Genomic DNA, 72,089 nt, shown 5'->3' with positions numbered 1-72,089 from the left:
AAATATTTTAAGTATATTTATTTTAGTAAACATAACAAATAAATGACATGGCGGAATAGCAAATACAACAGTTAAATAGCTAGATTAGATCTTAGACTAATATAAGAAAAGAAAGAAAATTGTATGGTTTGACTACTTAACCTTTTGAAGAAAAGAAATAATATAGAATCCACGTTTTTTGATGTACGATAATTTCATTTGCTCCCACTAATGAATTGATACACATGCTGCAATGAATCCACTATTATTGATGTAATAGGGGATACTTTGAGAATTACATGGATATTGCTTGATTTTTTAATATGGCATTCACGTTTTTTTATTTTTTTGTTGCACAATTATCGATTCCCACCTTAATTTTTTTTTTTTTACATGGTTGACGACGATCCACACTTCACTCGCGTTTCTATATAGTAGAAACTAGATGGCCTATACCCGTGCTAGGCACGGGCCAAACACTTTAGATTATAGTGCATCTATGTGTATGTAGTTGTCTTTGAATAGTGATTATATATATTATGTTCAAAACACGATTAATATAACATTGTAGTTTGTGCTCCGTATCTAAAACTTTATTATATTAATGTTTGCTACGAATACAAAATCGGCAAATTTATTAATATTTTTTAAAAGAGAAGACTTGTTTAAAAGGAAACTATTTTCCTCTCTTTGAGATAAAACAATAGCAATATTTAAGCATCAGTTAATACTTTCAATTTTAATTCGATTAATTTAAAGGTGTAAAATACTTATTATTTTTTATCAAATTTTGATTTGGATAATTCTAATTCAAATTATTAAATTAATTTTACATGTTTAAAACGAAATAAATTAGAAATTAATTTTCTATTTAAACGAAGAAATACTATTTTTTAATTTTTGGTAAATATTCTCGGTTTAGCTCATTTTACTTGTCATGTTGTCTTTTGCATGGTTTTTTAAGAAAACGTCAATTAGAATTATAATTTGACTAATTTACCTTATTCATTATTTGATCTCCATTTGATATTTTTTTTACGACATTAATCTCTTTTCACATTTATTAGAGTAAGAATAAAAATAAAAAAGTAATTAAATTGTATCTTATTTTAAAATATAAATATTTTAAGTATATTTATTTTAGTAAACATAACAAATAAATAACATGGCGGGATAGCAAATATAATAGGTTAATATCTAAATTAGATCTCAGGCTAATAAAAAAAATTGTATGGTTTGACTACTTAACGTTTTGAAGAAAAACAATTTATTTGCTCTCACTAATGGATTGATATGCACGTGACAATGAATCCATCATTATTGACTTAATGAGATACTTTGAAAATTACATGAATATTGTTTGATTTTTTAATATGGGGTGCACTTTTTTTTGACATTATTAATTTTGCACTATATATATATACACTATGTTCAAAACACGATTAATATAATATTGTAGCTTGTACTCCGTATCTAAAACTTTATTATATTAGTGTTTACTAAGAATATAAAGTCTGCACTTTTTTTGACATTATTTTTTTTTTAATATGGGGTTCACTTTTTTTTTATTTTTTATTTTTTTATATTGCTTGATTTTGTTAATATGAGGTCCACTTTTTTTTACCATGAGTTTGGAGATGGTGAGTCCACTTTTTTTTTTTTATATTGCTTGATATTGTTTAGTATGGGGTGCACTTTTTTTTTTTGGACATTATTAGTTTGCACTATTTTTATGCATATAATATATATACATATACTATGTTCAAAACACGATTAATATAACATTGTAGTTTGTGCTTCGTATCTAAAACTTTATTATATTAGTGTTTGCTAAGTCTGCCCTTTTTTTTTTTTTTGATATTGCTTGATTTTGATAATATGGGGTCCACTTTTTTTCCCATGAGTTTGGAGATGGTGAGTTCCACTTTTTTTTCTTCATTTTTTTGTTTTATTGCTCGGTGTTATTTAGTATGGGGCCGATCCCCCTTTTTTTTTAAGGGACAACGGATGACGAAGCATGGGTCTAAACCCATGCTTTATATAGTTTCTTCTTTTTTTTATTTTTATTTTTTATATTACTTAGTGTTGTTTAGTATGGGGCCCACCCTTTTGGAAATTATTAGTTTGGACTATTTTTATGTATATATATATATATATATATATATATATATATATATATTATATAGTATGTTTAAAACACGATTAATATAACATTGTAGTTTGTGCTCCGTATCTAAAACTTTATTATATTAGTGTTTGCTACGAATACAAAGTCGGCACTTTTTTTTTTTTTTGACATTGTTTATTTTTTTAATATGGGATTCACTTTTTTTTTTTATATTGCTTGATTTTGTCAATATGAGATACTATGTTCAAAACACGATTAATATAACATTGTAGTTTGTGCTCCGTATTTAAAACTTTATTATATTAGTATTTGCTACGAATACAAAGTCTGTACTTTTTTTTTGATATTGTTTGTTTTTTAATATGGATTCACTTTTTTTTTTATATTGCTTGATTTTGTTAATATGGGATCCACTTTTTTTTCCCGTGAGTTTGGAGATGGTGGGTTCCACTTTTTTTACTTTTTTTTTAATAGTGGTTTTTTTTTTAATACTGGTTGGTGTTTAATATGGGTCTATGAAGAACTTCTATTTTTTAATTTTTAATAAATATTTTTTGTTTAACTCATTTTACTTGTCATGATGTTTTTTACATGATTTTTTAAGGAAACGAAAATTGGAATTATAATTTCACTAATTTACCTTATTAATTATTTGATCTCCATTTAATAGTATTTTTTTCTTTTATGACATTAATCTTTTTTCACATTTATTAGAGTAAGGAAAAAATGAAAAAGTAATTAAATTTTATCTTATTTTAATATATAAGTATTTTAAGTATGTTGCTGTACAATAATTTCATTTGCTCCCACTAAAGGGTTGATACGCATGTGGCAATGAATCCATCATTATTGATTTAATTGTTTGATTTTCTTTGCTTGATTTTGTTAATATGGGGTCCACTTTTTTTTTCCCGTGAGTTTGGATGTGGTGGGTTCCACATTTTTTTTTTTTTAATATTGGTTGGTGTTTAATATGGAGCCCAATTTTTTTTTTAATATTAGTTCTTGTTTTTAATATGGGGTCTACTTTTTTTTTCCCGTGAGTTTGGATGTGGTGGGTTTTTTTTTTTTTTTTTAAATACTGGTTGGTGTTTAATATGGAGCCCAAATTTTTTATTTTATTTTAATATTAGTTGTTGTTTTTTAATATAATATATATGGGGCCCATAATTTTTTTTTTAACTTGGAACGGACGACCAAAAAGGAGCCGGTTGGACGACGAAAAAGGAGCCCAATCGGCTCTTCTAAATAGTTAGTACTAGACGGCCTATGCCCATGCTGCGCACGGACCCAGCACTTTAGATTATAGTGCATTTATGTGTATGTAGTTGTTTTTGAATAGTGATAATATATATATATATATATATATATATATATATATATATATATATATATATATATATAAAGTATATATTATGTTCAAAACACGATTAATATAACATTATAGTTTGTGCTCCGTATCTAAAATTTTATTATATTAATGTTTGCTATGAACACAAAATCGACAAATTTATTAATATTTTTTAAAAGAGAAGACTTATTTAAAAGGAAACTATTTTCTTCTCTTTGATATAAAACAATAGCAATATTTAAGCATCAGTTGATACTTTCAATTTTAATTCGATTAATTTAAAGGTGTAAAATACTTATTATTTTTTATCAAATTTTGATTTGGACAATTCTAATTTAAATTATTAAATTAATTTTACATGTTTAAAACGAAACAAAGTAGAAATTGATTTTTTATTTAAACGAAGAAATACTATTTTTTAATTTTTAGTTAATATTCTCGGTTTAGCTCATTTTACTTGTCATGTTGTCTTTTGCATGATTTTTTAAGAAAACGTTGATTAGAATTATAATTTGACTAATTTACCTTATTCATTATTTGATCTGCCTTTGATTTTTTTTTTTTACGACATTAATTTCTTTTCACATTTATTAGAGTAAGAATAAAAATAAAAAAGTAATTAAATTCTATCTTATTTTAAAATATAAATATTTTAAGTATATTTATTTTAGTAAACATAACAAATAAATGACATGGCGGAATAGCAAATACAACAGTTTAATATCTAGATTAGATCTCAGGCTAATATAAAAAAGAAAGAAAATTGTATGGTTTGACTACTTAACCTTTTGAAGAAAAACAATTTTATGGATTGACACGCACGTGGTAATGAATTCATCATTATTGACTTAATGAGATACATTGGAAATTACATGAATATTGTTTGATTTTTTAATAGGGGGTGCACTTTTTTTTTAGACATTATTAATTTGCACTATTTTTATGCATATATATATATATATATATATATATATATATATATATATATATATATATATATATATATATATATACTATGTTCAAAACACGATTAATATAACATTGTAGTTTGTACTCCGTATCTAAAACTTTATTATATTAGTGTTTACTACGAATACAAAGTCTGCACTTTTTTTTTGACATTATTTTTTTAATATGGGGTTCACTTTTTTTTTTATATTACTTGATTTTGTTAATATGGGGTCCACTTTTTTTACCGTGAGTTTGGAGATGGTGAGATCCACTTTTTTTTTATATTGCTTGATGTCGTTTAGTATGGGGTCCACTTTTTTTTTTTTTTGACATTATTAGTTTGTACTATTTTTATGCATATAATATATATACATATACAATGTTCAAAACATGATTACTATAACATTGTTGTTTATGCTCTGTATCTAAAACTTTATTATATTAGTGTTTGCTACGAATATAAAGTCTGCACTTTTTTTTTTAACATTATATTTTTTTTAATATGGGGCTCACTTTTTTTGTTTTTTGATATTGCTTGATTTTGATAATATGGGGTCCACTTTTTTTTCCTATGAGTTTGGAGATGGTAAGTTCCATTTTTTTCTTCCTTTTTTTTTATTGCTTGGTGTTATTTAGTATCCCCCCCCCCCCCCCCCCCCCGCTTTTTAAGGGACAACAGACGACAAAGCATGGGTCTAAACCCATGCTTTATTTAGTTTTTTTTTTATATTGCTTGGTGTTGTTTAGTATGGGGCCCACCCTTTTGGACATTATTAGTTTGTACTATTTTTATGCATATAATATATATATATATATATATATATATATATATATATATATATATATATATATATATACACTATGTTCAAACACACGATTAATATAACATTATAGTTCGTGCTCTGTATCTAAAACTTTATTATATTAGTGTCTGCTATGAATACAAAGTCTGCACTTTTTTTTTGACATTGTTTGGTTTTTTAATATGGGATTCACTTTTTTTTATATTGCTTGATTTTGTCAATATGGGATACTATGTTCAAAACACGATTAATATAATATTGTAGTTTGTGCTCCGTATCTAAAACTTTATTATATTAGTGTTTGCTACGAATACAAAGTCTGCACTCTTTTTTTTGACATTATTTGTTTTTTTAATATGGGATTCACTTTTTTTTTTATATTGCTTGATTTTGTTAATATGGAGTCCACTTTTTTTTTCCCGTGAGTTTGGAGATGATGGGTTCCACTTTATTTACTTTTTTTTTTTTTAAAATATTGGTTGGTGTTTTTTTTTATTTTTTAATATTGGTTGGTGTTTAATATGGGGACCACACTTTTTTTTTAAAAGTATTTTAAGTATGTTGCTGTACAATAATTTCATTTGCTTCCACTAATGGGTTGATACGCATGTGGCAATAAATCCATCATTATTGATTTAATTGTTTGATTTTCTAAGCACTTTTGTATTTTAAGTATGTTGCTGTATAATAATTCCATTTGCTCCCTCTAATGGGTTGATACGCATGTGACAATGAATCCATCAGGATATATGGGCTCACAATTTTTTTTTCTTCAAAAATTGGAAAACGGATATATATAAGTATTTTAAGTATGTTGCTGTACAATAATTTCATTTGCTCCCACTAATGAGTTGATACGCATGTGGCAATAAATCCATCATTATTGATTTAATTGTTTGATTTTCTAAGCATTTTTGTATTTTAAGTATGTTGTTGTACAATAATTTCATTTGTTTCCTTTAATGGGTTGATACGCATGTGACAATGAATCCATCATTATTGATTTAATTGTTTGATTTTCTAAGCACTTTTTTTTTTAACATTGTTTGTTTTTTTTAATATGAGATTCACTTTTTTTTTTAAATATTGCTTGATTTTGTTAATATGAGATCCACTTTTTTTTTTTCCCGTGAGTTTGGATGTGGTGGGTTCCACTTTTTTTTTTATTACTGGTTGGTGTTTAATATGGGGCCCACAATTAAAAAAATATATTAGTAGTTGTTTAAAATATGTGGGCCATAATTTTTTTTAAAATATTAGTAGTTGTTTTTAAATATTAATAGTTGTTTAAAATATGTGGGCCCACAATTTTTTTTGGACCCACAAACGGACGACGAAAAAGTGTCTAAACCCACCTTTCTATATAGTAGTAAAATATATATATATATATATATATTAAAATCAGTATTGTTGTTACGTGGGAGGGTAATTAAATTTTTATTAATGTGTAATTAATGTCTCAAAGAGAGGAGGTAAAAGGTAAAAAACCTAAATCTCACGCATGTTGCCAGGGATCCATTTCTTAACGGGGCGAACAATTTTTTAATGAAAACATTACACTCGAGTCTTATGATTTGTGTGTTACCTAGTATTTGTTAAATTTTGGTAATTCATGCTATGCTATTTTAACTCCTATTTGTCCAACTTAAATTAAAAAGTTCATGAATATAAAGTTAGGCATAGACAAGGTGATGTGACACCTCTTTATGGCCTCTACGGACATTATCTTTTTTCTCAAATTTTTGGCTTTTTTTTTTTTATATTTTTCTCAAAATATTTGCTGAAAATTAATATCACTCTATCAATAAATCTATAATTTTCCACATTCATTACTCAATTGAAAGGCAAAAGCATTTAAGACCAATAATCTTTTAGGATAATAAAAACGATGGAATTTGAAGAGACTAAAAATTGTTTCTATTATCTAATTAAACATAATCATCACAGCATATAAATGCATATTTATATCACCATATATATATTTCGCACATAGTCTTGCTCGCAACTTTTTGCCTCTTTTCGATCTCTTTTTTTTTTTTTTCCTTTTTTCTTCTTTATATTTCAACCCCAATGCAGTTTTTTGGCTTGCAAATGCCTTTCATGTCCCCATTTCTTCAGGGTTTTCAGTTGTGTAAGTATATGTTTCATTTGAATCTTTAACTTTTTAGCTATCATGTGGTTTAAATAATTGTTTATCTTCTTTAGATTTGTATTCTTTCACGGTTTAATATTATATACTTCCTCCGTTTCTAAATAAATTGTGTTTTAGGCTTTTCATTTTGATTCAAAATAAGTGGTGTTCTAGAATTTTAAGAAGAAATTAATTTTATTCTTTCAAAATTACCCTTATTTACATAATCAAGAATCATTAAGTAGTTTCTAGGCAAGAGGTAAAATTTGATTAGGGGTAAGTTAGTAAAAACACTTCTAATTTTCTAAAAGTGAGCAATTTCTTAAGGGGTGTGTATAAGCTAAAAACACTACTCATTATGAAACGGAGGGAGTATTATATTTTCACACAAAAAGTAGTATCTAAGTGATATACATTTATATATGTCGGGCAAATTTTAAAAAATAAAAAAAATCCATGTTTTCGTGTGAAATTGAACATTAATATTCAACAGCATCAGCAACTTTTTTTTTGATTACTTTGTGAAAATTATATTTGAATTTAATTTTTTAGTTTTAAATGCTTGTGAAGCACACAAATCTTGATCATCCAATAAATATTCTTTTAGTTTTCCTTTCAGCTTTTATGCCTTTTGCTTATTGTTTATAGTATGAACCACGACGAGAAGAAAATTTCTTGCAACTCTAAGAGTTTTGCTTCAATAATGAGTCAATAAGGGGTTTTTTGGACAATTGGTTAGGACTACTATTCAAATAAGGTGGGCGCCTTTCTAACACTCTAGAATTATTATTTTTAAACAAACAGATAAAGCTAATTCTTATATTTGTGTGTAGTTGTTGAGTTTTGGGAGTTATCAAAGACTTCTGTGGTACATTTTTAATGTCTATCATTCATAATTGATTCATTAAAAGAAAAAAAAATCATTACCACGTCTGAATCTTTTTTCTTACCTATCTTGATTATGCCTTTGAATTTCTTTAGTTACTTACTTAAATTATCTGGAAGTTAGAGAATAGTAAGAAACAAAAGGGAGATTTCACATTTGGAGCATAAAGAATAGGTAGGCAAGTAAGAAACGAAAAAGTTCAAAATAGGAAGCACAAGAGGAAAAGGTAAAGAGAGAAAAGGTATGTAGTTTCACTAAAAAATGGGTTGCATCACTAAAAAGCAAAAAAAATCATGAAATATAAAAAGCAGAGCGAAATATATAATGATATGTTAATAATAAAATCGAATAGAACTTAAAAAATATTATTATATATTTGAATTTGAAGATTATTTCTTTTTAATATTTGAGTATTAAGACACAATTATTTAGGTTTCCTATTGCCGCGCGAAACGCGGTCAAATTCACTAGTTATTATGTATATGTATACCTTTGCCATAAGCGACGTGTGTAATATAGCATGAAGTCATTCATCTGTCACAGTTCTGAAATGCATATTTCTTTTCCTCTTCTTTGATAGTATTCACTCATGGTACCTCAAAAATAAGTCTTTAAAAATCTATTTCATTTATGAAACCTCAAAAATATTTATTTAGATAAATCTATTTCATTCGTGATACTTGAAAAAATAATCATTTAAATAAATTTATTTCATTCATGGTACTTGAGAAAATGATTTTAAAATAATACATATTTTACTCGTTGTTCTTGTGAATTGTTCGTTAGTGTTATTTCACTTCATTGTTACAAACAATTTAACATTAGTCCATGTTTCCTCTTATTCGTTTATAACTTTGGTACCATGAAGATCCGACATAAGTTGTGTAATTCAGTCGGAACAATTAGGTTGCATATATCACCAAATTATATCTATCTGTCACGAATTGCATGTTACAATTCTAAAATGTATTCTTTTCATGTTCTTTGTTTGTAGTTATGAAATCATGATGATCTGTTATGATTTGTGAATAATTTAACATGATATCTATGTTGAATATAACATGAGATGTATATCAGCTTGTCATGAGTTGCGTGCCACAACTCTGAAATGCATTATTCCCCCTTTTTAATTGTAGTTTTGAAATCACAATGATTCGTTTTGATTTGTGAGTAGTCCAAGGAGACAAGTAGGTTAAATATGTTATGAAGTTATATTGATTTATCATGATTTGCATATCACAATTTACCTAATTTGGTTCCGCTACAAACATTTCTATGCGATCTTCGGCGTCCTAACTTAAGGGTATATATTTTAGACAAAAAAATGTATTCATTTAACTTAAAACAGGCGATTTTTCATAAATGTTAAAAATGGAGATAAATTTAGAGATTGACCTCAAAATATCTTTTTGGGCAAATAAAATAAAACTCTAATGAAAGATTATTTAGCTTAGATATGTAAAGACGGGAAACCAAGGTCGAAACCGTCCCACGATGCTGGACGCGGCGAAATCTTCGTCGACGATTGTTGAGATGGCCCATATGACGTAAATTTTAGAATTGGCCCAGATTGTTTTTTTTTATATATTGTGTTTATTCTTAATTTCAATTATCAATGAGATCTTGTGTTTATTTTCCTGGTAAGATTCCACTTAAGTAAAATCAAAATGTAAATTAAAAATTTGTCTTGAAATTTTAAATTGCTTGTCAATTAGTGTTTAAAGAATTTATTTTGACGGATGTATTTAATGTCTATGCGTTTCTTTAAGTTTTTTAGAGTTCTACAAAATTATCAACTTATCCCAAATTTCAACTTTGGTTTTTCAAAATTTCTAAAATATAGATGAGAATTTTGGTTTATAAATACATCATTTTGTTTGGGAGACAAGTATAAAAAAAATTAAAATATTTTTCAAGGATAAAATAAAATTTTATAGTGATTTAGCTAATAAAGACTTGTATAAAGAAATAAAGATAGTTAAGCTATCTATGAAATTTCTTTCTTACATATGTGGTCCAGGTGAGAGTGTCTTTCCCAGATCTCACCAAAAGTAACAATAATAAGGAGATTTATAACTTCGACAAAATTAGTGGTGGCAAATGGGAGGGTTAGGTCAAACGGTGTTGGGTCAAAACAGGTTAATTCAATGAATGGGTCAAAATCCAATTCAACTCAGATATACTTGAGTTAAAATGGGTTGAGTCAAGTTGGGCTAAAAAGTAGGTTATAATTTAACCTGCCCAACTTAACCCAAACATTCCCTCACTTGTACTCGTGGACAAACACTAATTTAAGAGCTGAAACAAGCTAACAAAAGCAAACCAATGCCATCTAATACTACACCACCGAGAAAAAAACCCCCTCTTCTCCTCTTGGTTATTATTATTAATCCATAAAGCTATGGTTTCTCAAATTATTCACACATCCCTCTCTTTAGTCCATTGTCTGTGTCCAGATATATATCTTCACCAAAAGTACACTTTGGGATAAAATAACTACCTCATGTGTCGTTATATTTGGGACTCAACGACCAAATATGGTGTCTTAGTGCAAGGCATTAATAATGAATGAATAATAGTCCAAATCCATATAGATAAGGTGGACAAATATTTCAATGAACTTATCCCTATTCTAATGAAATACTACAGAAATTTTAATCCAAATCAAGAAAATAATGAAAGCCTTTAATCAATCCAATTCCATCAGAAAAGAAAATAACATTAGTCCCCTAGCTAAGCCTGATAAGTATGTCACTGACGAAGCCGACATTTTCCAGTTCCAGCACAAACACACTTACCTTCTTTCTCGGTAATATGACTAAAGTAATGCTTGATCCTATCATTCACAACATTATCTTCTCCATATTAATTGCAATATCATCTTCGTCAGAATCATCAACCGCTAAAATAAACAAAACTATATGTTAAACTATAAGAAAAGAATAAGCAAAAAAATATGAAGGTTCAGACTCAATCCAGTAATAAGACTTCTCACTATCACTAATATTGACATTGGTATTTCTCACACAGTCACACTTATCCAGTTCTTGAAATTCAAATGCTATTTGATGAAGTAGAAATGCAAGAATCAAGAGAAAGTGCACATGGGACACTAACGGTAAACGATTTTAGAGGCCTATATATCTAGCCTCGATGTTTTACACTAACGGACTTCTACGACTTGCTATAGATGATTAATTGGAAACTGAAGCAAGACGATACTATGCATATAAACTGAAAATCGTGCCTCCATGTCCATAGAGCCAATTTTTAGCACACAACTTACCTTCCGCATTTTCTGGTAAGATCGAATTTTGATATTTCCAATCCCTCGCCCTCCAATGCTAAACGTTGACTCAGACGCAACAGTACTAATAGGTATACTTAAAACATCCCATGCCATGAGTGAGAGTTCAGGATAATTAATCATGTTATCTTACCAAAACTTGAGTACATCCAGATTGTTATTTGCCTTACGATCAAGTACAGGTGCTTCTAAGTATTTCTCTAATTGCGTCTTTTCCGAACTAGATTCTGGTTGATTCTCAAACAAATCAAATTCATCCATTGCACCTCTCATTTCATTATCTCATTCATCAACTGTACTTCCCACCGATGTAGTATTAGAAGTTGAAGATTGCAAGTACTCCTTAAACAATATGTGCAAATTATCTTCAACAACCTTTAACTTTTTATCACAAGTGGACAAATCAGACTTTCGAAAGCAAAATTTTACAAACTTTAACTTGAATCGAGGGTCAAGAACAACAGCCAATGATAAAACTTGAGTATTTCCATTTCTCCTGCCATTGCCCTAATAAAAGAACAAGTTGGCCGTTGGATATTGGCTTCCAAAAAATAAAGTAGTGATTTCATCAAATGACTTTAGAAATTTGGCAATAGTTTCAGCCTTATCCCAGTCACTTTTTGAAGGACACCATTTAAAATCTGCATCAAGTAATTTGAAGTTAAAAAAAGCCCGACAATAAGGAATAGCACTCTCAAGCATTAGAAAAGTATAATTCCATCACATAGGCGCGTCTTGACGCACTTTTCCAGTCAATTTCAACCCAAGATACTTGATACATTCTACAAATTATATGATCCTCGCCTCAGAACCTTTCACATATTTAATTGTAACACTGTAAATTCGGGTTAGGTGTGAATATGTAAAAATCTAGTGTTAAGATGATATTGTATCTATATGAATCCATTCTTGATGAATTCGGGTGGAAGATGGTCGTTTTGAAGTCAAACCAACAATTGAAGTTCTTAAGGGCTCTTAAATTCGCCTAAGTTTTGGTAGGTCTGTCTTCTGGGCGATTTTCATGAAAATTTGTTGCGAATTTGGAAAAACTTCCTTGATGAAAGTTGTAGATATTTGAAATATCTTTCCAATGGTAGGTCACCCAGCCCGAGAAAAGTTATGTACAAAGGTTATGCCCGTTTTACTGAAGCCTATCTTCACTGAAAATTTGGCATGTGTTACGGTGAGACGTTACGGACCGTAACACGTGTTACGGGCCGTAATACAGAACCGTAACGCCTCAAAAATCACCAGAACTCTCTGGAAATTTCCACTAAATGACGGTCCGTAACACGAAGGACGGTCCGTCCTTCAGGGGCGTCCTTTGGCCCGTTTTCACCAGAAAAGTATAAATAAGACACTTGTTTTGTTTATTCCTCCACTTTCTGAACAACCCTAAGGACGAAAATCATTCCTCCAAGTCTTCAAATCAAAGGTAAGGACATCCTTAACATTCCTAATCCATTCTAACATCAAACCCATGATTCTTAACATGATTCTTGTGACCAAAACCTAGGGTTTGCAACATAATTCTTCCCAAAGTGATTCAAGCTAGGGTTTGGGTGTTCTTCATTGGAAAAGTGAATTGTTAAACCTTGTTTAACAAATTAAGGTATGTCTCTCTTTTAAATACTTATTTTGAATGAAAATCACTTTTTGAAACTATTGTTGGAAGTATAAATTTTATTCAAGATTCTTTAATGAATGAAAGGAAAAGTAATCTTTTCATGTTTCTTGAACTCTGATTCATGTCTAAATGGTGGTTAATGTGTGTGAGGGGACAAATCCACATTAAACCTAGATTGTAACAAACCCTATATATGTATATGATATTACGAATGTTTTCCCCTATAAGAGATGCTTAATAATGAAGGATAACGATTGGTAATGATATTGGAATTCTCTTGATGGATGATTTAACTAGTTACTTGAAAGGTTGTTGACTCATAAAAGTATGTTATCACAAATTGTGGAAATTGAAACTTGTTTAAAGAAGTGAAACGTTTTCAAGACATTCTTTGAAATGATTTATCTTTACGATATGGCATAATGAACCTTAATGGTAAATGGTGATGTGACTACCTTAAGATGAATTGTAATTCGGTTTTTATGCTATGAACTCTGTTGATGTGATTTTGCCTAGCCATTCGGGAGGATGAGTGGTCACCGAGGATTTCATATTCCGGTGTATTTATGCCTAGCCATTCGGGAGGATGAGTGATCACCGAGGATTTCATATTCCGGTGCGTTTATGCCTAGCTACTCGGGAGGAAGGGTAGTCACTATGGATCCTAGTGTGGTAATTGCCTAGCCATTCGGGAGGAAGGGTAGCCATTCGCTACCCGGGGTGTATTAATGGCCTAGCTATTCGGGAGGAAGGATAGCCACCGAGAATTTCATATTCCGGTGTGGTGCGCTGTGACAAGGGAACCTCTACGGTCATCCCTTCGATGTGATTGATTCTTGGGCCTATATTGGCATGTGTGATATTCTTATTCTCTCATAGAACTGTTGTTGACAATCATGATCAATTTGAAAGGCATAATTGAAAGTTGTAACTTGACAAAAGGCTTAATAATCGGTTTTGATAATTCTTATTGAGATACACATGCTGAATACCTGTTTTTATATTGATTAATGGCTTTGTAAACTGTTTAACAAATGATATTAAGAATCACAAAGTGAAATGACTGTTTTTATACTATCTTTTCAGAACTGATTTTTTTATGTATTATTATATTTTATTTTTATAATACTTGTTGTCTCCAAGGCACTCACTGAGTATGAAAGTACTCAAGCATACCATTGTTGTTTTGGATGGTATGTTAGGAAACGGAGAAGAGTAGGTTTGTGATACTCTCGATGCTTAGGAGAACTTGCTGCTGTTGTTGATTTGGTGAGCCCACATCCTTATTCGTGGGACACTTCCTGTTTCATTTATTATTCTAGATTTTCGGGCTGCGTCCCGAAGTTAGACGATTGTTGTGTCTCTTAGAAGCTCCATAGATAGTTGTCAGAATTGTGGGTAGATTGTCAAAGTCTCGTACGACTTAATGGGTGTTTGCCACGTTTATGACTATTTACTTATATTAGACTTCCGCTAATCTTATTTCATAATTATGATCCTGATATATGCAGTTACTTATAACTTTGTTTAATTTAATAAGGAAAGATTATTAAAAAGGAACTTGATGTTACATTTATTTTATAAACTGTTGGAGGCGAATATTGAACCTGGAGGGTTCAAGTGTTATTATTGCACTATTTAGGTTCTTCCGATGTTGTTCATGACGTCAGATGCCGGTCACGTCTAGGGTGGGTTTTGGGACGTGACATTAATACCCCCCCCCCCCCCCCCCCCCCCTTAAAAGATTGCAGCCTCTATTGACTTATTGTGAAATATGTTTTGATAAATTTTTATTGAACAAAAGCAAGCACGTCGAAACCAAGCTCTTTCTAATATACAGTAAAAGATGTTTTGATAAATTTTTCTTAGAATTTTTAGTTTGAATAGCAGCTCAAAAGCAACATAAATTTAAAATAAACTTATTATTTTTTTATAACCACTTTTAAACATCAAGCTCAGCCCTGTTAATGTTTTTAGCCTACCAAAGTAATTTACTACGCACATTTGTTTTGGGCAAATTATAGGAATTTGATTTGCAGTTACAGAATTTTAGAAAATTATTGAAATAACTCCCCCTCAATTATTCCTCTTTCTATCCTTCAATTCTCTCTCTTTGTTCACAATTTCTCAGCATGATTAAATTAAAAGAATTTCATTAGAAACATTGGCAGTGCATGCCTAAATACATCTATTAAATTGCAGTGAATAATTTAGTGGTAGATGAACCTCTACTTCATTTGTTATCCTAACATTTGAGGAGAAAGCAAATAAAATCAAACTTTTCATCTAACAAATGGATCCTACTGATAAACAAGTCTTCACATCTAATAATGTTTGCATTTCAGTAATAATTAAGAATGTTAATCGGGTCTGGAGGGCCATTTTAAATGTAGGTCACACCGGGATCAGTTTCGAGCTATAGTTAAGGGGCCGGGCTTGAGGAGGAAAAAGGATGTCCGGCCCCGCCCCCTACCCGGATAGAGGTATATCGCGGGCTCAAAGGGCCAGACCAGATTTTAGTTCAGGGGAGGGGCTGGGTCTTTAAAAAAAAAAAAAAAAACTCTAATACTAAAATTTATTAAGCGTGAACTTTGAACTTTAAAATCTAATCGTTGCCAACTCTATTCTTTGTCATGTATGCTTATGTTAAGATTCTTTACTGCAAAGCTATTTACGAGCTTAAGGAAGATTTTAATATGAATAGTTTTCTTTAATGACAAGCTTATATTTTGAAAAAAAAAATCTAAACTTTTAAAGTGAAAAATTATACAAAACCACAACCACTAATTAAGGAGTAGTATCTAAATTATTGCCACTCAGTAATTGACATAGCTAAGGATGCTGAGCCAAAATATAGGGAGAAGTTGGGATTAGGCTATTTTTTAATCTTGTAATTATCTTTAAAACTTTTAAATTGAGTTGAGATATATTACTTTGGTTATTATCTTTACTGTTTTATCACCAAGTGTAATATATATATATATATATATAAAATAGGTTTCAAAACATAACAAAGGAGCAATTTTTTTAACGCGGAAGTAATCTACACGTTTACAATATAACACCCACTACTTTAGTTTGAATCGGGCCGATGCCTCGGTGGGTCATCACCTGGGCTCACTGGTGGGCTGGTCTACACAAGCAATCAAGCCGGCTCAGTAGATTACAAAAAAAATATTATTGGATGTACTAAAGTAAAACAAAACAACCCCAATAATGTAGTGAAAGATGACTCAGATCACAAAAACAATATCCTAAACAACATCATGAAACATGAGATCTACAAACTAGGCACCTAAATTGTTAAAAATCAGAAAAAAAATCTTTATTCACCATTTGACATACAAAAACACAATCCCAACATCATACTCAAATCCAAAAAACTAAAACACAAGATTAAGAATTGTTAAAAATACCATGATGGCCTGGGGGAGGTGAATTTATAAGGGTGGCATCAATAACCCTAATAAATTGAGCAACATTTCCAGTTACATTTACAATAGAAGATGATTGCACATGAAAGAGAAACTTGCATTCTATGTAGGCACGAGCGTCCAAACTTGGAAGACCTCTCCACAACAAGGAAAATAACTCTAGTCTGTCAAATGGACAATCTAAAAAGACAATCTAACTATTCCAATCTAATTGTTTCTTATGTCTATTAAAAGGCCAACGCTAAGTTCAAATCTGAGGATTTTCTCAACTTGATAGTTGAATGCAGTGACAAGGTAGTTTTGTCACTCTTATCATCCGCCACTTCAAAGGTGAGAGAAAATCTATAAGCAAAAAGAGAGAATATAAAAAAGTAAACACTAGGATAACTAAAACAAAAATGCACACAAATAATTTAGATACCTAGCATTAAAAGGATTGTACTCTTCATGGCGACAGTTCAGACATTTAAATTGATCGTCACCCCGCAGATGAACTTTTTTAGAACAAGCGTTGCAGGCAACGAACAAAGCAGAATTAGTGTACCTAATTATGTCTGCCTCTATGAAGTAGGTAAGAGGCTGAAACAGAGTTTTTCCATGTTATTCCGTTAATCTTGAAGCAATTAACAAGACCAAGATAGGTAAAGTCTAAAGTGAATTAATCATGCAATTTAAGTTATAAACCTTGATATTTCTTTTTGTCAAATTAAGTATACTGCTTGCTGCTGTCACGACCCAAACCGATGAGTCGCGACGAGTGCCTGATCCCTTGTGACCAAACACCCCTACACTCGTATTTGAACAACACTATCCAACAAGGACCCATAAATAATTCAATTTGGACTATACTGACTCAAGAAAGGAGGATATCACGATCTCTGTACAATCTGCATATATATATACACATGAACTGGAGAGAACAATGCGAGGCAACTAGGCCGCTACATATACTGTACACAAAAGAATAGAAGCCGACAAAACTCCATCATCTGACTAATACATACAACTGTCTACAGACCTCTACTGGACTAAAGCTGTAGAAAGGACGGGACGGGGCCCCGTCATACCCATATGCATATACATCTCAAAGGGCGGCATACCAAAACTTACTGCAGCTCCGGATCAAATGGAGCACACTGACCACTGCTGGGTATAGAGGTCCTACTGGGCTGGACCACCTGTCGGTCTACCTGAACCTGCGAGCATGAACGCACCCCCCCCCCCCCCCCCCCCCCCCCCGCGCGCGAGCAATGGGGAGTCAGTACGGATAATGTACTGAGTATGTAAGGCATAAGAACAACATATATATGAGAATCATGAATAAAGTCTGAACTCATAAGCTGAAATGACTATCTGCATATAATTGTATGAACTAGTGTCTGTATGTATCTGCATAAATCTGTATAACTGACAATCCCTCTGTGGGCGCATAATATGCATGCTCTCAATGATAATCGTGCTCATGTATATATACAGGTCATAGTGCTGAGGAACGTTCAACCCGATCCATATATCCCATATAATAGTGCCAAGGAACGTATGGCCCAATCCATATATCATCATCATCACTGTGCACCAGCTGATCAGGTGGTAATGCGTATATAACGCCTTCCTTCTTCCCATACCCCATATGCATCTAACATTCGCATATATAACGCCTTCTGGTCACGGGTCAATATGCATATATATATGTATAAATGAATGTAATGCATGCATAAACTGTACACAGAGAGCTGGACCCATGAACAGAAGGGACAATCATCAACAGGGGTACAGGTACATCAAAAACTAAAGTACTTCTAATGCTTCTAAGAGTAGAGTAATATGGAAGTTCGATTACTCGCTTGTTGGCTCATATCATAGGATCAGGCCGAAACAAAGAAAGGATAATCTTAACATACCTTATCCGCTTCTTAGGCTAGTTATGCTACTATCTCGAGCTTAACAAATCTACACAAGACCAAGTACCAATTATTAGACTAGAACATACTTATTTACCAACCATAATCTAGTTTACAACTTGAGCAATTCGGGCAACATCTCCTTTATAAGCTTAATAACCCCTCAATTCTAATCCAACCCAAACATCAGCAACAATATCCACAATAACGATATAACTTCCTACATATCACCAAACAATCAATTCTACTTCACATCATCCCTCAAAATAGCCCTCAAGTCCAACTTGACACTTATTCACTTACAACTTCCATAACTATATTCTCTTTACTTAAAGCCACTAAAACTCTTGATAATTAACTTAAATACAAAGGTAAGAATCATTTACATACCTTGAGGGGTCTAAAATTCTAAGGATCTACTTCAACCCCAACTTCCCAAGCTTCACAACTTTAATGAAACCCTAGGAATAACCTTCAACTTCACAAGCTCGGGTTTTACGGGCTTGGATCTTACTAAAATCTCCACTATAATAATAGAAAATGTTGGGAGTAAATATACTAGGGTTTTATCTGATTGGAAGAGAGAAAATGAGAAATAAAGTCGTGGGATCATATATTTATACTCGGAACTAAAAAGTTCCAGCGATGCGGGTCGACGACCCATCGACGGGTCGATGGTTCGTCGACTTGCTCCGTCGACCTGCTGCAGATTCAAGGCTGCGAAAACATAATGACGCCGCACAACGACGGTCCGTCGACATGTCGATGGCCAGTCGACGATGACTGGTGTCTGCAGATTTTCCTGAATCGGTTCAGGTTGTGTCAATTCGATTCGTTCAACTTCTAATCCTATAATACCAGGAATACCCGCTGGTACCTTTGTACACGGGGTAAGACACTTTCTATCTCCAAAACTCGGGCACGGGTCTCTATTCCGAAGGCATACCCAACTAGGAAACCATAAATTCTCCTACGATGAAAACGAGAGGTGTAATAGCTGCAATAACTTAGGTTACATATTTATGTTGATTAGACAATTATTTGTTGTTGACTCTTGTCTTAGGTTACCTCATAATGAACCAAAAGATTAAACAGCATTAACAAATACAGAACAAAATATTGAACAACAATTACCTCATACTGACCCAAAAATGGGTCAGCAACCAGGTTGACAATAGTGATCTCAACACCTCTGATTTTAGCTATTAATTCTTCATTTTCCCTAAAACACCAAAAAACTGATGAACACAAAATTATAAATAATATTGAAAATATAAGGTAAGTCGACTTGAAATACCTTTTAAGATCAGACAAATACCTATAACACCAATTTTATTCTTTGAAGTTGAGGCCTTCCAACAAGCTTCAATGAAAAGCCTCTAATCCTCAGTAGTTTTAAGAGACCAAAACTCACGTTTGAAAGCAAAGGTTCCCATGATTTCCAAAATAAATCCCAGTTCATGAATATTTGATTGATCAAAACGCTCATTGAGTAAGCATCCTTTACAAAGCTCATTTTTATAAAATACATGACATGGAAAACACATGACGGGATCCTTAGACGTGAGAGCCATTAGCATAACTTTGAACTTCGGACTAAGTGGATTTTAAGGTTTACGTGAGTGGAATTTAGGGCTTAAATATTGAAGGGGTTAAGACATGTGGGCCATTGGATTAGGTAATTTGCTGGGACTACCGAAAAGGCCGTCAGTGATTAAGGGTTTGAGACCTTACTCCCTCCATTCCACGAAGGTACCTGGTAGAGGAATTTGCTTGGACCTGAAAAACTTGAAGTTTGATGATATTGGTTTGACGAAAGAAAGGAATAATTTTTGATTGGGAAAGCAGGCAAATAACATGACAAAAGGGTGTGTTTGGTATGAAGGAAAATGCTTTCCATTGAAAATATTTTCCTTAAAAATAAGTCATTCTCTTACTTAAGGAGAAAAATAATAGCATTTATGCATATGACCATGAACATAGACTCGAATCCGATCCCAATCCGAGAATCGATCCCAACTCAAGATTTGATCCAGGACACCTCCCCAACTCAATTCGAAGTTGGGTCAGTGATTAGGGGTTGGATTGGGTTCTGTGTTAAGGTCGAGTCCCGGCTTGGGGTCGAGGTCTGGATAGGCCAAGTGTCAGAGGCATTGGTTAAATTTAGTGGTGGCGAGGATGATGAGGTTGAAAAAGAGTTTTGGGAAATGTTTTGCCTATTTTTCATATGAAAGTTATTTTCCTTAAATTTGACGAAAATAAATCTATTTGAAAAACATTTTAAATTTTTTTTAAGTCATCCAAACATGAGAAAATTGCCTTCATACCAAACACACCCAAAGCTACGAGAGGCAGAAGTATCAATTTGAAGCCAATGAGAACTAGGTGAGTACATAATAATATTTTTTCATTAATAGATAAAACACAGAAAAGTTACAATATTGGCTTAAATATAATATTCAAATTCTATGAGCCAAATGTAATGAAAACAAGAATTTTTTTTCTCATGTGCACATGGGAAGATTCTCTGATATACTTGGATAAATAGAGAGCTACACAAATATCAAAACAATACAGATATAAAAAAAAAATCATGTCAAACCACAACAACATATGTCAACATTGTTCTTATTATTGAAAACTAAACTTGACTAGACCAATTTTCCTTCAGTACCATTGTCCTTCTTAGGATCCTTATGGGCAAATGGTCAGATTGAGTGGATGGTAGGATGAATGTCTTACTCCTTTTAAACAACCTAATTAATTGTTTTACTATGAATAATCCTATCTAGCTTGGACAACCTTTGTATTAGTCCCGTATCCTTAAATATAAGGTCATCGTGATCAGGTTTTGCTTCTTGAACAAAGGTTTCTTTCAAAAGAAATTTCAAGTTGGCTAGGTTTTTTTTGTCTTTACTTGGAGACATGACGGTTCGCTCACGATTGAATGTCAAGTTGAAATCTCCCAACACAATTCATGTTTTCGAATTTTCATATCCAATAACTTGGAATATGATTTTTTGTCCAAGTAATATAATTTTTATCATATGTGTAGGTTTCAATTATCGTGTCTTATCCAAATCAACAAGATTGACACAGCTCGAGTCCCACATTAACACTAATTGTTTGTTAACACGACCTTGAATATAAGTATATCATGGATAGATTTTTGTGTCCACTTGAAATATAACTATATGATGATTTTGCTCCTCCAACTTTACTTCTATGGCATGATCTCCGCTTTCGTTTTTATTAATAACATTCCAAGCTAACATTCATAATTCTCCATATTGGACATTAGAAATATTTGATGAACTTGCACCAGACATGTTTTATTTTATTTCTATATATTAGAAGTGGGAGTTGATAGTGTACGAACACTGCACTAAATTGTACAAGAAGTTAGATAAGTTGTACAAAAGGGAAGGGACGAACAGGGGCAATTCTAAAATATCAGTATTAATATTAATCTATACATTATGCACAAACAACCAAAACACGTGTCACTTCTGCTAGACACGTGCTCTAAGTTCAAACTGTTACGATGTCTCGGTTTTCTTCTTTCATTACTTCTCCATTTTTATAACTGATCACGACTCAAAGATAGAGAAGGACTCCAGAAAACTCTTCTTTCAGGTCACACTTTTGATTCTTATGCATATGATATATATGCCATTGATGGAGTCAAAACTCTTGCATAACGTTTCTTTTTTTCCTTTTGGGAAATTTTGGTTTTCAGAATTTCGCAAATTTCTTCTACCACACCACTACCCTCTTCGGTGTTGACACATTCCAAGTGTGTGCACTTCATTCTGGTGAGTTTTTCATTGCAATTTTTATTTGTTTGTTGCACCTTCTTTGTTGGTAATCGCTATTTGCTGGATATATAGCATTTTCTATTCTTTGGGTGGATATATGTTTTTCTTTTGGTTTTTTTTCAGTAGTTTGGTATTGGAATTTCTTCATATATATCAGTAATTTGGTCTAAATTTCGTCATACATATTTGGTATTTGAACCTTAGTGCATCAGAAAGATTGAAGATTCTTTTCCTAGGTTATATTTTCCGGTTCTTCACTTTCATTTTATGCAGGTGATTCGACCCTAATAGGTGAGTGATTTATAATACTAATTGAGATAGACTTACATATCAATAAGAATGTAGTATGTATAGAAAGCTTAACATATAAGGTTTTGACATTTATGATAGAATTCTCATGTTAGATTGGTTTTGTCAAAAAATATATATTAATATTTTTTTTATGAAATATTTTATAGATTACAAAAGTATTTGATATCTGGGTTAAATTTTTTACGTTAGATCGAATTAGTTAAATTTATTTATAAATGTGTTTTGGTAATTATTTTTTAGAATATTTAGCTTGAATTGCAGCCCCAAAGCTCCATAAACTAAAAATAACTTTTTTTTTTGTAACCACTTTTAAATATCAAGTACATGACAAAGCTACGAGAAGATTGAATTTTCACGATTTGGATTTGACAAAAGGAAGGAACTGTTTTTGTTAGAAAAATGGCGAAATAACATGACAAAGCTACGAGAGGTAGAATAATCAATTTGCAATAAATGAGAACTAGATTAACAATTATATAATAATATTTTTTCATTAGTAGGTAAAACACACAAAAGTTACGATAGACTTAAATTCAATAGTCGAATTCTATGTAAATAGGCAAATGATAAGATTGAGTGGCTAGTAGAATAGATGTCTCACTGCTTTTAAACAACCTAATAAGTTTTTTTACTCTGAATAATCCTATCGAGATTGTACAACCTTTGTATTGGCCCTGTATTCTTAAATGTAAGGTCATCGGGATCGGGTTCTGCTTCTGCTTCTTTGAACAAAAGTCTCTTTTAAAAAAAATCAAGTTGGCTAGTTCTTTTTTGTCTTTACTTGGAGATATGAAGATTCGCTCACGATTAAATGTCAGGTTGAAATCCCTAACATAAACTATGGATCACTTTTAGTTAATTTAGGCATAATTAGGTCTAAATCTAGACCTGTTTATGAAATTTCATAAACTTCAATAACTTGGAATTTGATTTTTTTGTTCAACTAATATAAATTTTGACCATATGCATAAGTTTCGAGTCCCACACTAACACTAAGTGTACGTTAACACAACTTTGAATATGGTTATTCCATGGGTGGTTTTCATGGCCTATGGCAGTACAACTTTGTGAGGACTTTGATTCTCCAGCTTTTCTTCTATGGCTTGATCTTGTTTTCAATTTTATTAATAACCAAGAAAACATTCCTAATTCTCCATATTGGACATTAGAAATATGCCGCGTAATGAGATCTTTCTAGATCAAAGAGCATCTACCGTTAAAAGGATCGGTTTGTCTCTTCAATCCGAGACCCTTTTTTTTGGTTAAATGTTCACTCTTTTGACAACGGGTTTTGAATAAATTCGCGATCCATCTCTTTCTCTTACAATTGATTTTTCCACTCTTTTCTTTTCCTTTGATAAAGAGATTTGAAATAATTCGCATCTCGTCTCGCTCATCTCACGATTAATTTATTTATTGGGCCTTGCACGCCTGTTTAGGCCCAAAACATTTTTAACCGTAATCAAACTCAAATTACTATGACAATCCGTACTTCAAGCTATTCATGGATACCGAATGAAATTAACATATATAAACAAATTAATGGAAAGATCTAAATAAGTAGCAGCATCTTAATAAACATCAAAGAAAAGAGATATTACCCCTACTAAAGCCAATGAATAATGTAACTGAAGCATGGGAAAGATTTGCTTTTGAAATTTAAGTTGGTCTACTTAATATTTATATTAGCTTTAGAAGACCTAAGAACTCTAGATTAGAATAACAAATCAAGAAAAATTTGATCATAAGTAGATGACGTAAACTATCAGAGTCAAGATTTGACGAACCAAGTAACACAGCCCTTCATACTCTACAATTTAAACAGTAAACATAAAACATGTTGGAATATCATCTCTTAATTTCATCGTCGTGTCGAACATTCAAAGTTCAAACAAACAAAAAAGGCCGAACAAAGGAAAGAAAGACCAAAAATGAAAATGGACAAAGGAAACCATATACTATTTCTCGACGAAGAAAAGAAGCCAAAAACCTGATTCAAAGCACCCGAAGGAATATTTTTTTCCCAGGAGAACAGGTTGTACACACACCCAAAACAGCAGGTTAAACTAAACATTTGAACCTATATTTAAATTGATAAAAACCAAGAAAGGATCTGAATCGGTATTCATTTTTTTTGCTTTAATTTTAGTTCCGAAAGATGACTTATTTTAAGCTAAGAGATGAAAATTGGTTCCACATATCTTTGAAAATCATTGTTATTAAAATAGCAACACAAACAAACCTCAAGAGAAGCAACTGATCTACTATAAGTTTAACTTGAATAAACTATGTTTAAGACCCATGTAAGCTGAAGCTAACAAAATAGTTCCATTTCAGTATGTGAAAACAAAATGCTGAATTGATATTTTTTTCGAACTTGGCTTAAAGCTTCTATTACAAACAAGAATCAATATTTTAGTAACAATCATATGTATAGATCCCCAAACAAAAACAAAACCAAATTTTAAATAATAGCCAAGAAACAGTAACAAAACAATAATTAGAAAAACAGGCTTCTATCATAGGAGTATTTAAATATTAGAGATACACAGCTTAAACCAAAAGTCGACGAGACTTTAGAACATAACTTAATCGAAATCTACGAAAAAAAGATTTAGACAAACTCCACATCATGCTTTGAAGACATCTCAAACAAATTACATGAAAGGAGGAGGGAGAAACGGACTTTAACAGTAACCACATTAAAAGAAATTTTCTCCATTTTGTAACCATTAAAAAAACCGACAAGCTGTATATCATCAATCTTGTTTCATTTCTATTTTTTTTTAATTAACAATGTCAAGTACAAGAATTATTTCCTTATTTTATTAAGTCCTTAACCTCAGATGTTCAACCAAATAACTCTAAATAAGAAAGCAAACATTACTCAATGGAAAATACCAAACTAATTAAGAAAAGTAATTCAGATCTTAGAAAAATGAAATAAATCTAAAGAAAACATGAACAACTAAGAAATGAGAAAACATAATGAAAAATAGCAACCCTAGTGATTCACATAAAACCAAAACTGGGCATAAACATTCATCCAAACTCTGTAAACTTCGAAGAATCAGGACTCACTTTTTAATACATCGTTCAACACTTATTCACAATAGAAGACATCAACAAACAGAAAGAAAAGAGATAAAGCATGAATCTGGAAAACAAGCTCGTTTTATAACTCCGGCACTGGGAAACAACGGACGGAAGTCCAATACGAAAACCTCTTCTTGAAACGGCCAAAATTTGAAAGAATCAAAACCTCAAAACTTTCTTTGAATTTTCAAATAAAGACCAAAATTTGAAACGAAATCGTTCAAGTTTTTTTATAGATGAATCTAGGGATGAATAAAAGGTTAGGATCGAGAAGAAATTTCCAATCTTATGGCTTTGATTCGTTCCAACTCCGTCCAATAAGAGCATATACAAGTGTATTCGGATTGGGATAAGGTAAAAATTACAGTTAAGACATTCAAACACTTTCTTCGGACATAATCTCTTTCTTTGTTGAGCTAAATGAATTAGTATTAAATAGCCTTCATATATATTCTAAAGAGAAAAAAAGACATCATTTAACCCCCGAACTTGACACGAAAATTCACTTTAGCAACTAAACTTAAGTTTTATTTATATACCCTTAACAACTTTTATTTCAATTATTTTCCACCCCAAATGCTGACATGGCAAAAAAATAATTAAGAGAGTGAAAAACAAAAAAAAAATGGACCCGTTCATATATATATATTATTATAAATTAAAAAATTAAATAAAGGTTATACAATTAAAAAATAAAATAAACATTATACAATTAAAAAATAAAATAAAAACCATTTTCACAATCCCCCTCCCACTCCACAACCCCACCCACCATCTTCTTCCCACTCCACAGCCCCCCCCCCCCCCTCCCGCCACAGCCCCGCCCCCAACTGCTTCTTCTTCCCACTCCACAGCCCCCCCCCCCCCCCCCCCCCCCCGCGCAGCCCCCCCCACCACCTTCCTCCTCCTTCTTCTTCTTCACAAATCCCTCTTTCTCTCTATATTCTCATAATTCTTTTCTTTTCATTTTCACCATTTTTTGGTTTTTTGATTTTGATTTTTATTTTCTTTCAAAAATAAAGGAATAATGGTTATGGAAGAAATGGGTTTGCTAATAATGGCTAACAATAACAACCAATTTGGACGAATTTAAGTGTAAGTGTGTTACACCTCAGAAATTTCCCCGTGAACGTACAATGAAAAGTTGCAGGTTTGCACTTTGAGCCAGTTGGTCGTAAAGTGGAATACGACCCGTAAAGTGATTTACGGATCGTAAACTGCTATCGTCCTCCAACCTTTCAAAAATTTCAACTTTCTGTCAAATGCTTCAAATGGTTAAAAACGACTTGGAATACGGACCGTAAATCGAAATACGGCTCGTAAACTGAGCGTAAATTGCCATGATCTCCAGCATGCCTTTCTGGTTTTGATATGCTTAAATACGGTCGAGAAGGACAGACCGTAAACCAGAATACGACCCGTAAAGTGGGTTTACGACCACTGTACACCTCAGTCACTGTTCATTCCGGATTAGATTTTAAGTCATTAAAAAGGGACCTAAGCTTATTCAATTCATTTCGTTCCATGATATTTCCCTCAAGAACTCTCTAGAAAATTCTCCAAACACTTCAACCATAAGAATAACAAGGAAATCAATGATCAACAACATTAAATCCATGAAACAAGGTGTGTGAAACTCAAGTGAAGTTCATCCAAACCAAGAAAGGTGAAGTAGGGTTTTGGTGCAAAAGGAAGGATTTCACTCTAGGCTTGTTCCACCATCATCTAAGGTAAGTTTCATGACTTCTTCATGTTGTTTAAGGTATTGGAAGGTTAGGATACCCAAATGGTAGAGAAACATAGAAGATGGGTCTTAAATGGATGAATAGTGTCACAATTGAATGGTAGTTGAATGGAATCATGAATGTTGATGTTCTATGACTATGAATACGTCCTAAATGACATTTAGACCATGAAATAAGTGTTATACACAAGGTAATGAGTTAAAGTATAGAAAGTCTAATGATGTTATTTATCGCTTACACTCACCTTATATGCTAATTCCTTGAAGGTGAGGCAGAATGTTCATGATTGTTCCATAATGCAATCGGGGGATCACGACCTTACGTCACCCGATAGAGTATGGTTGATCTTGAGCCTTATGTATGTACTATGATAAGCTAAGCATATTGTGATGAGCATATGGTGATATTACTATTACACCGCGCCTATTTGGCCGGGCAGTCACCGCCAAGGCGGGCAGCTATATGATACACCATAGCCAAATGGCATGGGCAGACACCACTAGTGGGCGACAGGAGATGTTACCCCGGATGCGGGAGGCCTGGACGCAGGCTCATGTTATGATTATCACACCGATCCGATATGGACGGGCAGTTTATACATGATGCATATATGATATGATATGATGATGAGCATGAGTAAGACAGTATGATTTGTTTTCTTATACTTGGCAGTTAGATTCTGATGTTCCATATGAGTATCTTCTTTATATCATTGTCTTACTTCATTGTTTATGCCTCTCATACTCAGTACAATATTCGTACTGACGTCCGTTTTCTTTGGACGCTGTGTTCATGCCCACAAGTAGACAGGGAGGAGAGCTAGATCCAAATCCGTAGTAGCTGTCAGCTAATTGGAAGCCCTCCATTGTCCCGGAGGTGCTTATGATTATTCTTTTGCGTATATATAGTCATGTATATGTATTTTTTTTGGCACGACGGGGTCTTGTCCCGTCCCTATGTTCAGCACTCCAGTAGAGGCTAGTACATACGCAGTGCGGGTTAGATGGTCTCACGAGGTCGCCACTGTACATATCTATATTATTTTGATAGCCTAAGGGCACATGTACATGAAAGTATTTTATGTTTTCATACGAAATATGATTTTCCTCCGCTATGAGTATAAAGATGATAAAAAGAGCATTAAGTGAGTAAAATGAGCGACAGAGCGAGCGGTGCTCGGTGGTTAGCCCCGGGTACCCATCGCGGCCCCTAGCTGGGTCGTTACAAAGTGGGACTAATTTGAGAAGGAGTTGGGTGAAATTTGTTGGGGGAGATGATAGTGGTGGTTGTAGATGTGGGTTAAAGACGGTGGTGATTTTTTTTTTCTTTTAAGGGCATTTCGTCCAAACTAATAATGGCCACCAATAACAATCAAAACAATCTATTTGGACGAATTTGAGAAAGAATTTGATGAAATTTGGTGGGGAGATGATGGTGGTGGTGGGCGTGGGTTAAAGATGATAGTGATGATTTTTATTTTTTGAGAAAAGACATCATTTAACCCCTGAACTTGGCACAAAAACTCACTTTAGCAACTAAACTTAAGTTGTATTTATATACCCCCCTTAACAACTTTCATTTCAATTATTTCCACCCCAAATGCTGACGTGACAAAAAAATCAAAAAAAAAATAATTAAGAGAGTGAAACACAAAAAAAATGGACCTGCTTATATATATATATATATATATATATATATATTATTAAAAAATAAAAAATAAAATAAAGGTTATACAATTAAAAAATAAAATTAAAATAAAAACCATCTTCTTCACAATTCCCCTCCCACTCCACAGCCCCACCCACCATCTTCTTCCCACTCCACAACCCCCCTCCCTGCCACAGCTCCGTCCCCAACTGCTTCTTCTTCCCACTCCACAGCACCCCCCCACAGCCCCGCCCCCAGCTGCTTCTTCTTCCCACTCCACAACGCCCCTCCCCCCCGCCACAGCCCCGCCCCCAACTGCTTCTTCTTCTTCACTCCACAGCCCCTCCCCCCCGGCCGCAGCCCCGCCCCCACCACCTTCCTCCTCCTCCTTCTTCTTCTTCACAAATCCCTCTTTCTCTCTAAATTCTCATCATTCTTTTCTTTTCATTTTCACCATTTTTTGGTTTCTTGATTTTGATTTTGATTTTCTTTCAAAAATAAAGTTATGGAATAATGGTTATGGAAGAAATGGGTTTGCAAATAATAATACTAATAATGGCTAACAATAACAACCAAAACAGCCAATTTGGACGAATTTAAGTGTAAGTGGGACTAATTTGAGAAGGAGTTGAATGAAATTTGTTGGGGGAGATGATGGTGGTGGTTGTGGATGTGGGTTAAAGATGGCGGGGGTGATTTTTTTTCTTTTAAGGGCATTTCGTCCAAACTAATGATGGCCAACAATAACAATCAAAACAATCAATTTGGACGAATTTGAGTGTAAGTAGGACTAATTTGAGAACGAATTTGATGAAATTTGGTGGGGAGATGATGGTGGTGGTGGTGGGTGTGGGTTAAAGATGATGGTGATGATTTTTTTTTAAGGGCAGTTTGTCCAATTTGGACTGATAATAATAATGATTTTTTTTTGCGGTGGTGGCGGCGGCGGCGGCGGTAGTAGCGGCGTAGTGGTTGCTAAAAGTAAGGTGAGGATGAGGAGAAAGAAGAAGAAAGAGAAAGAGAAAAAATAATAAAATAAAAATAAAAAATGAAGTGTTGGTAATTTTGATATGGCAATGATGTGACAACGACATGGCAATGATGTGGCATTGACGTGGCGCGAGTGTAATACACCTCACATTGTGAGAGTGGTATTATTTTTTTAGGGTGGAAAATGATTGAAATGAAAGTTGTTAAGGGGGTATATAAATACAACTTAAGTTTAGTTGCTAAAATGAGTTTTCGTGTCAAGTTCAAGGGTTAAATGATGTCTTTTTTTATTCTAAATTGTATACTCATCATCATACCATATTATATTAAAAGTGGGAATGTCCTACCTTCAAAGTCATTTTACCATTTTACCCCTTTACTAAATCAAAATCTAATTAAATATTTAATCAAATAATAATATTTTAATCACATAAGGCTGAATTAGATCATCCAACAGCACTTTAATTATTTACACTTAGTTCCTCCAAAAACGTTATTCACAACCTCTAGAGAAGTCCAGCAGCCTCTTTGGGGGGATAGTATTTATGAAGATTAAAACATTAATCTCTATTAATGGGATTTAAATGAAATCCTTTTAAATTCTAAATAATTGCTATACTGAATTGTAAACAGTTACTACGGATATAGAATTATAGCAGCTTACGGATGAATTATTCATAATTAAAACATTAATAGTTTAAAGGGATTTGATGAAATCCTGTTAAATACTAAATGATACTAATAAAAGAAGAATTATAGCAGCTGAAGGCTTTTACTTCCTCCGTTTCAAGACGTTTTGGTTTTCTTTAGTTGACAAACTAATGGTGGATTATCTTACCTGATTTGTTAAATTCTTCTTCTTAATTAATCATCTTATATAAATGGGCATCAAGGATATGCCTAACCTTCACCATTTGATGAAATTACTTAAACAATAGAACATAGCTGCAAACTTAGCAGGTATGTAAAAAAAATCTTTTTGCCTTCTTCCCTTTTTATCTTTCGTCATATTAGAAGCATGCTCTTTTTTTTGCTAGGATATTATGCTGTAAACTTACCAGGTATGTAAAAAAATTATTTCTGCCTTCTTCCTTTTTTTGCTAGAATAAAAAAATTGTCGGCAAAGAAACAACATTTGCACCACGTATGGAAAAAAAAAAGTTCTTTTGGTTTTGGAAACTTTTGTGGCACAATTCTATTACATTTTTTAGAATACATAATGCTTTGATTACTTTCGTTTTCTAAAATAAATTACACTTTTCATATTCTTTTGCAGTAATATTGTACAAGGTGTTTCTATTTCTCATAAGGATAAACATTGTTGAATGGTGGCCTTCAAGCTTTGGTCCATCATGTTATAGCTTTAGCCATTCTTTTGCCCACAAAGAGGTGGGATGGTTGAGATCCCTCCGATATTAATTAACCAAATATTTCAGGTTCGACTACGAAAATAAAGAAATTTCTGGTGAAACCGCTTTACCCTTTTGTGGGGTAAGAAATTTGTAGATACAATGGCCAATATGGGTACTTTGGATGTACTCACAGGGCAGAAAGGTGAGATTAGGAATAATTATCATTTTGTGAACGAATTTAGTCTCTGTGAGATCAAGAATTCGCCATGTTGTCAAATAATTTGTTATTTTCTTGCCTTCTGAGTTTTGTAAAGTTCTCGAGTAGCATTTCAGGTTTTTTGTTATTGTTAGTGTGAGTTTTAGACATCCTATTCAAGTGAGGATAGTTCAATCTTTTTTCAATCGTTACAGATGGATCTTTTTGATAACCATTTTTCATGATTGGATGTTTATATATGAAAAATTACCATTACTTCTTTTTGCATTTCGAATACTTCTCTTATCCCAGTGTAGCATTCTGTGAGAGCTTGTAGTATCAAAATTTTGCAAGCACCAAAATCCTTCGGGGAAATAAATTATTTTCTCCCGCAGACAATTGTATGTGCTACGATTTCAAGAGGGATATCAATGTCTCCAACAAGAGTTCTTGTCCTGACAGACCAACCAAAAAGTCGAAATGGAACATACACCAAGAACATCGTCTATAATGAAGTATCAGGTAACATATGAATACATTAATTGCATGGTAACACCTAATAACATAAAAATGTGACTTATATACATTTTAACTACCAAACTAAATTTGATTGTTCCAATTTTACAGGTTCAGAGAATATCTAATCATTTGTCATAAAAAAAGAAGTCATTTAAATAGGTTGATTATTAATCATTTTCAATTTATATTTTTCTACTTAAAAGTTTGGAGTACTCATTATAATGCAGTTTTAAATGACTTGTACGATATGTGCATGGAACACACGTGTCCAGAACTAGTTGATATAAAATGCATGATTTATGTGTGCTCGAGATTAGCAATAAATGAATGAGACAAAGCACAGCTATCCTAAAATGGCTTATCGTTGATACGGTTTCCACTTATTAGACCAACATAAAGCAAGAGATTAATTTTCAAAGTTTTAAGTCCAACTTAATTATGCCATAATGATATGCATAAGTTACAAGCTAATTGGATTTTACACACGTCTTAGAACCAATTTTATGCTGGTGGAAACAAGACAGTTGTACGCAAAATTGATCATTTTATCTCATAAGGATTATATCTCATTAATTAGTATCTAGCTAAACTGAACAATATACACCATCCGATCCATTTTACTTGTCATGCTTTTTTTCTTTCAAGCCTTTTAAAAAAATACTCCCCCCGTTCCATATTATTTATCCACTTTCCTTTTTAAAAGTCAAACTATATAAACTTTGAACAATATCTTGAGATGTATTTTTTCACCATAATGATATGAGAAAAATTTGCAACTTGTAGTACTTTTCATGTAGTTTTTGAACATCTAAATTATAATTTTAAAATATTGAATTTATCTAATCTAATTTAGCTCTGAAAATTAGTCAACTTGATTCTTGAAAAGCGAAACATGACAACTAACATGGGACAGAGGGAGTATTAACTAAAATAGTAATTTGACTAAATTATTCTTATTTAGTCTTTCATCTCAATTTAATACTACTCTGTTTTTCATTACATTAATCTCTCTCCATATTTAATGAGTAAGTGTAAAGGTGGAAGCTAATAATTAATTATATATTATTATTTTAAAATATCAACTATTTTGGACAATCTATTTTAGTAAGGAGGACAAATAAGATGGAACGGAAGGAGTAAAAAGAAATTGTAAATGAAAGGTAACGTACCCGAGGAATTGGGTTTATGGGCTGCGTAGCCCATTCACCAAAGTAGGCCCAATGTTGAAGTTCCAGAAGATTCGATGCCCCTTAGCCCAGCCCACTTTAAAATGATACAAAATTAGGGTTTCAAACCTGGTACTACTATTAGCTTATAAATAAACACGCGGTAGCACAATCATAGTATAGTACTTGCTTGTTTCTTTAGGCTTCACTTCTATTTGGTTCTTCTTCTTCTTGTTTTTCCTTCAACCTATTAGATTTGTGTTTTTTTTTTTTTAAATATTCTCTCAGTATTTTGTTGAGTCGAAATCAGATGACGAGAAAATAACTGCAACAATATGATGGTAAATTCCATGATTCTTAGTATTTAAGTCTCTGATGATTTCATTTTAATAGTATTTGGGAGATGTGATGAACGAAATTGGTCCGTGTTTCTGATTGAACAGTGACTGATAAACCCTTTCTTTTTTACTCTTCTGATCTCCCATTAATTTTTATTTTTTCAATTTTTATTTAAGACGTTTTTGTAGATTTGTGAGAAACAGTAGCTCAATGATTGTATGCCTTTTGGGCAATATACGCTATGCCGATTTAAATCATGAGTAGATGAATTTTTACAAGTATGAGAGCTATTTGTATTTTCTTATATTGCTAGTATATGTTATATTCAAAGTGTTTTAATGTGTGATTTTTGGTTATTCGGGTGTTCTGCTGTGATGAATTCATGAAAATTTCACATGTCAGACTTCAGAGAGAAATCTATGAGAAGATATTCATGTTTCCTGAGCAGAAGCCACTTTTTATCCTGCTTATTTCTAATATAGTTCTGTCCAATTTAATGTAGTAGTTGTTTAGGAAGTGTCGGTTCAAAAAATTGTCGTTGTGACAAGTAAATACATACGTAAAAATGGACGGAGGGAGTATTTACTTATCATGTAATTGTTTTCTATGTTTGCCATCTTGAAAATTAAGAAAGATTTAGTATTCTTTTAAGTTTTATGCTTAGAATTAATCAGGTGGGCATTTATTGTTGGGGAGACCAATGTGGTGAAAAATTAAATGATAAATAAATGGTAAATTAGTAATTAACTCTTATTTGTGTTTTCTAAATGGGCGTGTAAAAGATTAATGTCATATAAATGGGATTAAAATAAACGTTTTACACACCCTTTTAGAAAAGATATTAATAATGAAAGTTGTTTGGTTAATTAAACCTTATTTATTTTTTGATTGTTTATCACATTCATGTATCTCACATTTATCCTGTTAATGTCAAGGGTAAAAATGAAAAAGAAATCATTAACGTGTTGATCGATTTTGTAGACAATTATTTTGTTAGTTTTTTAATAACTATGACAAGTAAATGGAGCAAAGGGAGTACTTTGTTAGTATGATTGTTGCAGAGTGCCTGGTGAAGAGAGCTGCTTGGAGACTTGAAATTCGGTGTCTAATTTTATCTCTGTAGGAGGCTTAGATAGATTGTGGGATTATAAAAAAGGAGAGTTGGATCATGAGCCACTAAAATGTTGGAACAAAAGATAATGTACGTAGTTTGAAGATAAAATTGAAGAGAATGCTTGAATTAGAAAAGAATGGGATGCTAGAAGCTGTTTTAATGCGATTTTTGGTTTACTTGGATCTATTGCTGTATTGAATCTTGAGCAGTGGAGCCGCTTTTTATACAATCTTATTTCCATAGTTTAGCAAGTCCATTCCTACCATCTAAGGTTGGTTGTCTGCAACGTAAATGTCTAGAGGATTTCAATTTGTGCCATCATTTTGGCTATCAAAGCAAAACCACTATAAGCTCAATGCTTTGGAGAATTAGAAAAGTAAAAGAAAAGTGAGAAACCCAATAATCATCCAATTGTTACCAACTTAAATTTGATTGCATTTCAACAGAAACAATCAGTATTTAGCAAGCATTTGCTGCACTCTCTCTTTAGGATGAATACATCGACTAATTATTGTTTCTCTAGTCAAATGTAAATAGAAAGAATGATCGAAATATTAGCCACTAACATGGTCCCCAGAAATAAGGTTGATGTGGCATACGTGGATTGACATTCAGTCTCAATGTAAGCTCATTCAACGACTGATGTCAAATTGAACACAAAAATCGCTAAAGAAGTCATAAAACTAAAAGATTTAAAATTTACACCTTTGGATAAGGATAAAAATGCACTAATTTTGGACATATGCGTCACACACAAATAATGAGGAATAACATCAAGAAGACGAAATATAAACAGTCAAGAAACGTATACACATATTTTTCTTAAAATGATGAAGTTGATCTATACTTAAAATATAAGATTACAATAGATGCTAACGCACGAAAGAGATGATGACGTAAAAGTATTTCAAATCTTTCAATTGGAAAAGCGGATTATGTAAAATAATTTGTTGCTATTTTCAATTAATTGAATTATAATACTTTTTATAAAAAAAAATAGAACATTTAAATAATGATAATAAGTTCAGAAAATGGTAAAGGTAAGAGAAAATTTAAAGAAGAGAAATTTAGAAAAAAAGAAATAATGATTTAAATTCAATACAAAAATCGTTCAAGAAGTCATAAAAAATCAAAAGATTTAAAACTTATACTTTTTGGTAAGGATAAAAAATGCACTAATTTTAGACACATATGTCTTACACAAATAATGAGGAATAACATCAAGAAGACGAAATATAAATGGTCAAGAAATATATACACATATTTTTGAAAAAATAATGAAGTTGGTTTGTACTTAAAAATTTAAGATTACAATAGGTGCTAACGCATGAAAGCGCTTTTCAGTATTGTTGAGTAGAAAAAGATGATGGCATGAAACTCAGTAGGAGAAGGTATTTCAAATCTTTCAATTGGAGAACCAAATCAGGAAAGTCATATATGGGAGAAGCGGACTAAGTAAAATAATTTATTGATATTTTCAATTAATTCAATTATAATACTTTCTATAATAAATATTCCATAATTATATTACTAAAGGGTACTATCTCTGTCCTAATTTATGTGACATAGTTTGACTAGATACGAAGTTTAAAAAAGAAAAAAAATCTTTGAAACTTATGGGAGAAGCGGACTAAGTAAAATAATTTATTGATATTTTTTAATTAATTGAATTATAATACTTTCTATAATAAATATTCCATAATTATATTACTAAAAGGTACTCTCTCTGTCCTAATTTATGTGGCATAGTTTGATTAGACACGAAGTTTAAAAAAGAAAGGAAAGATCTTTGAAACTTATGGTCTAAAACAAGTCATAGATATTTGTGTGGATTTAAATCATTTAATTAAAGTTAAAAGGGCAAGTTTCATGTTAAATGATTCCTAAACATAAAAATATATCATTCTTTTTTAGACAGACTAAAAAAAAAGTGTGGTACTATTTTTTGTGTTGGGTCCGTGCTAGCACGGGCTTTCATCATCTAGTAACTATTATAGAAGAGTGGGTTTGGTCGTCAACCCACTCTTCTATAATAGTAACTAAAAAAAAAATAAGGTGAGGTTCACGTGAAGAAGTAGGAAACAATTGCAAAAAAAAAATAGGACATTTAAATAATGATAATAAGTTCAGAAAATGGTAAAGGTACACTTGGAGAAAATTTAAAGAAGAGAAATTCGGGAAAAAAGAAATAACGATTTAAATTGAACACAAAAACCGCTAAAGAAATCATAAAACGAAAAGATTTAAAACTTATACCTTTGGGAAGGATAAAAATGCACTAATTTTAGACACATACATCTCATACAACTATTATAGAAGAGTGGGTTTGGTCATCAACCCACTCTTCTAATATAGTAATTAGAAAGAAAAAAAAAGGTGAGTTTCAGATAATTGCAAAAAAAAAATAATAATAAGGTGGGGTTCGCGTGAAGAAGTAGGAGATAATTGTAAAAAAAAAAAAAAAAAAAAAAAAAGGTGGGGTTCATGTGAAGAAGTAGGAGACAAATGCAAAAAAATAAAAATAAAAAAAATATTTCAATAATGATAATAAGTTCAGAAAATGGTAAAGGTACGCTTAGAGAAAATTTAAAGAAGAGAAATTCAGGAAAAAATAAATAACGATTTAAATTGAACACAAAAACCACTAAGAAGTCATAAAATCAAAAGATTTAAAACTTATACCTTTGGGTAAGGATAAAAATGCACTAATTTTAGACACATACGTCTCACACAAATAATGAGGAATAACATCAAGAAGACGAAATATAAACGGTCAAGCAATGTATACACATATTTCTTAAAATGATGAAGTTGGTTTATACTTAAAAATTTTAGACTACAACAGATGCTAATGCATGAAAGCGTTCTTCAGTGTTGTTGAGTAGAAAGAGATGATGACATGAAACTATGTAGGAGAAAGTGTATTTCAAATCTTTCAATTGGAGAATCAAACCAGGAAAATCATATATAGAAGAAGCGAACTAAGTAAAATAATTTATTGATATTTTCAATTAATTGAATTATAATACTTTCTATAATAAATATTCCATAATTATATTACTAGAAGGCACTCTTTCTGTCATAATTTATGTGACATAGTTTGACTAGGCACGAAGTTTAAAAAATAAAGGAAAGATGTTTGAAACTTGTGGTCCAAAATAAGTCATAAATATTTATGTGGATTTAAATCATTTCATTAAAGGTAAAATGAAAAGTTTCAAGTTAAATGATTTCTAAACATAAAAATATATCATTCTTTTTTAGACAGATTAAAAAGAAAAATGTGATACTATTTTTTGTGTTGGGCCTGTGCACGCCTTCTTGGATGTTATAGAAACTCAATTTATAGAAACTCAATAAGCTCTCACTATCTTCCATCGTTTTGCCTGAGAGACGATTGTGAGTTTGGGTTCTATGATCTTGAGGTCGTTTATAATGAGATTTTTTGTGTTTGTGAAATAAAATGGATCGATGAGTACCTATTTGCTGAAAGGAGATTTTTCTCCGTCTGTAATTATACATTTAACCAATGGATCCTTTTGAGCCTACTCATATGTTCTTCCCAGTTTTTGAATTTTTTTTGTTTTCTTTTAAAAAGTTTTTCAAAATTCTTTTATTTTAGATTATCCTGAACCACTGAAGTGACGAAATCCGATTAGAAAGTTCATATGTCGACCCAAAAAACATTCAGACTACAATTATTTGTTCAATGGTTCAGCTCCTTTCTCTTTAATTTGAGGTGAGCTTATTGTAGGTGTCACGTAGAATAATAAAGGTGGGACCAGAGAACTAATGGTTTAGGAGTCTGTTGACACCCAATTTTGTCCCGCCTCTCCCCCGAAATACCTATTAATACTTCTAGTGTTTTGAGAAATTAAAAAATATGCATTTAAATTTTACTATAACTATTAGTCTTTTATCAACACCCACGTTTTATTATTCCGCTGCAGTTATTATTATTATTATAATTATTATTATTATTATTATTATTACTATTACTATTATTATTATTATTGTTATTATTATTCTTAAATTATCATTTTATTACTAATTGTCATTAATTATTATTTCTTGTTATTTCCATTATTATTATTATTATTATTATTATTATTATTAATTACTAATCATTATTATCAGCGTTATTTTGTTATCAATTATTAATCATCATTATCATTGTTATTTTATTATTAATTATTATCATTGTTTTATCAATAATTGTTATTTATTATTATTATTATCATTATTATCTTATTATTATCACTATTATTGTTATTATTATTTTATTAACATTTTGCCACTATCAATAATTGTTATTTATTATTATTATTTTATTATTAATTATTATCATCTTTATTATTATTAATTATTATCATTTTTAATTATCAATATTTGTTATTACTATTATTATTATATCTATTATTATTTTTTATCACCATTATCATCAATATTATCATTATTACCATTATCATTATTGTTATTAGCAGTATTACTACCGCTATTTATTTGCTGCTATTATTTAGTATTATTCAAACTTGCATTTCTCAACGTTTCTACCAACTTCCGCATACGCATCGCATTTACTTCACACATTTTAATGATAGCGTTTGTTATTAAATATTATTGCACGGTCATTTGCGACATCATATAATTTTTACCCGGGTCTTTTACAATTACACATTTTTCGTACTAGGTGATATTCTGGTACCCTTGGTACATCGTTAATCAAAATGGGTCTTTTATTCAAATTTAGAGGTCAAACTATTTCTTGCACTCAGTCCGTATTTTGACTTACCGGACCCTAAATCAAAGTCCGATTAACTCCTAATATTTGTTGGACTAGACCACGTTTTTATCCCATTTTTTTTAGACCAGTACATGTTTTAATTCACTAGTCCATCCTTTTAGAACCCAGTCTAAAATTGACCCGGTGCACGAATGGACCGGGTCCGATACATTTTCATCAAAATAAGGGTTTCCCCTCATTTTTTTCGACCTTCCGCCTCTTCTTCTTCTTCCTTTCTCCTCTGTCTCTTCTCCTCCCAAAACCCTAGCCGCCCCTCTCTTTTCTTTCGCCTCACGCCGCCCCCCACTCTCCCTTGTTCCCTCCTTCTTCTCCGCTCCCCACTCACCCTTGTCCCCCACTTTTCTCTCTCTCCCGCTCCTCCTTCCCCTTTTTCAGCACAAAAACAACAAAAAAAAAACCTATAAAAGGGGCGGAGTTGAATCGAGGGACGGAGGAACGAGCAGAAGGAGAACGACGGAGAGAAAAACGAGCACAACACGAAAAGAAACAGATCAAAAAATTCCTCTGAGCAGAACCCAAATTTCCAGTGATTGAAAATCCCCTAAAAAAAAATCAAAGCTTGCAGTTGCAAAAATCCCTAAAAAGACGTTCTATTGGCAGTTTAATCTCGTTTGTTATCGGTAAAAAATAACGAATCAATTATTCGTTTGCCTTGGTATTTGTTACGAATCCGAGCATCGCAAGTTCGGATTCGACTGTGTTCTAGTAGATCTGAGCCTCCGCACCCCATTTCGCTGCGCTCGCAAAAGGTTAGCAATTTTCCTTTTCTTCGAAACTCATTTTATTTCTTGGGGTAATGTTTGCATGAGTTAACTTCCTATGCTGACATGAATTTGTTTCAGTTCTGGTATTAGTTAAAGAATAAGGGTCGCCAGGTTTTGATTGAGCATGCTGAAATTCGTTAGTCTAATTTTGTTGGTTCGATAGTTTTAAAAATGGGATTGCATGTGTTGAAATTGATTACATTCATTTGTTAGTCAAATATGTTGTTCGCTTGCCTACGAATGTCTTGAAAATATCCTGCCAATACATTTAACCATAATTTATTATACAAGCATGTCTTTATTTGAGATTGGAAAAAATGTCGATTTTCTGTTTAAGTATATAGGAGGTATGCCCAAATATACTGTACGTACATAATTTCAAAGTCTACCTTTTCAATATACTGGTGTTATTGATCCCTTACTGTGATTGAATGGGGGGTAGTAATGCTATGAATGGCTTAAATGTAAGTGTTTAGCCTATTTTCATGTTGTTCTGCCCCAGTTGAGTTGATCATTGTTTAATTTTCTGTCCCATGTTTTGCAAATTGAACATTTTCAGTTAAATGAGAACTGATGTTGTACCCATATGTTTCAATTCTAGGTATCAAGAATCCTATTTAGTTTTGCCTATTACTTAAAAAATGAGTTTATATGATTCATTGTTATGCTATTTGATAAGTGTTGTGCTTAGTTTTTGGTTCAGAAGTTTGCTGGACACGTTGATGCATTTAAACTCCCTGTGTTTGATTATCATGTTGACTGTTGTGTCAATCCTGTATGTATTCTCATGAAATGGTCTGTGTCAAGTTAAGTTTTAAGCCTGATAGTTGCTAATACCCCATGTTCTCTGGTAATCTCACATATGTTTGAATATGTCATCTTTGGCTGAATACCTGTTTGGGTGGTGTTCTTTACACTTGAGCATGTCTTTTTCCCTTTCTATGAATATTAGTGTTTCATCTTGATTGTTCCATGTGGATTGGAGGTGCATTGTTTTTCCCCTTTTGCCATTTTCAATTTGGTTACTGTTATAATCTGTATCTAGTTAAGATATTAGCATATAGTTTGGCCTTAAAAGAGTTCAGATCTACTGCTGAGACTCCAAACTGATGACAGTTTTAAAGGGGTAGCTTTGGTTCCAATATTGGTTTGTTTATGTTTCTAGTTTGCATGATCAGGTATTATAATTTTGCTCCTGCTGTTGTATTTTTTTCTTTTTTTCTTTGAAGTTGGAAGTCATAATTTGTGCCCCTTCCTTGACTTGGTATTTGCAATCAGTTTAAGTCATTGGTTTGTAAGTTTGAAAGTAATGCTCACCATGATATATTAGAAAGTTGGTATGTCTCCCTTTTGTTTGGTTTTCTGGTCTGAGGCTCCATTCAATGCCTTTTCTTTCCTCTTTTGTATGCTGACTAAAGAAGAGCTGTACTAAGAGACCCTTTTTTCCAAATCTGTCATTGAGAATGTAGTTTTGACAGAGTTAATTTAAGACTGTAAGAAGTATAATCTTATCGGTTTGATCAATGAACGTAGGAGTCAGAGTTATAGAAGTCTATGCTAAAACCATGTTAACCTTATCTATGGCAGTGAATATGAATTCAAGGGTTTGTGGTTGTGCTGTCTAATGTGTTGGAATATTAGTTGCATGTTAAGAGTGTTACTTAATCTTGTCCAGCTTCATACCTGTCAACTCATTTTTTTTTTTTTTGCTTGCTTGGAAGCTGTTGATATATTAATTAGAAGTAGTCCATAGCGTTTAATTAAAGTCATTAAATTGCTCGTAGACTGTTATATTTAGTAAGTATACTTTGGAATATTGGTTTGATGTTTTCTTGCCCTCAAACTGTCTCGAGAAAGGTTCAAGAGGGTAAGGATCAGATCTGTGTGAAGTTTGGGTTTATTTGAATTCATATGTGTTAGTGTATTTAATACATCCCTATCCACATGACTGTGCATGTACGAAATATACCTAAATATACATAGCACATATGTAATCCATGGAATTTGCTTTGAATTTGTATCTTTACATGTTTAAGCCGTATTGATTGTATACTAATTTGTCTTTTCTTTTGTTTATGCATGACCGTCGCATATGAGTCCTAAAGACTCGTTCTTCTCCCGCATTTGGCGTTGGGCTGAAAGCCCAACATGACTCCTCTCGTGTCCACCCCACAGCAGCCATGAAAGTTTGTTATTGGGCCGAAGCCCAACAGCAGCCCTTTGAACGCCACATCAAAAAATGGGCCGAGCCCACTTAATTTTATTTATGCCTTTGTTTTATTTTATGCCTTTAACTTGTATGTATTATTTGACTAACACTTTCGTATTTTCTGCTCTTCCTTAGCTTAGTTGAACTATTGAGGATTAGTAGAGATAGTTTAGTAAAGGGGTAGTTAGATAAAAAGACTAACGGTCAATCCCATAAGTCGTGTTCTTCTCTTTTATGTCGAAACTATTTATAAGCATCTAATATTTATCTTATTTAGAATAACTAATTTGCAAATGGCCTAATTTCATATTTTTGAGTCAAAGGATTCACGTTTTTTTCGAAACGTCATTAACACGTAAATAGGAATTGAAGAACATTTTGAACTTCCAAAACGCGAGAGTCAATCAGTACATCATCGTTTAGTTTGTTTCAAATATTTGTTAAAGCATTACGCAAATCCGCGTTTTCTTTTTTTGCTTATACATTTCATGCGAGTTCTATGAGCATCATTAATTAAAATCTTTGCAACATTTATAAGCTATTTTCGTATGACATTTGCAATTTCTTTTACGCGAATTATTACATTTTCTACAAATTTCATTTTAAACAGCATTTTTTCTTATATTTCAACATTAATAATATTTACAAATTATATGGCATTTGAAGCCTCCTTTTATACAAATTATTATATTCTTTTTCATAAGTTCATTTAGTATTTTATTTTAAATCTTAACAATATTTATAAACTTCTATTTCAAATAGCATTCTAAAATTCCATCTTATGCGAATTACTAGTCCCATTTTGACAACCTTATTACTTGAAGTCTTTTTTTATAAAATGACAATTAAAATTCTCTTTTGCATAAATTGCTATATTTTACAAGTCTTATCTGCATAAACAATTTTTTCTTAAAATTTGATACTATATCCAACATTGATTAATTAACCTAAGTTTGGCCGGATAACCGTGTTTAACGGATTCTAAAGGATGCCTAACCCCTTCCCTTTAGGATGATATAGAACCCTTACCTAGAATCACACTGGTTAAGCAGACTATTAACAGAGGTTTAGTTTTAACTTTACCTTAGTTAATAATTAGGTGTCCTAATTCACCGTAAAAATCAATTAGGTGGCGACTCCTTAAAATAAACAAAGCATATTTAGGAATCTCCAATATGTTGTACTCCGCTTCAACTCCGGGGTTAAAATGGGGTATAACAAAGCCATTATGAACCCAAAGTTGAATTTAAGGGTAAATATATCAAAAAAGTATAATAAAGAGCAAATATACTTTTTCCAAGAGTATAGGCACAAATCTAACCCTTTTCCGTTCTTAACCATCTTTACATTTAAAGTCACGTTACTTGAAAAAGAAAGAAGTGTATTTAATTATACGGAAAAGGGTCAAATATAGCCCTGTACTATCAGAAAAGGGCCAAATATACCCCTCATTATACTTTGAATTTAAATATACCCCTGCTGTTATACTTTGGGTCCAAATATACCCCTCTTCCGTTAAAGTTATCCAAGATGAACATTCAATCTTACGTGGCACTGTCATTTAATGAGGTGGATGTCACGTAGCATGTCATCTCATCGCTCTAACCTATTTTATCCCTTCTCTCTATTTATTTCTTCCACACTAAAATTTCTTTCCCCTCCACCATAATTGCCACCATCATTGCGAGATGCTTGTCTAAGCAGTAGATAAACATAAAGTCGCTAACTTTAAAAAGTAAAAATAAAAACAAATCCTAAATTCAACGAGTTAGTCCCTTTAACATCGATAGGAATAAAACACGGTAAATTGCATTCATACACTTCATCTCAATCACTAACTACTCAACTCAAGAAAAACCCACCAACCAAATAGCTTATATAATCAATATTTTACAGTTCCAATTGTCAAAGACAATAATAACCCATTTTCAACAGGAAAAAAAAGAAGGGTAACCCATTAAGAGAATTGGGATGGAACCTTACAGGTATTGAGTAAAAAGTTGGATAAATTGGGGTTTAGAAACTCAGTAGAGGGAGGCAAGGATGGTGGGAGGTAAAAAAAAAAAAAATTAAAGCCGAATTGATGATAATGATGGGGAAAGAGAGTTTAGTGGTGGAAGAAACAAATAGAGGGAAGGAGTAAAATGGGTTAGGGGTGATGAGGTGGCATGCCATGTGACGTCCACCTCATCAAATGATAGTGTCACGGAAGATTGGATGTCCACCTTGGACAACTTTAACGGAAGAGGGGTATATTTGGACCCAAAGTATAACAGCAGGGGTATATTTGAACCTAAAGTATAACGAGGGGTATATTTGGCCCTTTTCTGATAGTACAGGGCTATATTTGGCCCTTTTCCGTTAATTATATGAATAGCCTTCGCTTCTACTCCCTCCGTTTCAATTTATATGAACCCATTTGACTGGGCACAACATTTAAGAAAGAGGGAAGACTATTGAAACTTGTGGTTCAAAATAAGCTTTAAAAATTTGTGTGGCTGTAAACCATTCATAAAGTGAATTTGTTTCCAAATTAGGAAAAAGGTCATTCATTTTGGCACGGACTAAAAAGGAAATAGGTTCAAACAAATTGAAACAAAGGGGTATTTGATTGCTTTCTTCTTATTTTTCGTCCAATTTATGGTACCTTTGCACCAATTTATGATACCTTTGCATTACATTTGATTAGATTTGTGTTTGATGTTCTTTATTCTCTCATTTTTGGTTGAATCGAAATCAGATGACGAGAAAAAACTGCAACAATATGATGGTTAATCCCATGATTCTTAGTATTTAAGTCTCTGATGATTTCTTATCTCTCGGAAACATACCCTTTTCCGTTAGATTAATTTCTTGAGTTCCTATATTTTGCTTATAGTATTTGGGAGATGTGATGAACGAAATTGGTCCGTGTTTCTGAGTGAACACTGACAGATAACTCATTTCTTTTTTACTCTTCTGATCTCCCACTATTTTCTTTCCATACTAGGAGTGTTTTTTATTTTTATCTTCTTTCATTAAGACGATTTTGCAGATTTGTCCGAAGAAGGAGCTTTATGATTGCATGTCTTATGGGCATATATGCTATGACGACTTAAATCACGAGTTGGTGAATATTTTTAACTATGAGAGCTATTTGTATTTCTTATTGCTATATGATCTATTGAAAGTGTTTTAATGTGTTATTTTGGGTATTTGGGTGTTTTGCTGTGATGAATTCATGAAAAATTCACATGTCCGACTTCAGAGAGAAATCTATGAGAAGATATTCATGTATCCTAGAGAAATCTATGAGAAGATATTCATGTATCCTGAGCAGAAGCACTTGATGTCCAACCTTTGATAGCTTAAATTTAGTAGTTTCAGTTCAAATCCTATTGTCAATGTTGGTTGTCTGCAACTTAGGTCCCGTTTGGACATGGTTTGAAACCATATTTGGACATACAATTTGAACATTTTAAGTTGTATTTTTTCTTATAGACATAAAACCCCACAAATTGTGAAAACTATCAAAACATTCTCAATTCTTATATAATGTTACCAAATGAGCAAATCATAGTTTATAACAAAATTAGTACACTACTAGAAGACCTTTCTAAAAAATGCAACATTAATTAATCAAACTTTAGTTCAATAAAAACGAAAATTTAACATGAATAGTAATGTAACTACTCTTTAATATAATTTTCCCACATAAATTAAAGGTTGGTAGACATAAATAAAATTTGGTGGAAGTTAATGAAATTGGTAAATGATTGATGAGGGTAATTGTTAAAAATATCTACCAACTTATGGGTATTTTTTTACAAAATATAAACTGATGGATTAAATTTTATATTTAAAAAGTTAAAACCATGGTTCCAAACGTATGTCCAAACGCTGGTTTGAAACATGGGATGGCCAAACGCCTACTTAGTGTGTCTAGGATTTTGATATGTGCTAAATTTACAGCGCCCACATTATCATTTTGGCTATTTAAGCAAAACTACTATACTCTTTAAGCCTTGGAAAAGAAAAGTAAAAGAAAAATGAGAAACCCATCAGGAAAAAGTCATTTGATGAGTGGATATCCAATTGAGGGATCTTCAATTTGATTTCACATCCATAGAGACGCTCAATATCTAGCAAGCATCAACCACAATTTTTTAAGGATACATACGTTGACGAATTTCGTGGTTCTTTAGTTAAATGGAAGAAGGCATAAAGGTGAAAATTTAAAACATGACCGGTTTCAGGTCCTAATGAATAAGATCGATGTGCTTTGTATGGATTAGCAACTATTTGCAACTCATCATAAGCGCATTCAACATCGGACGTCGACTCAAATTTGCACCTCCAGACAACTTGCAAGTTCGGAAAAAACTAAGCATATCAAATGTATAGCACAAATTGACGGAAATATTTTAAAAGAATATATAAACGTCACACGCATAATATATGAATTTATGTAACTTGACATTCAATATTCTCACTTTTACCCTCTTACATAGTGTACAAAATCTTCTAGCCAAGAGATTCACTTAGCATTCCTTTCATAGAGGTAGCTACGCTCTTGTCTGCACTAATTAAGCCAATACATGATAAGTGTCTGCACAATAGATTGAATATGATAAAGTTGGTCCAATTTATATTACGATCATGTAGCATAACCAGTGATGGACTATTTTCGTAACACCACAATGATTGTTACAGTTAAATTTGAAAGGAGATTTATTGTGAAACTTGCCTTAGTAATCACATATCTGAATGAGAGAGAAAGGTTAAAAAACATAAAAAGACGACTTCAAAATTCGGAATCATATTGAGATGCTTTTGGGTTAAAGCCCAAGGGGCAAAACTGTGAGACTTTAATTTAGAGATTGAGCTAAAACGAACAATACTTGCCAATTGAATTTAGGCCGGGGCAATTATGATATTTAAGCTAATTAGAGTCTGAAGTGCACAAGTTTTTCTAATTGCTGGTCCACTTTACTCATAGTCTTAATCAATCAAATTGGAGATGAGATTATTTTTAAAGTCAACCGGTAGATAATCGGGAATCGTATGCCATTCGAACTTGTTGAAACTTGTATGTGAAATATTGACCAAAGAATATTACTTTCTTTCTCCCAATTAATGGAGCACGTTTCTCTCTAAATTTATGTGGTACTTTTCGTTTCTCGAGTTTCAAAACTTTATCCAACATTTTAAGACGTATTTTTTCACCAAAGAATTTAAGTTTTGTGCGCCTGGACAAAATTTTTACACCATCAGTTAAAATTTATCTGCTATTACAGGTTACCCATTCTTTTCATATTTCATTTTCCTTTTTCTAAAATTAAACACTGAAGTGCACTTGTCTCTCTTCTTCAAACTCTTCATCTAACTAGTATATCTCTCCTCCAAACCCTCCCTCAATGGTCTCTTTCTTTGATGGTTTTTCTAATCCCGTATGCCTTTATCTTCATGTGATTGAAACACTTAATGCAATCTAAGATTTTTAGTATAGATATTTACCTCAGGAAAGGAAAAAACTGATTTAATTAAATTACAACCAGGACTCTATGGGTCTTTAATATTTTTTCCTTAACTGTAATTATAAAATTACCATGATTCTAATTTACCTGATGGTATAAAATTTTTTTGCGATGACAGTGTACAAAACTTAAACTATTCACCAAATTGGTATGAGAAAAGTTGCAAATTATAGTACTTTTCATGTAGTTTTCAAATATATAAATTTTAATCTTAAAATATTAAGTTAATCTAATCTAATTTAGCTTCAAAATTATGTCAAATTGACTCTCGAAAAGCGAAAAGTGTCACATAAGACGGGGGAGTAGAATTCTACGAGACGAGTCCCTTTCATGCGGAATTTGGATTTGGTAGTTAGCCTTCAATATGGAATGACCTGAGACATGTTAAATTTGTGATATTGAGCATGGAACTTATCTATTTCAATTTTTTTCAACTTTCAAATATTCTTTTTCTTAAACAACCACATATCATCCAATCGACTACTTTAAAGTTCCCCTTGGGGATAGTTGGAATCAATTCATTTTCATTTGTTTTCTAACACAACTTTATAACCGAATAGCTGAAAAACATGATCTCTTTATTTCCTCCTGTTGGGCCTTAAAGTGTTTACATGTGTTTCTTATACGAATCAGATTTATTAACTTAAGAATTTTAACCAAGATTATTAATTCTCTCTATCTGACTCTCTTTCTGCTAGCATATATTTTCGATCAACATATTGTAACAGTTTAACCTACCTTATTTTAATTTTTGGGTTCTTACTTTTACCTTTAATTATTGTTTAGGTGATCTGATAATATAAAAATCAGTGCGTAGAATTCCACTCGCGTCACATGGATGTTCTTGACCAGGAGCGATTCTATGTATTGAAAATAGGTCATATGAACCTATGGTCATTCGACTAAACTCGATATATTATGTATATAAATTCTTAAAATATATCTAATACTAACTGAAAGAACACATGGTCAAACTAGATTGAGTGGAGCACTGGTAAAGTGTTGAGTTTAATCCCTTAAAGTTATGGGATCAAACCCTACTAAATGCACTTTTGCGTCTTTTAAAAAAAAAAAAAATCTAAGATGAACTCATCCTGAGGATGAAATCATGAATTCGCCTCTGTTCTTGACTATTGAGCATGAAAAGCAAAAGATTATATGTTACTCCAATCCCCATAATTAAAGTTGTTAGCATACCTTTGAAAATGAGATGTCACATTCATTGTCAAATTTTGCAAATATATATACACACCTTATCGGTTTTTAAAATTCCTGAATGCATTCATAAGATAACTTGAAGTAATATATATATATATATATATTTTTTTTTTTAATAAATCATCACACATTAACCAAATCAGAATATATATATAGCAAAAGAATTATAGACAGACATCCTGATAGCAGAAAACCATAATTCTTGGGTCAATGAAATGAAAAGCTCCCATAAAATTTGAATGATATATAATTCATTCATTTATATGGGCTCAGCAAAAGAACAAGAGAATGCTTTGGTAAATTGGGCGAAGCTTGTAGCAGGTTGAATCTTTTGGTGAACCAACTGACTCTCCATAATTTCGATTTCCCATAAGGTAGATTTTTTCCTGTGAGGAACATCATGGGTGACAATGTTCCTCCATGGGGGTATCCCTCCAAAGGGTCTCAAGAAATGGCCGTATCGCGTCTTTAGACGAATTTGGTATAACGATCCATCTTGTTCAGCCTCCCATTCTATTGCGGAACTCAGCTTTTTAGGTAGAGTCTGCATGATTTTTCTTGATCCACTAATCTGTTGAGACATAATATAGTTAAGAATGTAGTAATTGAAAGTCTACTATATGAAGCAATAATTTAAGCTTTCAAATCATGAGACGCTCACACACTTCAAGTTGGTATCAAAGCCAACTCCCACCGCATGAAAAACACAAATTTGTGATGGTATATTTACGGCAGGCAAGTCCATCAATCTCGTGATGGATTTGTGACAATCTTATGACGGAATTCATCAATGTGAACGAAGTTTATGACAAAACATATTGATTTGTCACAATTCAATTACACGGTCTATCATAATTCTGTCACAAAATTATTAAAGAAATTAATTAATTTTGAATCTTGAATTACCTTAGGAATTAATGGAACATTTGAAGCTGTCAAGTACTTGCCATAACAACTTTTAAGGCGTAGATAATGTTGGCCATCTAAAAATTCCACGGACCAAAGAGCATTTACTGTTGAGCCATCACTACTTTGGCGTACAGATTTCTCATCTTTGCTTGCTGTTAGGTATTTGCCATTATGCGTTTTGAGACGAATGATTTTTGCCTTCTCCAAGTGCTCCATATTCTAATTATTTCCAAACCTTCTGGTTAATTCAAAATTGATTGGATTAATTACAAGGTTGATTTGAATGTTAGTTTCTCACTTGAAGAGACAGTTCAATTAATTAGGGAAAACAAACTCTTATATACAAACTATGACGATGGCTAATAACATTCAGAAAGACCCTTTTGTATACATGCATGGAGAATATTTGATTCGAGGATTGAAAGATGTGCACATATACTTAAAAGGGTCTTTTGAAATGAAGGAAACTAATGGGAGAAGCCAAACTCTAAAAGTGACATTATTCGAATGATATTACAAATACCTTTTGGTTCTTGTGATGCTTCCTCTTTTATTTCACCACTCTTTCATTGTTTGGCTAAGATACATTCTAGGAGAGGATTTCGGAAGTGGACTCAGATATATGCGGGGTAGAAATTCGATTTAATTTTCAGTTTAATTATTTCTGATCGATATATGTTATATGTCTCTACAAAGTTGGCTAGTGGTATAAATTTATATTTGATATACGAACTCTGGACGACACTCTAGCATATGTTTGACATAAAAAAGCAGAGGTCGAGTAGATCTCAATTACTCCTTTCATTACATTTTATGTGGCATTACTCTTGGGCAATTTGCAGGATTGCCCTTTGTTGGAGGTGGTCTTTTATTTTTACCCTTCAAATTGGCGATCTTGAATTTTGCCCTTTAGGCAGAATTTGCATTGGCACGGGTAGAATTTCTGAAGGCAGAATTTGCATGGCTAGATTTGCAGAATTTTGCCTTGCGATTTTTTTTTAGTGAACTGGGGTTCGAGCCTACAACTTCGGGGTATTAGGCGAAGGGTAAAACTTAAAGACCTCCAATTTGAAGGGCAAAAATTAAAGACCACCCCAAATGAAGGACAATCCGCGCAAAAAAAAAAAAAGTTACTTCTTTACTAGTAGTATTAGTTTGTAAAAAAGAATGGGCAATTCGCAAAATTGTACTTCTTTTGGGGTGGTCTTTAACTTTTGCCCGTCAAATAAAAAAGAATGGGCAATTCGCAAAATTGTACTTCTTTTGGGGTGGTCTTTAACTTTTGCCCCTCAAATTGGTGATCTTTAATTTTAGTCTTTCGCCTAAAACCCATGAATTTCGGGTTCGAACCCTCGCTCAGTCAAAATTTAAAAAAAAAAAATTCGCAAAGCAGAGTTTGAATTTCGTTTTGCCCCTTCTGGCAGACTTTGCCTTGAGGCATATATTTTTATTTTTTTTACTTTTCAAGGCAAACTTTTAGTTATGCCTTAACGAAAAGTTCCGCCTTATGGGACATACTTTTAGTTATGTCTTAACTAAAAATGTGCTCCATGAGACATAACTAAAAGTATGCCCCATAAGACGAAACTTTTCCTTAAGGCATAACTAAAAGTTTGCCTTATAAGGCAAAGTCTATGCCTTAAGGAAAAGGTTCTGTCTTATGGGGCATACTTTTGGTTATGTCTTAACTAAAGTCTGTCTCATTAGGCATAACTAAACTATGCCTTAAGGAAAAGTTTTGCCTTATGGGGCAGACTTTTAGTTATGCCGGATCCGGCATAACTTTAGTTTTTCCCGGCATACACGCCACTCAACCTTGCCTTGCGATTTTTTTTTTATGCCTGAGCGGGAGTTCAAACCCAGAACCTCAGGTATTCACCCACCTTTTCAAGCGAAGGACAAAACTTAAAGAATATGAGGGGAAAAATTTAAAGACCACAAATATGAGAGGCAAAATTTAAAGACCACCCAAAAAAAGGGAAATCCGCGCAAAAAAAAAAGAAAAAGAATGACATCAGTGATATTTAAATATAATATAACGCTTTTCATGTTATCTTAATGACGAAACTTTACACCCACATAAATCTCATAAAATATACTATAATTACGAAGTTAAAAATCATTCGTTTTTCAAAAACTGTCCAATCAGACTATATTACATACTCCTAAATTAAAGTATGAGGAGTAATTTTTCCCGGGTAGATGAGGTTAATGGTAATTGACAGCTTGATACTTTGCCGACTCAAAAAACAAAAAAGTCCTTCATGAATCAAACATTTTTCTAAGGCTGAAAAATTATGAAACCGTGGCTCCCCCACAATTAAAAAAAGTTGTGGTAGACACTGGGTTATTAAAGACCACCCTGTCTGCCTTCTCAAACTCGCCGACAATTTCCCACAAGCATCAAGGACCAGAGTAAACGCATGAGAATCAGGAACTCGACTTTATATGTCGAGTGAATCTAGAGACGGATTCAAGATTTAAATTTTATAAATTTCAATTTTTAATTTTTAGTATTGAATCCATTATATTTTAAAAGTTATGAATTCATATATACTATTTATTACAATTTTAATAATATTTTACATATAAGCTTATATTCTGCGTCGAAAATTAAACCCTACTTATAATGCTAGATACGCCCTGCTGTCCAAAGCATTTGTGCTGTGAAACACTGAAATACACTTGGTTGAAGAGTATGATCATGTGGTGATTAATTAACCATCAGGACAAAAGGAAAGAACAAAAAAGTGAAACATGACTTCTATGCCCATCCACCGTGGCACTGTCGGCCCCTACAGTCGTTGTTTTTAACGGGAAAATCTACACGTAATTACTTGAGTTAGGGAAAAAATGTAAAGCAAAATTAAGAACAATACAATGGCCCTAGGCTAGCTAGTCGTTACCAGTGGGGCACGTTGATTTTTAATTTATGTATCACATAAGAGGCCTCCACCTAGTAGAAATAATATTTGATTTTGTGGTCATTCTGGGACAAAACAAACGACAGAAGTCAGAGTCATTTGTTAGACAAGAACTTTAAATTACAAATTTGTTTCCATGTTGAACAAATATCTCGGGATTATTAGATTGCGGGTCTCAGTTGTAACAATTGATTTATGTTTACACGGACATTGATGCAGGGTGCATATTTTTACATTAGCTGATTAATTAAAAACACTAATAGATTACTTGTATATAATTATTGTAGATTGATAATTTAAAAAATAGAGTAAGTACTAACCTAGTAACATATTTGTTGGGTGTGCGAACAAAGTATCACATTGATAGCTGAAAAGAAAAGAGAGTTATTTATAAGGAGTTGGATACTCTTAATGATGTGAGGCCTTTTTGGGCAAAACCGTGCGGGTTTGGCCCAAAGCGGACAATATCACATCATGTTAAGAGTATCTTTGGGCCGTTTTAGCCCAACAACTGGTATCAGAGCCAATGGTTTGGCGGGACGAGTATGAAGATGGCGGAGTGTGGCGTGAGGCCTGACTTAGTGCCTTTGCCCGTCTATGGGCCGGTTTACGACCTTTACCCGTAGCTTTGAAGACACATTCACTGCCTTTGGACTTCGGTGACCGTAAATACTCTAATAGTATGGGTGGCACACATACATGTTGAATCTCTGACCCGTGGTATGATAATGAGCCACGTGGAACTTAGTTCGAGGGGGAGATTGTTGGCTGTGCGAACAAAGTACCACATTGATAGCTGAAAAGAAAAGGGAGTTATTTATAAGGAGTTGAATACTCTTAATGATGTGAGACCTTTTTGGGGAAAATCGTGCGGGCTTGGCCCAAAGCGGACAATATCACATTATGTTAAGAGTATCTTTGAACCGTTTTAGCCCAACAATATTACACCGACGAAAACTATAGTAATAGTACTCCTTTCACGTCCAATTTTGAAGGGGTAAGGGATTCTTACATACATATTGATTCTAATCCATATAAAAATTCGAGATGTTGGTGTGAGCAAGTCATATATCAAATGTAGTCTTTATGGTATACTATATGAGTTGATTTAAGGAACCGCAAGAGTTATAGTTAGAGCGGAGCAAGGTGTTTAGCCGGAAGATTATATTATATATACTAGACGGCTTATGCCCGTGCTGTGCACGGGCCCAACACTTTAGATTATAGTGCATCTATGTGTATGTAGTTGTCTTTGAATAGTGATTATCTATATATATATATATATATATATATATATATATATATATATATAGAGAGAGAGAGAGAGAGAGAGAGAGAGAGAGAGAGTATATGTTATGTTTAAAACATGATTAATATAACATTGTAGTTTGTGCTCCATATCTAAAATTTTATTATATTAATGTTTGCTACGAATACAAAATCGAAAAATTTATTAATATTTTTTAAAAGAGAAGACTTGTTGTAGAAATTGATTTTCTATCTAAACGAAGAAATACTATTTTTTAATTGTTGGTAAATATTCTCGGTTTAGCTCATTTAACTTGTCATGTTGTCTTTTGCATTAAATTCTATCTTATTTTAAAATATAAATATTTTAAGTATATTTAGTGAACATAATAACTTGATTTTGTCAATATGAGATACTATGTTCAAAACACAATTAATATAACATTGTAGTTTGTGCTCCGTATTTAAAACTTTATTATATTAGTGTTTGCTACGAATACGCATGGTGTTTAATATGGGGCCCACATTTTTTTTAACATTGTTTGTTTTTCAAATGTGGGATTCACTTTTTTTTTTTCAATATTGCTTGATTTTGTTAATATGGGGTCCACTTTTTTTTTTCCCGTGAGTTTGGATGTGGTGGGTTCCACTTTTTTTTTAATACTGGATGGTGTTTAATATGGGGCCCACAATATGGGATTCATTTTTTTTTATATATATTGCTTGATTTTGTCAATGTTGGATACTATGTTCAAAGCACGATTAATATAACATTGTAATTTGTGCTCTGTATTTAAAACTTTATTATATTAGTGTTTGCTACGATTACGCACGGTGTTTAATATGGGACCCACATTTTTTTTTTAATATTGCTTGATTTTGTTAATATGGGGTTCATTTTTTTTTTAATACTGGATGATGTTTAATATGGGGCCCACATTTTTTTTTAATATTAGTTGTTGTTTAATATATATAGGGTCCACAATTTTTTTTTACAATTTTTTTAATGGGCCTGTTTAATATGGGGCCCAATTTTTTATTATTTTTATTTTTTATATATACTATGTTCAAAACACGATTGATATAACATTGTAATTTGTGCTCCGTATCTAAAACTTTATTATATTAGTGTTTGCTAAGAATACAAAGTCTGCACTTTTTTTTTTGACATTGTTTATTTTTTTAATATGGGATTCATTTTTTTTTATATATATATTGCTTGATTTTGTCAATATGGGATACTATGTTCAAAACACGATTAATATAACATTGTAGTTTGTGCTTCGTATTTAAAACTTTATTATATTAGTGTTTGCTACGAATACGCACGGTATTTAATATGGGGCTCACAATTTTTTTTTAACATTGTTTGTTTTTTTAATATGGGATTCATTTTTTTTTTTTTTAATATTACTTGATTTTGTTAATATGGGTTCACTTTTTTTTTCCCGTGAGTTTGGATGTGGTGGGTTCCACCTTTTTTTTTAAATACTGGATGGTGTTTAATATGGGGCCCACATTTTTTTTAATATTAGTTGTTGTTTAATATATATGGGGCCCATAATTTTTTTTTATGGGCCTGTTTAATATGGGGTCCAAATTTTTATTTTTTTTATATGTACTATGTTCAAAACACGATTGATATAACATTGTAATTTGTGCTCCGTATCTAAAACTTTATTATATTAGTGTTTGCTACGAATACGCATGGTGTTTAATATGGGACCCACTTTTTTTTTTTTTTAACATTGTTTGTTTTTTAAATATGGGATTCACTTTTTTTTTATAATACCGGTTGGTATTTAATATGGGGCCCGCAATTTTTTTAAAATATTAGTGGGATCCATAATATTTTTTTTTACAATTTTTTTTTTAATGGGGCCCATCAACGGACGACGAAGAGGGACGACCAAACTCCCTCTTCTAAGTAGTAGAAATATACACTGTATATATTAAATGTCGAATTTCTTGACTTTTTAGTGTGTTTTACTTTTTTCATTTTTTAAAATATTTTTAATGAAAATTTTGACTTTAACGTTAATTATAATAAAATGATTGGAATCGCAATTCTCGATTTTGACTTTTGAGAATGATTTTTTTAATAGAAATCATCTTATTTCTTTTAGTAAATTATACTAGTATGTAGTATTCCCTCCGGATAAAAAAAAAGAGTCACTTAACCATTTGCACACCCCCATAGGAAAATATTAATTTCTAGATAAAAATAGGTAATTTGACTAAACTATCCCTAATTAATAGACATTGAGATTTGATCATATAATACTTAATAGGGGCAAATATGGAAAACAAGGTTAATTCTTTCTTGATTTGCTAAGTGAACTCTTTTTTTGATCCAAGAAAAAAGGTTAAATGAACTTTTTTTTATCCGGAGGGAGTAGTAGGAGTACTATATTCTAGGACAGGATTTCGGAAGTGAACTCAGATATATGCGGGGTAGAAATTCGATTTAATTTTCAGTTTGATTATTTCTGATCGATATATGTTATATGTCTCAACAAAGTTGGCTAGTGGTATAAATTTATACTTGTCACACCCCATTTTAACCGGGGTTCGGATTTAAGGGGTATGACGTATTGGTGATTCCTATTTATTTGTTTTATTTAAGGAGTCGCCACCTAATTAATTTTATGGTGAATTAGGACACCTAGAGGTTAACTAAGGCAAAGTTAAAAACTAAACCTCAAATTAATAGTCTGCTTAACCAGTGTGATTCTAGGTAAGGGTTCTATATTATCCTAAAGGGAAGGTGTTAGGCATCCTTTAGAATCCGTTAACTACGGTTATCCGACCAAACTTAGGTTAATTAATTGAGAGTAAATATAATGTTTAAATTCGTAAATGTTGCTAAAATTTTAAAAGGAAAATAATATTAGTGAAAATAAGATTTACAGAAAATATAATATAAAAGAAAACTTAAAATGCCATTTTTTTTAAAATAGGACTTATAAAGGTTGTTAAGGCTTCCAATGAAAGTATGACAATGCTATTTAAAATATAATAACTTTTTAAGAGAAGATTTAGCAAATGTGAACTTTAGATAGAAATTATATTATGTAAAAAAAGAAGTCTCGACTTGTTTTTAATATGATGAAAATGGGGCATGAGTTTTCTCTTTTTATTAACCTATTTACCTATATTCGGCTAGGAATATGTATAATTGAATTAATCATAAAAATAATATTTATAAAATATACTTGAGTTTATATTTGCGTATTAGTGACGCTTTAGAAAATGTATATGATAGTAAGAATAAAATATGATTCCATTAACTCAAAATACATCGTTATGCTATTTGCAAATTAATAAGTAAAATAAATATTAGATGCTATAAATAGTTTTGACATAAAAGAAAAATGAAGCTTATGGAATTAACTGGTCTTTCTTAAGTTAACTACCCTTTCACTAAAAAACTAAGTCTCATATTAATCTAGTAAGGTTCATTTGGCTAAGGAAACAAACAAGTAAAGTGTTAGTTGCGCAAATACAAATCAAATACATGAAATGAAATAAAGGAGCAAATGATATTAAAATGGGCTCAGCCCATTTTAGGACTGGTGAGAAACTGTTCACACTATTGGGCCTTAGCCCAGAATTTCCGTTTTCTTTTGTTTTGCTGCGGACTGGCTGGACGCGGAAAAGATTTCGTTAGGCTTTTAGCCCAACACCGGATGTGGAAGGAGAACGAGCCTCCTCGGACTCGTATATGATGGTCATGCATAAAAACGAAAGAGAACGATTAGTATATGACCAATAGATAAGATTAAACATGCATAATATAAGTTCAAAACAGACCAGTGAACTAGGTACATACTGTGTATATTTAATGTACACCTCATATATACACATTCGTAAAGCTTTTGCCCCCGTCTTCCCGATGTTGCACAAGTTCGGAGGGATTTCACGAATCCCATGCATGGCTAACACCGGGGAGGGTTCAAGCTTAACCCATAATGACCCTTCTAACCTCCCCATTAACGTTCTGACCACAATATACTCATAATATACACTCGTATACATATTTCATATATAGGAATATCCACTGAACATGAATTCAGAAATAAGCATAATTAAAATTGAAATGAAACTGCACTGTACGTGGAATCTGCCAACACAAATGCCATTCCACGAGATACACATAATGTAGATCAAGTATATTCACCATACTCAACCATTTGAAGAATTTAAATAGAGCATTTTACATATATGGCACAGGCAGAGTGTAAAAGATATGCACTAGTAACACACAACGCATATTGAACCCAAACATGACGGATTTGTGGTATACGAAACACCCACTGAATTCAGGAGGGGTATTTATAATATTCCGACACATTCTAGTCCACATTTTTTCATATTATCAAGACAAACACTAATGACTACATCAAATATCACCCCTGCCAATCAGCTCATGATTCATTTCTACGTTCAGCAATTCTAAATTCAGTCAACGTAATGCACTATTTGAACACAAGATTTAATATATCGTGGAATGACAAAGAAAACAGCAGCCAAGGTGAAAGAGAACAGATGAGTTTCAGCATAAACGCAGAATTCTAACAGGTGCTGAACCATTACTTCTTAACATAAAGTAATTTATAGTCATATAGGTAGAAAAACAGTTCAATACGTGGTTCAGGGTTAAAATCCTTTTCCAGAATTAGTCTACATTGGTTCAATATCAACATTCTATACCAGATATGGGCATTTTCAGTTCCAAGCTCAACCATCAGCATTTATGTTGCTCTGAAATGGGAACTAGTGACTCTAGACTATCATTTCTATATCACAAACCCCAGAAAGGAAATCAGATAGGAATAGGGAGAGGACAAGCATGAAAAAAGAAAAAAATGCTAAATGAAGTTATGTTTTCATATTGAGCTAGAGGGCAAAATATTCAGAGTATACCTGGTATACCTGAAAGGTATACACTGATATGCGACCTTGGTATATACTTGGGTGTATACTAAGGTTCATATACTACGTATACTTCGAGGCATATCATACTACAAACAGAAAATCAGATAGGGAATACGCGAAGATAAGTCAACATGAGTATTTGGGGGCATAAGTGTAGCCAAACAGATTTTAAAAAAAAAAGACATACATGCTTATCCACACACACATATTGCTTTGGGCAGACCATATCAATCTCATTTACTCTAATCTCATCAAAATTTGATTTTTTAACTAAGTCATGTCTTTAACTAATCATCCAAAGTGAACACACTTCCTCAAATATAAGACTTCAAAAGAGGAGTTAGCTTTTAAAATATGAAATTCAATCAAGCATAGAAATGCCCTTTTTCTGCAGCTTTCCACATGCTTAAAAGAAATTGTTCCTCCATTAGTTCCCAAAAGAGATTTTAAGGCTTCTGCCAAAGGGCGTATTCAGACAACAAATAAAACCAACTAAGTCAAGCACTTAAGCTCAATCATAGTTGAACTAAACCTTTTACACATTAAACCAAGCCTGACTTCTCCTAGCATACAACATTATGCCTATAAAGGCTCCACATCCAGATTTAAATGGGCTAAGAGAGAAGACACCCGAGCTCGTTATATATATATATATATATATATATATATATATATATATATATATATATATATATATATATATGAATACACAACAGTTCCATCAACTTGATTCAGAACCAGATTCTATTACTAAAGAGACATTATCATATAGTAAAGAAGATATTTTCATCAAAGAAATCTTAGGGGAACTACTATTAATGTCAAACAGAGGAGCAGCATAGAGAAGCTCCTGATGACATGAATAACTCAAGGTGGCCAGGATGATCAGGAGGTTGGTTACTAAATGATGTGCAACTGCAGGACCAGTGCAGTTTAGATTATAGCTTAGTTTGCAGAGTGTTACTGGGGCACGACACTGCTGTCTACAGCAGTCAGGAACCACAGCTGGTTGCTGTAGAAGTAAGAAGTTCGAAAGCTACTTTTGAGTATGTTTCAAAATACTTCTTTAGATTGTTTAAATCTGAAACAACATCTAACCTCCTCAAGACCATATAAACCAGCCCAAGAACTGAAACTGATGTATGTTAATAACTCCAAACAGCACATCAATTTTACCTTATGCTAATTTTAAACCAGATTTATTCATCTTATCCACAAACTATCATTCTTATCATAGTACGAACTGGATATGCTTTCTCTCTGTTACAATTTCAGCCCTCCATATTACTATGTCATTACTAAATTACATTAAACAATCTTGTGTTATAATCAGAAGCAAACAGAAATCCGTCACAGACTTAACCATTAGTCATGCCTGACCTAACAACAAACATTCAAACAAGCTCAAAATATCCTACTAACTAATTGTCCAGGTTTATACAACGATATGCAACTTAAACCAATCTAGCACGATTAACTCATGCATTTGAATTTACTGAAGCCAATCTATCACACATAATATATGTAATTACACAAGCAGAGCTAAACTCGATGCTTCAAATATCACACAAAAACTAATTAGGTCCGGATTAACATCAACATACAGGCGGGCTTATCAGGCTAATCCAACTAATCAACATATTTAAAACCTAACAAAGATTAAGAAAGCATAGATTAAGCATAAAATAAAAGAAAAAAAAGGGAAATTACCTTCTTCAGGTGCAGCGAAGTGAGGCTTCGGATTCTTCGATCTACCTAAAAAAAAAACACCACGAATCCCGAATTCGTATACACTCGAACTAAACAAATACCAAGGGCAAAAACAACAGAAAAAATGGTTTAATTTTTGACTCGATATCTAGAAATATTGCAACTATTGAGGATTAATATATTTTAGGGAATTTTGGGGTTCAAGATCTTGTTTTTTTTTTCTTTTTTATTTCGAGTTTTTGATCTGATTTAAGTAAGGGATCCTGGATTTCCAAATCTCGTTTTTGCAAGGCAATTTTTGGGGGGTTTTCAAACCTCCTCCTTTTAGGGGATTTTTGCCGCTCCAAACAACAACAAAAAAAACTACAAAATAGGGGGGTTTTGGGGTTCAGGAACTGTGATTCTTTCGTCATTTCCTGCGATTCTCACCCCCTATATAGAGTAAGGAAAAAGAGGAGCGGAGGGAGCGTAGGTGATGATGAAAGAGGGAAGCAGGGGCGGCGGTGAGTGGAGAGTGGGGTAGCGGGAGGAGCGGGGTGGTGAGGACGAAGAAGATGATGATGAAGAAGAGGCGCGGGTGGTGGTGGGGAAAAGGGAAGAGGAGCGGCGGTGGTGGGGTTAGGTGCGGCGTGGTGGGGTGACGATGAAAAGAAAGCGGCGGTGGTGGGGAGAAGAGAAAGGAAGGAGCGGCGCTGAAGGGAAAGAAAGGGAAAGAAAAGAAAAGGGGGGGGGGGGGGGGTTTAGGTTTAGGAAGGGAATGGGCCGTCCGGGTCGGATCCGAAATTTGTGGGCTGGGTCAATTTCTTTTGGACTGGTATTAAATGAATGGGCTAGATTTTATTTTAAGTGATAATGGGCTAGTCCGAAAATAATGTTGTTGATTGGGCTTTGACTTGGGTTGGGATGAATTAACAATGGGCTGGTAAATTAAAAATGTGGACTGATTTTGTGAATTGATCCGAAAATAGTATGAGTTGGTTGGGCTACTACATTTTAAATAAAAGACCTATTTAAATAACTTGTGTTAAAATATTACTCGATATAAGACATGCAATCATTAATGCTCAGATAAAAAATGGCGTTGTAATAGCCGTGCAATAATATTTCGAAAATCCCCAGTAAAATAAATACTATTATTTAATTATGCAAAGATAAATGCGATGCGTGTGCGTAAGCTGGTAAAATGTGCTGAAATGATAAAGATGTGAATAATAATAATAATAATAGTAATAATAATAATAATAATAATAATAATAATAATAATAATAATGGCTAGTAATTGTATAGAATAATGAAATGCCGATATTGATAAAAGGCTAATAATTATAGTAAAAAATAAATATATATATTTTAATTTTTCTAAAAATATTAAAAGCGTAAATAGGTATTTTGGAGGAGAGGCGGGACAAAATTGGGTGTCAACAATACTCCTTCTGTTTCAATTTATTTGAACCTATTTCCTTTTTAGTCCGTGCCAAAATGAATGATCTCTTTCCTAATTTGGAAATAAATTCACTTTATGAATGATTTACAGCCACACAAATTTTCAAGAATTATTTTGAACCACAAGTTTTAAAAGTCTTCTCTCTTTCTTAAATGTCGTGCCCAGTCAAATGGGTTCATATAAATTGAAACGGAAGGAGTATTTGATATACGAACTCTGGACGACACTCTAGCATATGTTTGACATAAAAAAGCAGAGGTCGAGTAGATCTCAATTACTCCTTTCACTACATTTTATGTGGCATTACTTTTTGGCAATTTGCAGGATTGCCCTTAGTTGGAGGTGGTCTTTAATTTTTACCCTTCAAAATGGCGGTCTTGAAATTTTGCCCTTTAGGCAGAATTTGTATGGGCACAGGTAGAATTTCTGAAGGCAGAATTTGCATGGCCAGATTTGCAGAATTCTGTCTCGCGAAATTTTGCCTTGCGATTTTTTTTTTAGTGAGCTAGGATTCGAACCTACAACTTCGGGGTATTAAGCGAAGGGGAAAACTTAAAGACCTCCAATTTGAAGGGCAAAAATTAAAGACCACCCCAAATGAAGGACAATCCGCGCAAAATAAAAAAGTTACTTCTTTACTAGTAGTATTAGTTTGTAAAAAAGAATGGGCAATTGGCAAAATTGTACTTCTTTTGCCCCTCAAATTAGTGATCTTTAATTTTTGTCCTTCGCCTAAAACCCATGGATTTCGGGTTCGAACCCTCGCTCAGTCAATTTTTTTTTTTTTTAAAATCGCAAGGCAAAATTTGAATTTCGCTCTGCCCCATCTGGGAGACTTTGCCTTCAGGCATATATTTTTATTTTTTTTACTTTTCAAGGCAAACTTTTAGTTATGCCTTAAGGAAAAGTTCCGTCTTATGAGGCATATTTTTAATTATGTCTTAACTAAAAGTGTGCCCCATGAGGCATAACTAAAAGTATGTCCCATAAGACGGAACTTTTCCTTAAGGCATAACTAAAAGTTAGCCTTATAAGGCAAAGTCTATGCCTTAAGGAAAAGTTCTGTCTTATGGGGCATACTTTTGGTTATGTCTTAACTAAAAGTCTGCCCCATAAGGCATAACTAAACTATGCCTTAAGGAAAAGTTCTGCCTTATGGGGCCGACTTTTAGTTATGCTGGATCCGGCATAACTTTTAATTTTTCCCGGCATACACGCCCCTCAACCTTGCCTTGCGATTTTTTTTTTTATGCCTGAGCGGGGGTTCAAACCCAGAACCTCAGGTATTCACCCACCTTTTCAAGCGAAGGACAAAACTTAAAGAATATGAGGGGAAAAATTTAAAGACCACAGATATGAGGGGCAAAATTTAAAGACCACCCCAAAAAAAGCGAAATCCGCGCAAAAAAATGAAAAAGAATGACATCATTGATATTTAAATATAATATAACGCTTTTCATGTTATCTTAGTGACGAAACTTTATACCCATATAAATCTCATAAAATATACTATAATTACGAAGTTAAAAATCATTCGTTTTTCAAAAACTATATGTCCAATCAGACTATGAGCCCGTTTGGATTGGCTTACAGCTTAAAGCTGTTTGCAGCTTATAAGCTGAAAAAAATAAGTTAGGGTAGTCCAACTTATTTTTTTTGGCTTATAAGCTGTTTTCAGCTTATAAGCTGCTTTAGATAAACTAAGTCAAATGGGTCCAATTATTTTTTTGAGCTTATTTTAAGCATAAAATGACTTTAAGCTGGCCAGCCAAACACTCAAAAAAGCTGAAAACAGCTTATAAGCCAACTTATAAGCCAATCCAAACGGGCTCTATATTACATACTCCTAAATTAAAGTATGAGGAGTAATTTTTCCCGGGTAGATAAGGTTAATGGTAATTGACAGCTTGATACTTTGCCGACTCAAAAAACAAAGAAGTCCCGCATGAATCAAACATTTTTCTAAGGCTGAAAAATTATGAAACCGTGGCTCCCCCACGATTAAAAAAAGTTGTGGTAGACACAGGGTTATTAAAGATCCTGTCTGCCTTCTCAAACTCGCCGACAATTTCCCACAAGCATCAAGGACCAGAGTAAACACATGAGAATCAGGAACTCGACTTTATATGTCGAGTGAATCCAGAGACGGATTCAAGATTTAAATTTTATAGATTTAATTTTTAATTTTTAGTATTGAACCCATTATATTTTATAAGTTATGAATTCATATATACTATTTATTATAATTTTAATAGTATTTTACATATAAACTTATATTCTGCGTCGAAAATTAAACCCTACTTATAATGCTAGATACGTCCTGCTGTCCAAAGCATTTGTGCTGTGAAACACTGAAATACACTTGGTTGAAGAGTATGATCATGTGGTGATTAATTAACCATCAGGACAGAAGGAAAGAACAAAAAAGTGAAACTTGACTTCTATGCCCATCCATCGACCACCGTGGCACTGTCGGCCCCTACAGTCGTTGTTTTTAACGGGAAAATCTACACGTAATTACTTGAGTTAGGGAAAAAATGTAAAGCAAAATTAAGAACAATACAATGGCCCTAGGCTAGCTAGTCGTTACCAGTGGGGCACGTTGATTTTTAATTTATGTATCACATAAGAGGCCTCCACCTAGTAGAAATAATATTTGATTTTGTGGTCAGTCTGGGACCAAACAAACGACAGAAGTCAGAGTCATTTGTTAGACAAGAACTTTAAATTACAAATTTGTTTCCATGTTGAACAAATATCTAGGGATTATTAGATTGCGGGTCTCAGTTGTAACAATTGATTTATGTTTACACGGACATTGATGCAGGGTGCATATTTTTACATTAGCTGATTAATTAAAAACACTAATAGATTACTTGTATATAATTATTGTAGATTGATAATTTAAAAAATAGAGTAAGTACTAACCTAGTAACATATTACACCGACGAAAACTATAGTAATAGCACTCCTTTCACGTCCAATTTTGAAGGGGTAAGGGATTCTTACATACATATTGATTCTAATCCTTATAAAAATTCGAGATGTTGGTGTGAGCAAGTCATATATCAAATGTAGTCTTTATGGTATACTATATGAGTTGATTTAAGGAACCACAAGAGTTATAGTCAGAGCGGAGCAAGGTATTTTAGCCGGAAGATTATATATATATATACTGTATATATTATATGTCGAATTTCTTGACTTTTTAGTGTGTTTTACTTTTCTTTTTAAAATATTTTTAATGAAAATTTTGACTTCAACATTAATTATAATAGAATGATTGGAATCGCAATTCTCGATTTTGACTTTTGAGAATCATTTTTTTTAATAGAAATCACCTTATTTCTTTTAGTAAATTATACTAGTATATAGTATTCCCTCCGGATAAAAAAAAGTCCACTTAACTATTTGCACACCCATTAAGAAAATACTAATTCCTAGATAAAAATAGATAATTTGACTAAACAATCCCTAATTAAATAGACATTGAGATTTGATCATATAACACTTAATAGAGGTAAATATGAAAAAATAAGATTAATTATTTCTTGATTTGTTAAGTGAACTCTTTTTTTGATCCGGAGGGAGTAGCAGGAGTCCTATATTAGTGAGGTCAATAAACTTTAGAAAAAAGGTTGAAAATAGTATGATCGGATAAAAGGAAAAAGTTAATGTTTAGTCAAAGTTCTCACACAGAGGTTAGCCAAACAAATTTCTACTACCTACCCTCCTATCTGCCCGTTACACAATTAGGACACCTTACATGCATTAATACATTCTTCCTCAATTTCCCGATCTTTATCGCATGTCTGGAACCTCGAGTCTCTGATCCAGGTGGAACTCTACATCAAAAAGATAATTCCTTTTTCGTCATTGAAAATTTTGCATAAAAATTTCATTTCTTTATTGCAGAATTAATTCTTGATGGAATTCTTTCAGAAATCCAAATCTGTTAGGCTCAAGAGCCACCATGAGAAATTCTTACATGCTGATCCTGATCAAGAAACCGTATACCAAGATCGCAGTGGATCTTCAAAATCCGCAAAATGGACTGTCGAATTTCCTGAAGGATTCGACAATGTGATCCGATTAAAAAGCTGTTATGGCAAATACCTTACAGCCTCAGATGAACAATTTTTATTTGGTGTAACAGGTCAAAAAGTTATACAAAGTTTGCCAAGTAAATTGGATTCATTAGTTGAATGGGAACCAATGAAAGAAGGATCTGTAGTAAAGCTGAAAACTAGATATGGGAATTATTTAAGGGCAAATAGTGGATTACCACCTTGGAGAAATTCAGTTACACATGATATACCTCATAGACATCAAGATTGGATCTTATGGGAAGTTGATACTGTTGAGGAACTTCCAGAATCGAACGATGAAAGCATTTCGAGATCGGAATCAGTGGGTGATGATTTGAGCTCATCTTTTCATCTTACAACTGCTAAATTCTCCAGGACTCAGGTTTGTATAAATTCTGCCTATTGTACATTTTGATGCCAAATGGAATCTTTCTTATCGTAATATATAGACTAATAGATTTAAGGTCGTTTGGTTCGTGGACAAAGTTATGCTGGGAATTGTAATGCAGAGATTGTAACAGGGGATTATACAGTACTTATGATTTATTTGGTTCATTAGATCAAAACTAATCTAAAACAGGTGTTTGGTTTAAACTAGAGAAAGTTGGATAACCTTTTGCTTCAAATTTTAACCTACCTTCTTAAGGAAAGGGCTTTGGGAGAATTCCAATTGTGTCATTTACTTGTTTTTATCCAAGTATAGTTAATCCTTGGCTTGTTATCCTAGATTGGATGTGCTATAGAATTATACCAATATTCCAGTACAGAATTATACCAGTATTACTTATACTGAAAATGAAAGTGCAACCAAACAAAGTATATAAATATTACCGAAGTTTCCTTGTTTTGATAATCCCGGTAACAAAACGAGCCCTTAGGATTTAACTTATAGGCTTACAGTCATTGTAACAGGTTACTTCCATTTTTTGTAGGTTATCGATCAATCCATGCTTGATATTAGAAAGTTACTTGTAATTGACTTTTTAAGTGTTCTCATAATGTAAGTTACTATTTACACTGGAATGAATTAAAGCTGATCTCCTAAATTTGTATGAAATGTGCAGTCCTCGGTGAAGTCCGAAGGTAGGCTTATCAATTATTATGTGGCGGATGAAAATGGAAATGTGAATGATTCAGTGGAAGGGCCTTCATTTCAGTTCAAAGGGCATGGATTAGAGGAACTGACTCAAAAGTTGGAAGAAGAAACAGGGCTCGAGAAGATTGTTGTTTGTTCTAGGAACAAATTTAATGGGAATTTATATCCTCTCCGTTTAGCATTACCTCCAAACAATGCAACTATGAATGTTGTTGTAATACCTGCATCGTCTAAAGGTCAGTATACTTAATCCTCTTTTGAAGAATGTACCATCCTTATTTCTTTTCAGTAACCAGCTCGAAAAAGCTTTTGCAAATAGCACGAGACCCATTGTTTTTAACAGCAATGTGACTTTACAATGGCAAATGCATCGTAAAAATGGTTACTTGATCAGATCATGTATGATAACAAGTCTATGTGAGCATTATTCTTTTCATTTGGAAGTAACATTACTGATGTCTGATCGTTCATCTATGTGTACTATGTACTGCTGCCAGTTTCTATGTTTGCATGCCTAAGTACTAACACTGTGATTAGGGACAATCATTAGGCCTTTAATCTTCTGGAATTAGAAGTGCACATAATTAGGATGCGGAGTACAAAATGCTATAATCGAGGAACGAAAGATTGAAACAAAGATCTTTAGAGTTGTTTTTTTTCTTGTCTAAAAGTTTGTTTTTCGTTTGACCAAACACAGTAGTCCTCAAAAGAATCTTTCTTGACTATCTTTAGCATATATATCTAAACCGGGAGCCTCCTTGCTTTGGCCTCTGTATGTTGTTGGTGTTTTCTTCTGTGGTTTTATAATCCTGCATCTTGTTTTATGATTTGTTGACAACAATGGTATTGTGCTGCTGGACAGTGGCAAAAGAACTGATGGCAGACGTTCCCACATCCAAATGGTCGGTGTTGAAGACTCTATCGTGAAACATTATTCCTGTCAACTAGAAAGTATATTCTAAATCTTCCCGAGAACCAGAGGCGGATCAACGATTCGAAGTTTATGAGTTCATATAACGACCTCAAGTTAATATACAATAATAAAGGGTTCATACCCAAATATTTATAGATATTAGGTAGATTTCTTGATACATATACACGATCTGGTCAAAAGTTATTGGGTTCATGTGAACCCTTAGACGTGTGCCTAGCATTTCTTTCTTCTTTTGGTTGTAGTTAGATTTTAAGTGAATGTGGTGCAACCAAGACTTGGTATTTTTGCAGATTCCAGTTGGTAGCATTATTTATTTGTTGAGAGTTGACAAATGCAACTTTCTTCACCTGTGTATTTTGGTTACTTGTCTTTTGGAGATCAAGTTGTAATATTCAATCTTTTCACTTGCAGTAATTATCCTTATGATTTCTGTTCCTTCTTTTTGAACCTCTAACTTATAACAAACTGAGAATCTTAATACTGAGCAGAGTTAGATAACATTTTACAATAAGATACCCTTGGATAGTTTAAACAAGAAATTGGATTCAGAGAAGGTTACTTCTAGAAACTTTCAGAACAGAGGGAAGCCAAGGATTTGGGTCTGACAATCTTGCTCTATTAAATATGCACACTAAAAATCTGTTCCTGCATCATGTCACTGAGATCCAACAAGTGAAATAACTCTATATGGCACCACCAAACATGTATGATGTAACTGGAAATGAATTTGAAGTTAAAAAACACTGAACTCGGTGAAGTTTAAGAAAATCACGTATTTTAATCAAATCACATTTTTGTTGACATGTAACTTATGTTGACGGATAAGTAAATAGTACTCTAGGAAATAGCAAGAGTCGAATACGTGGCGTGTCAGGGCGACTAAAAATCCTGGATTCGACTTTATCGGTGCAATATATCTTCAACACGGCCTAGCCTTGGAACTTGGAGGCAGGCGGTAGTTATTTTTCAAAATATGCAGGGGCGTGGAATTAGTCCTGATAAGTACTGTTGACCATGGAACATGCAGAATCTGTTCATTTAGGGGTTCTTCATCAAGGGAAGTTGATCCATGATTATATTAAGGTGAGTAATTGGTTGGAATAACATGTGTTTATCGGTATTGAACATGTTGATCATATGTATGTTAAGTGTTAAGGTGGATCCGGGATTTAAAGTGTATGGGCTCTGGGTTCTAGCCCATTTGAGTTATTGGTTTCTAAATCATAATTTGTACATATTAAATGATTTTTTTGGATTCTGCATGCCCAACCCACACTGTCAACTCCTTATCCGCCCTTGCTAAGTGGGGGTGTATTCACTTGGCTACTGAGGGATTTTGCAGCATGCCTAAGAGGAATAAGCATAATTTGCAGCAAGGTTTGAGAGTTTGCAGTATGGTTTCCTGAAGCAGCAATTAATAAGCTGTTTGGAGAGGACTGATGGTATTGCCAGTCTGGGGCACATGCATAGCTTCTGAAGGGAAGTCAGATGTTTGTTGAATAACATGGAATATTTATATGGTGTTGCACTCTGTGTAACAGAATCATTGAAATTTGCCTTGACATCCCGTGTTGAACGTTGGTACTTCGCGTGGATTCTTTAAAATACACTGAAACTTAGGAAAAAGCTTAACGTACCCCTACTGGATACGTTGTGTACACCCTAGCTAGGTACCGAAAAACAATTCAGTCAACCTAAAACTAGTAACCCAGGATAGTTGCGCAAGTATGTGACAGCATACATTCAACTCTCTGACAAAATAAGGGATGCAATACAAGTACTTCTGGTACTACTCTCTCCAAACACACCTTTAATTTTTTTTTCTGTTTGCAACTGGCTGGAACTCACTGACTCGATTAATCTGCATTCGCTCCATAAAAAGCTCAATATGCGAGGGTTTAGCTACCTACGAAAGTGGATCTCTGCTCTAAAGTAACTTCATCAAATAACTAAAGTTCTAAGAACAAAATAAATCTAACATATCATTGGTCATATTAATAAAATATCTTAAACAACCAGCGTAGCTATTCTTCTAACATTTGAGACAAGATGCGAAGTGATACTCTAAACGGAAAAGGGTCAAATATATCCGTGTACTATTACACAAGGGTTAAATATACCCCTCGTTATACTTTGAATCCAAATATGTCATTTCCGTTATACTTTAGGTCCAAATATACCCCTCTGTTATACTTTGCGTTCAAATATACCCTTCCTCCATTAAAATTATTCATGGTGGACATGAGATATGACGTGACACTGATAAATCGGTGAGGTGGACACCACATGGCATGTCACCTCACCACCCGAGTCCATTTACCCCTCTCTTCTCCTTCTTCTTCCATCACTACCATCTTCTCCACTTCACAACCTTTGCCACCATTACCACCACTCCATTGTAATGTTAACTAGCGAACTCTCTAAACAACCTTATCGTGTGTAAATTATTTGGTATATACCTAAATTATCAAGATGAACTATTAGGTTGATAAAGACAATGCATGGATTGTGGAAACGTAGGTGCAGTAAGTTGCTACTTTGTTCTGTTTGGTCTCCTTATGCTTGCTCTATTTGTCTCTTTGCATTTGTCTACTGTACTGTTGAATGATTGAGATCTGACTGTGTTTCTATTCATTCTAGGGCAGAACGGACCAGTACACCCTTGACAACAGTACCAGGAACAGTAATTTTTTAAATTGACTAGTGATTCAGTATGCCATGGATTTTGATAGATGGAGAAGTTCACCAGAAAGTCATTTGTTCCAAAGGGAGTTAGTATAATGGTGGAGATGGTGGTGTGGTGGTGCTAATGGTGGCAAAGTTTGTGAAGGGAGAGAGATGATAGTGATGGAAGAACAAGGGGAAGAGAGGGGTAAATGGATTAGGGTGGTGAGGTGGTATGTCATGTCGTGTTCACCTTACTATTTATCAGTGCCACATCATATTTTATATCCACTATAGATAATTTTAATGGAGAAGGAGTATAACAGAGGGTATATTTAGACTCAAAGTATAACGAAAAGGGCATATTTAAACTCAAAATATAAAGAAGATATATTTAACTCTTTTCTACTAGTACAGAGGTATATTTGACCCTTTTCCGTATTCTAAAAGTCACCTATTTTATGTACTAATCCTTCTTCAAGAATCAAATGAATTTATATTTAAATAAAAAATTTAGTTTCCATACATTACGTAAGATCCTTAGGTTTCATTTGTTGAATAAAAAAAAATTATCCGATGCTAAATTTCATCTAATTAATTTCAACAACCCTGCTTTGTTATTGTTTTATTCTGAGCCGAGGGTCTATCGAAAACAACCTCTCTATCTCCCAAGATAGGAGTAAGGTATGCTAACACTCAACCTTTTCAGACCTCACTTGTGAGATTACACTGAGTATGTTGTTGTTATAGTACTTTCAACTGTCACACCCCATTTTAACCGGAGTCAATTTAGGGATACGACGTATTGGTGATTCCTATTTTTATTTGTTT

At 32.8% G+C, this 72,089-nt stretch overlaps 2 protein-coding genes and 7 non-coding genes across 10 annotated transcripts; 8 read left to right on the top strand and 1 right to left on the bottom strand.

Annotated features, from left to right (window-relative positions):
- The first annotated feature begins 33,642 nt into the window (after positions 1 to 33,642).
- Positions 33,643 to 33,720, top strand: LOC132625364 (small nucleolar RNA Z199). Its single transcript, XR_009576800.1, has one exon. It is a non-coding gene; the product is annotated as a small nucleolar RNA Z199 (small nucleolar RNA).
- A 19-nt stretch (positions 33,721 to 33,739) lies between these two features.
- Positions 33,740 to 33,820, top strand: LOC132625302 (small nucleolar RNA SNORD18). The gene has a single exon (XR_009576738.1). It is a non-coding gene; the product is annotated as a small nucleolar RNA SNORD18 (small nucleolar RNA).
- Positions 33,821 to 33,882: 62 nt separating this feature from the next.
- Positions 33,883 to 33,967, top strand: LOC132625366 (small nucleolar RNA U54). The gene has a single exon (XR_009576802.1). It is a non-coding gene; the product is annotated as a small nucleolar RNA U54 (small nucleolar RNA).
- Positions 33,968 to 34,041: 74 nt separating this feature from the next.
- Positions 34,042 to 34,129, top strand: LOC132625367 (small nucleolar RNA R64/Z200 family). The gene has a single exon (XR_009576803.1). It is a non-coding gene; the product is annotated as a small nucleolar RNA R64/Z200 family (small nucleolar RNA).
- Positions 34,130 to 45,302: 11,173 nt separating this feature from the next.
- On the top strand, positions 45,303 to 45,379 carry LOC132625365 (small nucleolar RNA Z199). Its single transcript, XR_009576801.1, has one exon. It is a non-coding gene; the product is annotated as a small nucleolar RNA Z199 (small nucleolar RNA).
- A 75-nt stretch (positions 45,380 to 45,454) lies between these two features.
- On the top strand, positions 45,455 to 45,535 carry LOC132625303 (small nucleolar RNA SNORD18). Its single transcript, XR_009576739.1, has one exon. It is a non-coding gene; the product is annotated as a small nucleolar RNA SNORD18 (small nucleolar RNA).
- Positions 45,536 to 45,770: 235 nt separating this feature from the next.
- Positions 45,771 to 45,891, top strand: LOC132625368 (small nucleolar RNA R64/Z200 family). The gene has a single exon (XR_009576804.1). It is a non-coding gene; the product is annotated as a small nucleolar RNA R64/Z200 family (small nucleolar RNA).
- Positions 45,892 to 49,394: 3,503 nt separating this feature from the next.
- Positions 49,395 to 50,711, bottom strand: LOC132623711 (uncharacterized). The gene is made up of 2 exons (XM_060338504.1): positions 50,210 to 50,711; positions 49,395 to 49,874 (listed from the first exon to the last, which is right to left on the bottom strand). Exons 1-2 carry the CDS (start codon positions 50,426 to 50,428, stop codon positions 49,563 to 49,565), a joined length of 531 nt encoding a protein of 176 aa, XP_060194487.1. The 5' UTR covers positions 50,429 to 50,711; the 3' UTR covers positions 49,395 to 49,562.
- Positions 50,712 to 66,159: 15,448 nt separating this feature from the next.
- LOC132623434 (uncharacterized) lies at positions 66,160 to 69,029 on the top strand. Of its 2 annotated transcripts, XM_060338192.1 has the most exons (4): positions 66,160 to 66,313; positions 66,392 to 66,946; positions 67,629 to 67,896; positions 68,523 to 69,029. In XM_060338192.1, the coding sequence occupies exons 2-4, from the start codon at positions 66,404 to 66,406 to the stop codon at positions 68,585 to 68,587; spliced, it is 876 nt and encodes a 291-aa protein (XP_060194175.1). In that variant the 5' UTR covers positions 66,160 to 66,313; positions 66,392 to 66,403; the 3' UTR covers positions 68,588 to 69,029. The 2 variants fall into 2 exon arrangements, with proteins under 2 accessions (XP_060194175.1, XP_060194174.1); XM_060338191.1 differs by having other exon boundaries at positions 66,161 to 66,946.
- The last annotated feature ends 3,060 nt before the right edge of the window (positions 69,030 to 72,089 follow it).

This window comes from Lycium barbarum, chromosome 12 (genome assembly GCF_019175385.1).
Source record: "Lycium barbarum isolate Lr01 chromosome 12, ASM1917538v2, whole genome shotgun sequence".
NCBI lineage: Eukaryota > Viridiplantae > Streptophyta > Magnoliopsida > Solanales > Solanaceae > Lycium > Lycium barbarum.
This window is presented reverse-complemented; position numbering and strand designations above follow the sequence as displayed.

What these genes read in the sequence shown, in the direction of transcription:
- LOC132623434 (XM_060338192.1), top strand. Translation starts at nt 66,404, where the DNA reads ATGGAATTCTTTCAGAAATCCAAATCTGTTAGGCTCAAGAGCCACCAT. An exon ending in CTAAATTCTCCAGGACTCAG is followed by an intron (nt 66,947 to 67,628) that starts GTTTGTATAAAT and finishes TGAAATGTGCAG; the next exon opens with TCCTCGGTGAAGTCCGAAGG. An exon ending in AATACCTGCATCGTCTAAAG is followed by an intron (nt 67,897 to 68,522) that starts GTCAGTATACTT and finishes GCTGCTGGACAG; the next exon opens with TGGCAAAAGAACTGATGGCA.
- LOC132623711 (XM_060338504.1), bottom strand. Translation starts at nt 50,428, where the DNA reads ATGGAGCACTTGGAGAAGGCAAAAATCATTCGTCTCAAAACGCATAAT. An exon ending in ATGTTCCATTAATTCCTAAG is followed by an intron (nt 49,875 to 50,209) that starts GTAATTCAAGAT and finishes ATGTCTCAACAG; the next exon opens with ATTAGTGGATCAAGAAAAAT.